Here is a 70,653-nt window from a genome sequence, read left to right as displayed (position 1 = left end):
CTGTTACTTTAAATAAAAATGACAACATTTTAAAATAACAGACAATATAGTTCCTGGGCTTGGCAAAACATAGCACTACACAGGTGAAACATACATAAAGCATATGATGGGGAACAAGAGGCCCTGACCATAGGAGTATCTTTAGCTCGGTAGCAACGAGCAGACAGCAGTTCCTGGGCTTGGGAAAACATAGTACTACACAGGTGAAACATACATAAAGCATATGATGGGGAACAAGAGGCCCTGACCATAGGAGTATCTTTAGCTCGGTAGCAACGAGCAGACAGCAGTTCCCGGGCTTGGGAAGCATTTTGCACTTGCATAGGTGTTGCACACAAAAAGGCATACGATGGGGTACAAGAGGCCTAGACCCAATCTCACAGCCTCTGCTGTTCCTCTGCCAACAGATCAACTCACAGTTACAACACAAGGGTGCCCACCTGCTCATGTGCATCAGTAAAGTCCTATTGTTCCATAACTCTGGCACTCTGTACCGCAACCTTGTTCATTGTCACCAAGGTAACTGGTGGTGGCAGCTGCTGATGTACTGGCTATGGTGGTCGCCATTATGCCAGTCTCTTTTATTCTTTATCAGGCCAACGAGGCCTCTCCGTCAGTCCCAACAGACACAGGCAGGATTCAGGGCAGGGGCTGAAGAACAGCAGAATTGCAATTGCCATTCCAGCACGCTGTCAGGGTGCACTGGAACGTGGTGTCATTTACTTCAGAGGTGTTTTCTGTATGTGAGAGAGAAACATGGGGATAACACAGGTAGACACAAGCTTCAAATTCAAGGAGCTGAGGTTCACCCATGTGAGCGATTCCTCAAGTTCAGAGGAATGATGGAACTAAGAGATTCCACAGGAATCATTGCATTCCTAAAGAAGGGAAAATGGGGTGCTTGCCAGTCATGTCCAAACCCCACAAAGCTGCCACGTAGAGAAGGTGGGTATTTTCCCTGTGGTAATAACAGGGGAATGATAAGCAAAAGCATGGGCATAGATTATGCTATTTATAAAGGGAGGGCCAGACCCCCAACAGCTGGGGTCACACACCAGACAGTCTGATAGTCTGGTTAAAATAGAAACTGGCAGGAAATGTCGGAACCTGGTGCTCATAGCAGAAAGACAAGATAAAGAGAGGGGTGCTTCACAAATACTAGCATACTTAAATAATATATAAAGGCCTAATATACCTGATTGAGGGGGAACCTCTCACGGAGGCCCCAGCAGAAATGGAGAGGGATTCCGAGGGGGACCCTCAGGCTGAGGACCCAGCATAGGGGTTCCTGACTGATACCCTCTCACTGAGGACACAGCACAGAGATAGTAGAGGTCCGAGGGGGACTCTCGCTGAGGCAAGAGCAGAGGGGGACACAAGAGGGGCCCTCTCACTGAGGCCCCAGCAGCGAGGAAGGGGTTGCGGGGGGTCCTACTAGCTGAAACCCAGGTAGAGAGAGAGTGGGGTCTGAGGAGGACCATCTCGCTGAGACCCAGGCAGAGGGGCTCATGAGATGGACCATCTTGCAGATGCCCCAGCAGATAGGGAGGGGATGGGGGGGCCAAGGGTCCCTCTCACTGAGGCCCCAGCAGAGTGGGTCCCGAGCAGGACCTTCTCGCTGAGGCCCCTGCAGGCAGTTAGAGAGAGAGAGAGAGAGAGAGAGAGAGAGAGAGTGGCGGCCGATGGTCCTTCTCCCTGAAGCCCCAGCAGACTGGGTCCCGAGGGGGAACCTCTTGCTGAGGCCCGAGCAGTGAGGAAAGGAGGGTCCGAGGGGGACCTTCTCCCTGAAGCCCAAGCAGAGTGGGTCTCAAGGGGGACCCTCTTGCTGAGGCCCCAGCAGAGGAGGTCCCAAGGTGGACGATCTTACTGTGGCACCAGCAGAGGTGGTCCCAAGGGAAAACCTCTCGCTCTGGACCCAGCAGAGGGGGTTGCGAGGGCGACCCTCTCTCTGCGGCCCCAGCAGCGAGGGAGGGGAGCGCAGGGGTACCTTTCGCTGAGGCCCCAGCAGAGGGGCTCCAGAGTATGACCCTCTTGTTGAGGATCCAGCAGAGACAGAGGGGTTATATGAGAGGGGTACCCTCTTCCTGAGGCCTGAGAACATGGGGTGCCGAGGGTTACCTTCCTGCTGAGGCTAGAGCAGAGATGGAGGGGTGCTTGGGGGTCCATCTCGCTGAGGCCGAAGCAGCTTGGGAGGGGTGCTCTGGGGGTCCCTCTCGCTTAGGCCGCAGCAGAGGGGGGCCCTAGGCAGACCCTCTCTCAGATGCCCAAGCAGAGATAGAGGCTCTGGCTGGGAGGGTCCCTCTCGCTGAGGTTCCAGCACAGAGAAAGGGTCCTTCTCACTGAGGCCCGAGTAGAGGTTGTCCCGAGGGGGACCTTCTCGCTGAGGTCCCAGCAGAGTGGGTCCCCAGGGTGACCCTCTCGCTGAGGCCCCAGCAGAGAGAAAGGGGGGTCTGAGAAGGAACCTCTCGCTGACCCCAGCAGAGGGGGTTCCGAGGGGTACCTTCTCGCTGAGGTTCCAGCGGAGAGGGAGGGGGTGTCCCGCTGGGGATGCTCTCGCTGTGGCCCTAGCAGAGTTGGAGGGGTGCTTGGGAGTCCTTCTCGCTTAGGCCGCAGGAGCAGAGGGGGGCGCTGGGGACCCTCTCGCTGAAACCCCAGCAGAGGGGGTCTCAAGGGAGTCCCTCTCGATGAGGTCCCAACAGATGGGATCCCGAGGGGACCCTCTCGCTGATTCCCATCATAGAGAGAGAGAGAAAGGGAGTGGTTGTGAGTCCCTCTCGCTGAGGCCCGGGAATCGAGTGAGTGGGGCTCTGGGGTTCCTCTCACAGAGGACCCAGCAGAGCGGTAGTGGGACTCAGGGTTCCCTCTCACTGAGGCCCCAGAAGACGGGGTCCTGATGGGCACCCTCTGGCTGATTCCCCAACAGAGAGAGGGTCGGGCTCTGATGATCTCTTTCGATGTGGCCCAGGCAGAGAGAGAGGGGGGGTCTGGGGGGACCATCTTGCTGAGGCCCCAGCAGAGAGGGTCCCGAGTGGAATCCTCTCACTGAGGCCACAGCATTGAGAGAGGAGTGGTCCGAGGCGGACACTCTCGCTGAGGCTCCAGCAGATGGGGTCCGATGGGGACCCTCCGGCTGAGGCATCAACAGAGAGGGAAGGGGGCTCTGGGGGTCCATCTCGCTGAGGCCCCAGCAAAGGGGGTCCCGAGTGGTACCTTCTCGCCTAGGCCCCAGCAGAGAGGTTAGGTGGCTCCGGGTGTCCCTCTAGCTGAGGCCCAAGCAAAGGGGGTCGCCGTGGTTCCCCCTCGCTGAGGCCCCAGCAGAGGGGGTCCCAAGGGGGACCCTCTCGCTGAGGCCCGAGAAGAGAGGGAGGAGTCGCCAGGGTTCCCCCTCACTGAGTCCCCAACAGAGGGCGTACCGAGGGGGTCCCTCTCGCTGAGGCCCCAGGAGAGGTGGTTCCCAGGGGGACCCTCTCGCAGAGGACCCAGCAGAGAGAGTGTGGGACTCAGGGGTCCCTCTGAGGCCCCAGAAGACGGGGTCTTGAGGGGGACCCTCTGGCTGAGTCCCCAACACAGAGAGAGGGTCAGTCTCTGAGGACCTCTCTCACTGAGGCCCCAGCAGAGAGTGTAGGTGGCACCGGGGGTTCCTCTTGCTGAGGCCCCAGCAGAGGGATTCCAGAGTGGACCCTCTCACTGGGGCCCCAGCAGCGAGGAAGGGGTCTCCTGGAGTCCCACTAGCTGAAGCCCAGGTAGAGAGAGAGGGATGTCCATCGAGGACCATCTCGCTGAGACCCAGGCAGAGGGGCTCACGAGATGGACCATCTTGCAGATGCCCCAGCAGATAGGGAGGGGATGGAGTGGGGGCCAAGGGTCCCTCTCACTGAAGCCCCAGCAGAGTGGGTCCCCAGGGGACCAGCTCTTGCGGCTCATTTGGAGAGTGAATCATTGGACGGAAGATCTTTCTCTCTGTCTCTTCTCCTCTCTGTATATCTGACTTTGGAATAAAATACATAAATCTGTTTTTTTTAAAAAAAAAGGTAGTGCAGCATCGGGCACCCTCGTGGCCACCAGGACTCACTGCAGGATGCTCATCCAAGGCTCTCCTGACAAATCAAGGGAAGCACCCCAGCTCAGAGAGGCATTTGCTCTCAAGGACACTCTTTTTAGAGCTTGCCCACAAGTCCCATGACGGAAGCCATATGCATGCCCTGGGGGTCTGCATTGACAGCTAAAAGCAGTCTAGAGTCACAGCACAGCACACAGCATGCTCCCTCGCAGGAGGCCAGCAGCTTTCTGTCTTTTCCTTCCTCCCTCCTGCCTCCCTCTGTAATCTTTTCTTGGAAGTACAGAGGAACAGACAGGGAGAGACAGTAATCTTTCTTGCATCTTCTGGCTCACATCCCCAAGGACCACCACCAGAGCCAGCTGTGGCTGGGTCAGGACAAGCCCAGGAACCAGGAGCTCCCTCCAGATCTCCCAAAGGGGCACAGGGGCACACGGGCATACGGGCACAGGGGCACAAGCCCCTGCAGCATCCTCCGCTGCTCTCCCAGGAGGATCGGCAGGGAGCTGGACTGCAGGGGAAGCAGCAGGGTTTGAAGCAGCACCCGAACAGGCCATCCACCTTGCAGGCTGAGGCTTGACCCACTGGGACAATACTCTGTACCACACCACACCACACCAATCCTTGCTGGACCCTTCAGCAGCTCCTTCACCAGGCTGCTGAAGGTGCCTGTCCCCCTGGCTTGCACAACTTATGCCGTTCCGTGCTGTGAGAGCAGCCAGTACAGACGAGGGATCCAGGCATGTTGCTACTTTACCTGTCCTGGGGAGAAGGACCTCTGTGAAGAACAGATGTCAGCTGTTGGGATGTCTTGTGGAAGATGGCACATCAGCGGCGGCCAACAGTCCACAGCTGACCAGCAGGAGGAAGAGTCTTGAATGCAGAAGGATCCATGGAGGAGGGTGAAGCACTCCCTGGTGAACAAGAGGGCAGCAGCATCTGGCTGGAGGCTGTGAGGCCAAATTCCTGCCTCCAAAGCACATGACAGGGATGGCTGACCCCTCAAGTGCTAGCTAGAGATAGGAAAGGCAGCTTTCTGCACCCTGTTGTGTGCAGGAAGCACAGACCCTGAAAGCCCTACCTTGTGCGGACCTTGGTGCCTCCCCAGCCATCATCATATGTGCTGGGCAGCAGGGCTGCATGTTGCAGGATGCTTTCTTTAGCAGTTAGGACTGGGACTTCCTATTGCAGATGGCTGGTGACCTCTGGTGCCTACTTGCCCATCCACCTGGCTCCTGGCTTAGGAGCCCACATGCCCAGACACCACTCAGCTAGGCCAAGGCAGGCCGAGTAGTGTATCACCCTAACCACCAACCAACACATGCAAAAATACATCAAGCTGGGGCCCATCAGCGTGGCCTAGTGGCCAAAGTCCTTGCCTTAAACACGCCGGGATCCACATGGGCACTGGTTCTAATCCCGGCAGCTCCACTTCCCATCCAGCTCCCTGCTTGTGGCATGGCAAAGCAGTGAAGGACGGCCCAAAGCTTTGGGACCCTGCACCCACATGGAAGACCCGGAAGAGGTTCCAAGTACCCGGCTTCGGATTGGCATGCACCAGTCATTGCGGCTCACTTGGAGAGTGAATCATTGGACGGAAGATCTTCCTCTCTGTCTCTCCTCCTCTCTGTATCTCGGACTTTGTAATAAAAAAAAAAAGGTCCATGAAGCCCTCTTGGCTGCTCCACTTGCCAAAGAATTCCCAGAGCCTGCATCTCAGGGTGCTCTACAAAGAATGGGGGTGGCGGTAAGGTTTCCCGGGACCTCATCTGGCCAAGTACAACCCCAGTGGGCTAGTGTTTAATACCAGCTCTCAGAGGGCTCTGAGGACGCAGGCATGGGACTCCAGCTCCCTGAGGGCCTGTGGGCATGCTGACATAGGACACCACCTCCCAGGGTTCTTTAAGTGCCCTGCTGTTAAAGGCACCCTGACACTTCCTATCACAGAGGCCTGGGCTGATGCTAGGCCCTAAACGTCCTCCTTCCTCCCGGGCTTTGGTATGTGGGCTGTTCGGCCTTGGAGCCCTGATCTTTCAAAAACATGTGTACCAGAATACTGTCTGTGACCCCCACCTCACCCTAGGATGGCTCGGGTTTGACTGTCTAGAGCTCAGAAGGCCTGAGCCCACCAGAGGTAGAAAGGGCAGCTTGGGGCCCAGCGCCATAGCCTAGCAAATAAAGTCCTCGCCTTGAACCTGCTGGGATCCCATATGGGTACCGGTTCTAATCCCGGCTGCTCCACTTCCCATCCAGATCCCTGCTTGTGGCCTGGGAAAGCAGCAGAGGACGGCCCAAAGCTTTGGAAACTTGCACCCACATGGGAGATCTAGAAGAGGTTCCAAGATCCCAGCTTCGGATTGGCGTGTACCAGCCATTGTGTCTCACTTGGGGAGTGAATCATCGGACGGAAGATCTTCCTCTCTGTCTCTCCTCCTCTCTGTATATCTGACCTTGGAATAAAATAAATAAATGTATAAAAAAAAAAAATGAAAAGAAAGAATGAAAGGCGGCTTTGGGCGACCTCTCATGGCCACCAGCACTCAGTGCATGACGCTCATCCAAGGCTCTCCAGCTTGGATGAAGGTCCTCTGCTGCAGGATCCCAGCAGTGAGGAGGGTCCTCTGTTGCTGGACCCAATTAGAGAGGGGGGTCCTCTGGTGCCGGACCCCAGCAGCAGTTGAGGGTCCTGTGCTGCAGGACCCAATTAGAGAGGAGAGTCTTTTGGTGCCGGACCCAAGCAGCAGAGGAGGGTACTCTGATGCAGGACCCTAGGAGCAGAGGAGGGTAATCTGGTGCCGGACGACAGCAGGGAGGATGGTCCTGTTGTACCGGACCCCAGCAGCAGAGGAGGATCCTCTGGTGCCGGAACCCAGCAGAGAGAGATTCCACTACTGTCAGACCCCAGCAGAGAGGAGGGTCCTTTGCTGCAGGAACACAGCAGAGAACAGGGTCCTCTGCAGCTGCACCCCAGCAGAGGGGAGGGTACTCTGATGCCAAATACCTGCAGCGGAGAGGGGTCTTCTTCTGCTGTGCCCCAGCTGAGACCAGGGTCTTCAGCTGCCTGTCCCCAGCAGGAAGGAGTGTCTTCTGGAGCCTGACCCCAGCAGAGAGGTCCTCTCCTGCTTCCTCTCTTTGGTGTTCAGCAGGATAGGAGGGTCCTTGGCTGCTGGACTCCAGCAGAGAGAAGGGTCCTCTGCAGCATTTTACTCGCTGGATCCTAGCACAGACGAGGGTCCTCACGTGCTAGACCCAGCAGAGAGGAACGTCATATGGTGCCGAACCCAGGCAGAGAGGTGGATCCTCTGCTGCTTCCTCTTTGTTTTGGCAGAGCAGAGAGGAGTGTCCTCTGCTGCTGGATCACAGAAGAGAGGAGGGTCCTCTGCTGCTTCCTCCCTGCTGGGGTCCAGCAGAGGAGGTCCACTGCTTCCGGACCCCAGCAGTGAGTGGGTCCTCTGCTCCTGGACCCCAGCAGAGCGAAGGGTCCTCTGTTGCCGGACCCCAGCAGAAGAAGAGGTTCCTCTGCTCCCCGACCACAACAGAAGAGGAGGGTCCTCTGCTGCGGCCTCTCTTTGAAGTCCATGAGGAAACGAGGGTCCTTCAGAACTTCTTCTCTGCTGAAGCCATGCAGCAGAGGAGGGTCATCTTCTGCAGGGGTTCAGCAGGAGAGGAGGGTCCTCAGCTGCTGGAAGCAAGGCAAAGTGGAGTGTCCACTGCTGCCAGACCCCAGCAGGGAAGTGGGTCCTCTGCAGCGGTACCCCAGCAATACAGGAGTGTAATCTGCTGCCGGACCCCAGTAAAGAAGAGGGTCTTCTTCTGCTGGACCCCAGCAGAGACGAGGGTCCTCTGTTGCTTCGTCTATGCTGGACACCCGCAGTGAGGAGAGTCCTCTGGTGCTACCGGAACCCAGCAGAGAGGAGAGTACTCTACTGCTGGACTCCAGCAGAGGACGGTCCTCTGCTGATTCCTCCCCACTGGGGTCCAACGGAGAGGAGGGTCCTATTTTTCCAGACCCCAGCAGTAGAGTAGGACCCTCTGCTGCCCGACCCCAGCAGAGGGGTGTTCTCTGGTGCCGGACCCCTGCAGAAGAGAGAAGTTTTCTGCTGCCTGACCCAGCTGAGAGGATGGTCCTCTGCTAATTCATCTCTGATGGGGTCCAACGGAGAGGAATGTCTTATGCTGCCAGACACCAAAAGCAGAGGATGGGCATCTGCTGCTGGACATCAGCAGCAGATGAGGGTCTTCTGTTGCCGGACCCCAGCAGAGAGGAGGGTACTCTATTGTTGTACCTCAGCAGAGAGGATTGTCCTCTGCGACTTCCTCTGTGCTGGGGTCCAGCAGAAAGGAGGGTCTCTGATGCTGGACCCCAGAAGAGAAGAGGGTCATCTACTGCTTTATCTATGTTATGTTCCTTCAGCAGAGGAGGTTCCTCTGCTGTCCAAATCCAGCAGGAAGGAGAATCCTCTGCTGCCAGAACACAGCAGGAACGAGGTTCCTTTGTTGCCTGACCCCAGGAGCAGAGGAGGGTCCTCCACTGCTGAAGCCCAGCAGGGAGGTGGGTCCTTGGCTGCCAGGCCCCAGCAGGGAGTAGGGTCCTCTGTTGCCAGACCCCAGCAGAGAGGAGTGTTCTCTGCTGCAAGACCCCAGCAGAGAGCATGGTCCACTGCTGCCGGACTCCAGCAGAAGAGGAGGTTCCTCTGCCACATCCTCACTTTGGGGTCGAACAGGAGTTGAGTGTCCTCTGTACTTGCTCTCTGCTCGGGTCCAGCAGCAGAGGAGGGTCCTATGCTGCAGGTGTCCCGCAGGAGAGTAGGAACTCTGCTGCTTAAACCCAGCAGAAGTGGTGTGTCATCTGCTGCAGGACCCCAGCAGAGTGGAGGTTCCTGTACTGTTTCCTCTGGTGCTGGACCCCAGCAGAGAAGAGGGTCCTCTTGTGCTAGACCCATGCAGAGAGGGGGTCCTCTGGTGCCGGACCAGAACAGCAGAGGGTGGTCCTCTGCTGCCGGACCACAGCAGGTAGGAGGGTTCATTCTTCTGGACCTTAGCAGGGACGATGGTCCTCTGCTGCCGGACCCCAGTACAGAGGAGGGTCCTCTGCTGCCGGAAACCATCAGAGAGGCGGCTCCTTTGCTGCTACCTCTCTGCTGGGGTCCAACAGAGTGGAGGGTCTTCTGTTTCCAGACCCCAGCAGCAGAGCAGGGTGCTCTGGTGCTGGAAAACAGCAGAGAGTAGAGTCCTCTGCTGCCGGCACCATCAGCAGAGGTGGGTCCTCTGGTGCCGGAACCAAGCTACAGAGGGGGGGTACTCTGATGCTAGACCCCAGCAGCAGTGGAGGGTCCTCTGGTGCTGTCGGACCCAAGCAGAGAGGAAGCAGCAGAGGACTCGCCTCTCTGCTGGAGTCCTACAGAGTGAAGGATCCTCTGCTACCAGAACCCAGCAGCAGTAGAGCATCCTCTTCTGCTGTAAACCAGCAGGGAGAATGGTTCTCTGCTGCCAGTCCCAGCAGCAGAGGAAGGTCTTCTGATGCCGGACACCAGCAGCAGAGGGAGGGGTCTCTGGTGCGGGACCACAGCAGAGAGCAGGGTACTCTACTGCCGGACCTGAGCAGAGAGCAGGGTCCTGCGCTGCAGGACCCCAGAAGAGAAGGAGGGTCCTCCCGTGCTAGACCCCAGGAGAGGAGGGTGCTCTGCAGGGGGACTCCAGCACGTAGGAGGGTCGTCCTGTGCTGGACCCCAGCAGAGAAGGGTGTCATCTGGTGAAACACCCCAGCACAGAGAAAGATCCTCTGTTGCTGGACCCCAGCAGAGAGGGAGGTCCTCTAGTGCCAGACCCCAAAAGCAGAGGAAGGTCCTCTGCTGCCAGACCACAGCAGGGAGGAGTGTTCTCTGCTGTCTGACCTGAGCAGTAGAGGATTGTCCTCTGCTGCCGGGCCCCAGCAGAGATGAAGGTCCTCTGCTGCTCGAGCAAGCTGAGAGGAGGGTCCTCTGGTGCTGGACGCCAGCAGAGAATGGTATCCTCTGTTGATGGACCCCAGCAACAGAGGAGGGTTCTCTGTTGCTGGACGCCAGCAGAGTGTAGGGTGTTGTTGTGCCAGACCCCAGCAGAGAGGAGGGACTCTGCTGCCATACCAAGGCAAGGAGGAGGGTCCTCAGCTGCAGGAATCCAGCAGAAGGAGGGCCCTCTGCTGCCAGACCCCAGCAGCAGAGGGGGTCCGCTGGTGCCGGACTCGAGCAGCAGAAGAGGGTCCTCTGCTGACGGACCCGAGCAGGAAGGAGAGTCCTCTGTTGCAGGAACCCAGCAGAAACAGGGTCCTCATCTGTCGGATCCCAGCCGAAGGTTAATGCCCTGTGCTTTGTCCTCTCTTTGGGGTCCAGCAGGAGATGAGTGTCCTCTGCAGCTTCCTCTCTGCTGTGGTCCTGTAGCAGAGGAGACTCCTCTAGGCTGGGGTTCAGCAGCCGAGAACCCTCCTCTCTGCTGTGTCAGGCAGGAGATGACGCTGCTCTGCTGCTGGGATCTGACAGCAGGAGAGGAGGGTCCTCTGCTGCTGGAACAGGAAAGAAGAGGAGGGTCCTCTGCTGCAGGACTCCAGCTGAGAGGAACGTCCTCTGCTGCTTCCTTTCTGCTGCACCCCAGCAGAGAGGAGGGTCCTCTCATGCTAGACACCAGCAGAGAGGATGGTCCTCTGCTGCTTCCCCTCAGCTGGGGTCCAGCAGAAGAGTAGGGTCCTCTGCTGTCGGACGCAGCAGCAGTGGAGGGTCTTCTAATGCCGGGCCCCAGCAGAGAGGAGGGTATTCTGCTGCTCCACCCCAGCAGAGAGGAGGGTTCTCTTTTGCTGGACCTCAGCAGAGAGGGGGGTCCTCTGGTGCCTGACCCCAACAGCTGAGGTGGGTCCTCTGTTGCCCAACCACAGCAGTGAGGAGGGAGGACCTCCACTCCCAGACACCAGCAGAAGAGGGGGGTCCTCTGCTGCCAGACCAAACAGAAGGAGGGTCCTTTGCTGCCAGACCCAGTAGCATAGAAAGGTCCTTTGGTGTCGGACCCCAAGAGCAGAGGGGGTTCTCTGTTGCCGGACCACAGCAGCAGAAGGCGGTCCTCTGGTGCTGGAACCCAGCAGAGTGGAGGGTCCTCTGCTGCCAGACCGCAGCAGCAGAGGAGGGTCATGTGTTGCCGGACTCCAGGAAGAGAGGGGGTCCTCTGGTGCCGGACCCCACCAACACACGAGGGTCTTCTGCAGCCAGACCACAGCAGGGAGGAGGGTTCTCTCATTCCGGACTTCAGCAGGGAAGATGGTCCTCTGCTGCCGAGCTTCAGCATCAGCAGGGGAGGGTCATCTGGTACCACAACCGAGCAGCAGATAAGGGTCCTCGGCTGCCATATCCCTGCAGGGAATAGGGTCCTCTGCTACCAGAACACAGCAGAAGGAAGGTCCTCTGCTGCCAGACCCCAGCAACAGAGGGGGGTCTTCTGGTGCCAGACCCCAACAGCTGAGGGGGGTCCTCTGGTGCCCGACCACAGCAGCAGAGGGAGGACCTCCACTCCCAGACACCAGCAGAAGAGGGGGGTCTTCTGCTGCCAGACCCAGTAGCAGAGGCGGGTCCTTTGGTGTCAGACCCCAAGAGCAGAGGGGGTTCTCTGCTGCCAGACCCCAGAAGCAGAAGGCGGTCCTCTGGTGCTTGACCCCAGCAGAGTGGAGTGTCCTCTGCTGCTCAACCCCAGCAACAGACGGGGGTCTTCTGCTGCCGAACGCCATTAGAAGAGGGTCACCTGCTGTTTCCTCTCTTTGGGGCCCAGTTGGGAACGAGGGTCCTCTTCAACTTCCTCTGTGCTGTGGTCCAGCAGCAGAGGAGGGTCCTCTGGTGCTGGACCCCAGTAGAGTAGGGTCCTCTGCAGTGTCCTCTCTTTGGAGTCCAGTTGGCAACGAGGGTCCTCTGACACTTCCCCTCTGCTGTCGTCCAGCAGCAGAGGACGGTCCTCTGCTGCAAGAGTCCAGCAGAGGGGGGCCCTTTGCAGCTACCTCTCCGCTGGGGTCCAGCAGCAGAGGAGGGTCCTGTGCTGCTGGACCCCAGAAGCAGAAGGCAGTCCTCTGGTACTGGACCCCACCTCCAGGGGACGTTCCTCTGCTGCCGGACTTCAGCAGAAAGGAGGGTCCTAGGCTTCTGGACCACAGCAAAGAGGATGGTCCTGTGCTGCCGGAACTTTGAAGAAAAAGGTGGTCCTGTGCTGCCGGACGCCAGGAGAAGAGGACAGTCCTCTGCTGCTTCCTCTCTGCTGGGATCCAATAAATAGGCGGGTCCTCAGGTACTGGACCCCAGGAGAGAGGAGGGTCCTCTGCTGTCTGACCCCAGCAGGGAGGAGGTTCTCTGCTGCCAAACAACAGCACAGAGGATAGTCCTCTTGTACCGGACCACTGCAGAGAGGAGGGTCCTCTGCTGCTGGAGCCAGCAGAAGAGGTGGGTACTCTGCTTCTGGACACCAGTAGAAGAGGAATGTCCTGTGCTGCGTCCTCTCTTTGGGGTCCAGCAGGGAGGAGGGTCCTCTGCTGCAGGGGTGCAGGGTCCTCTGCTGCCAAATCCCAGTAGCAGTTTCCTCTACTGCCGGAACCCAGCAGAGAGGAGGGTCCTCCTCTTTGTCCTCTCTTAGGGGTCCAGCAGGAGACGAGTGTCCTCTGTAACTTACTCTCTGCTGTGGTCCAGCAGCAGAGGATGATCCTCGGAGGCAGGGGTCCAGCAGTAGAGTAGGGTCCTCTGCTGTATGAACCCAGCAGCTGAGTAGTGTCCTCTGCTGCTGGACCCCAGGAGTAAGGAGGGTCCTTGCTGCTTGACACGAGCAGAGATTAGGGTGCTCTGGTTTCGGACCTCAGCAGAGAGGGGCGTCCTTTGGTGCCGGACCCCAACAGAGAGGAGTGTCCTCTGCTGCCGCACCCCTTAGCAGAGGAGGGTCCTATGCTGCCAGACCACAGCAGTGGAGTTTCCTCTACTGCCGGAACCCAGCAGAGAGGAGGGTCCTCCTCTTTGTCCTCTCTTAGGGGTCCAGCAGGAGATGAGTGTCCTCTGTAACTTACTCTCTGCTGTGTTCCAGCAGCAGAGGATGATCCTCAGAGGCAGGGGTCCAGCAGTAGAGGAGGAAGGCCTCTGCTGCAAGGGTGCAGCAGCAGAAAAGAGTCCTCTGCTGAGGGACCCCAGAAGCAGAGCCACATACTCTGCTGCCAGACCACAGCATTAGAAGGGGATCCGCTGCTGTTGGATACCAGCAGCAGAAGCTAGTCTTCTGCTGACAGACGCCAGCAGCAGAGGGAGGTCCTATGCTACAGGACCCCAGCAGCAGAGGGGGTTCCTACAGTACCGGATGCCAGCAGATGAGGGGGGTCCTCTGGTACCAGATCCCAGCAGAGAGGAAGGTCCTCTGGTGCCAGACCCCAGCAGTAGAGGAGTGTCCTCTGGTCCCGGAACCCAGCAGCAGGGAGGTGGGTCCTCTGGTGTGGAGCCCCAGGAGCGGAAGAGGATCCTCTGGTGCAGGACCACAGAAGAGAGGAGGGTCCTCCACTGCCAGACCCCAGCAGAGAGGAGGGTCCATTGCTCCCAGACCTTGGCAAATAAGAGGGTGCTCTGGTGCCGAACATCAGCAGAGAGTAGGGTCCTCTGCTGCTGTATCCCAGTAGAGAAGAGGGTCATTTGCTGCTGGACTCCATCAGACAGGAGGGACCCTGCTGCTGGACCCAAGTCAATCAGGGAAGAGTGTCCTCTGGTGCTGGATCCCATTAGGAGAGGAGGCTCCTATGCTCCCTGACGCTAACACTGAGGAGGGACCTCTGCTGCCAGACCCCAGCAGAACAGGAGTGTCCTCTACTGCTTCCTCTATTTGATGCCCACCCAGAGAGGAGTGTCCTCTGCAGCTTCCTCTCTGCTGGGGTACAGCAGAGAGGAGAGTCCACTGGTGCCGGACCCCAGCAGAAGAGGAGTGTATTCTCCTGTGTGCTCTCCCTGGGGTGCAGCATGATGGGAGGGTCCTCTGCATCTTCTTCTCTGCTGTGGTCTAGTAGCAGGGGAGAACCTCTTTGCAGGGGTCCCGCAGAAGAGGAGGGTCATCTGCTGTTGGACCCTGGAAGGCAGGAGGTTCCCCGGCTGCCATACCCCAGCAGGGAGGAGAATCCTCTGCTGCCGGACCGCAGCAGCAGAGGAGGATCCTCTGGTGCCAGATACCAGGAGTAGAGGAGGGTCCTCTGCTTCCAGACCCCAGCATGGAGGAGGGTCCTCTGCTGCCGGAACCCAGCAGAGAGGAGGATTCTTTGCTACCAGAACCCAGCATCTGAAGGGGTCGACTTGTGCCAGATCCCAGCAGCAGAGGAGTGTCCTCTGCTTCCAGACCCCAGCATGGAGGGGGGTCCTCTGTTGCTGGAACCCAGTTGAGATGAGGGTCCTCTGCTGTCGGATCCCAGCAGGGAAGAGGGTCCTCTGCTGCCTGACCCCAGTAGGGAGGAGTCCTCTGCTGCCGGACCCCAGCAGAGAGCAGGGATCTCTGCTTCATCCTCACTTTTGGGTCCAGCAGGAGACGAGGATACTCTGCATCTTCCTCTCTGCTGAGGTCCAGCTGCAGAGGAGGGTCCTCTGCGGCTGGACCACAGCAGGGAGGAGGTATCTACGCTACTTCCTCTTTGCTCCACCCCAACACTGTGGGAGTTCCTCTGATGCCAAGCAACAACAGCTTGGAGGGTCCTGTGCTTCCGGACCCCAGCAGAGAGGAAGGTCCTCTGCTGCCAGACCCCAGCAGAACAGGAGGTTCCTCTGCTGCTTTCTCTCCTTGTTTTCCAACAGGAGAGGAGGGTCCTCTGCTGCTTCCTCTCTGCTGGGGTCCATCAGGAGACAAAAGTCCTCTGCTGCTGAAATCCAGAAGAAGAGGAGGGTCCTCTGCTGCCAGACTCCCGCAGAGGAGAGGGTCCTCTATTGCTTCCTCTCTGCTGGAAACTAGCAGAGACAAGTGTCCTGTCGTGCTAGACCCCAGCAGAAATAGGGTCCTCTGCTGATGGACCAAAGCAGCTGAGGAGGCTCCATTGTTGCCGGACTCCAAAAGCAGAGGAGGGTCTTCTGTTTCGTACCGAAGCAGCATAGGATGGTCCTCTGTTGATGGACCCCACCAGCAGAGTAGGGTCCTCTGGTGCCAGAACCCAGCAGCAAGGAGGGTCTTCTTCTACCGGACCCCAGAAGCAGAGTAGGTCCTGTGGTGCCGGACACCAGCTGCAGAGGAGGATCCTCTGCGGCTGCTGGACCCCAGAAGCAGAAGGCAGTCCTCTGAGGCTTCCTCTCTGCTGCGGTCCAGCAGAGAGGATGGTCCTTTGGTGCTGGACCACAGCAGAGAGGAAGGACCTCTGATGCTTCCTCTCTGCTGGTGTCCAGCAGCAGGGATGAGGGTCATCTGTTGCCGGACCCTGCATGGATTAGTGTCCTCTGCTGCCGCACCCAAGCAGGGAGGATGGTCCTCTGCTGCTGAACCCCAGCAGGGAGGAGGGTCCTCTGCTGCTGAACCCCAGCAGAGAGGAGGTTCCTCTGCTTCCAGATTCCAGAAAGTTTTCTTGGTACCTCATCTGCGAACCATCAGTGCTAGTCAGCTGGTGTGTAATTCCAGTCTCAGAGGGTCCATGGCCACGCTGAGGTGGGACTCCAGATTCCACAGGGATTGGGGAATGCTGAATTAGGATTGAGGTCCAAGAGGGCTCATGGGTACACAGACATGGACCCCAGGTCTCACGGTGCCCGTGGGCACACTGATGTGGGATTCCAACTCCCAGAGTGTCCGTGAGCACATTCACATTGGATTCCAGCTCCCATAGGGCTCGTGGGCTTACTGACTGGGATTCCACATCCCTCAGGGCCCCTGGGGACCGTGACGTGGAACTCCAGCTTTTAGTTTTCTCCTTGTGCCCTAGGTTGTACCTTGCTGGTGAAGACAGACAGCCACTTCCTAGCACAGAGGCCTGGCCTGATGCAAGGCCACAAGCATCCTCCACACCCTCCTGATCCTTCATATGTGGGCTGTTCGGCCTTGGAGCCCAATCTTCAAGGGACACATATAAAGGAATTCTGTCCAGGATTCCCACCTGACACTAGGATGGCTGGGGCTGGACCTTCTAGTGCTCAAAATGGCTCAGCCAACCAGGGGTAGAAAGGGCAGCTTATGCGTCCTCTCATGACCAGCAAGACTCACTGCAGGACGCTCCTCCAGGCTCTCCTGCACAAACAAGGGAAACAATCCCAGCCTAAGAGAAATTGACTCTCAAGGACACTCTTTGGAGCGGTTGCACAGAATTCCCAGGACAGAAGCCTTACGCACACCCTTGGGGTCTGCATTGGCAGACAGAAGCAGTCTTCAGTCACAGCACACTCCCTACAACCCAGGACAGCAGCTTTCTTTCACTTCCTTCCCTCCTGCATGCCTGTCTGGATCTGTCCTGTTTTGTTTGAAGCACAAAGGAACAGAGAGGGAGAGAGAGCAATCTTTCTTGCATCTGCTGGCTCACTTCCCAAGGACCACCACCAGAGTCAGATGTGGCTGGGCCAGGACAAGCCCGGACACCAGGAGCTTCCTCCACATGTCCCACAGGGGCACAGCACACAGGGGCACAGGGGCACAAGCACCTGCGCCATCCTCCACTGCTGTCCCAGGAGGATAGGCAGGGAGCTGGACTGCAGGGGAAGCAGTCAGGACTTGAAGCAGCACCCATACAGCTTATCTGCCTGGCAGGCTGAGGCTTGAGGCCATCGGACACCATGTAGCACCACCCCAACCCGCTCCACCGATTCCACCCCTAGCAGCATTCTTCAGCAGCTCCTTCACCAGGCCTGTGAATGTACTTGTCCTCCAGTCTTGCATAACTTTTGCTGTGTGTGCTGAGAGAGCAGAGGGCACCAACATGGCATCCAGGCATGCTGCTACTCTACCTGTCTAATGAGATGGACCTCTGTGGAGAGTACACATCAGCTGTTGAGGTGTCTTGTGGCAGGTGGCACATCAGTGGCAGCTGATGGTCCCCAGGTGGCCTGCAAGAGAAAGAGTCTTGAATCCAGGATGCCCCTGGAGGATGGTGAAGCATTCCCTGGTGAACGAAAGTCCAATGGCATTTGGTAGGGGGTTGTGGGGCCAAATTCCTGCCTCCAATGCACATGTTGGTGATGCCTGACCCTCCCCCCCCAGTGTTTCCAAGGATACCCTGAAGAAGGCAAAATGGTCCTCGTGAGCCCATGCCTGCCCATGGCATGGGAGGGCCTATTTTGTGCAGACCTTGGTTGCTCCCAGGCCACCGTCCTACCTGCTGGAAAGTGGGACTGCATGACCCAGGGTGCTCTCGCAGAAGCTAAGGCCTGGGACTTCCTATTCCAGATGACTGGTGTCCTTTGGTGCTTACTCGTCCTTCCACTGTTCCATCCTTAGGATCCCACAAGCCCAGACACCACCCAGCTAGGCAGAGGAAGGCCGAGTGCTGTATCACCCTAACTGCCACCCCACACATGCAATAATACACGAAGGCCTCTCTGCAGCCCATCGGGGAGCAGTTGCACTTGCTAACGAAAGCCCAGGCCCTGTCCCCAAGGGTGCTTTGTGATGAAAGGGGTGTAGTGGCAAGGTTTCTGGTGAGCTCATCTGCGAAAGATCAATGCTAGCCAGTCAGTGAGTAACTCCAGGAATCAGAGGGTCCTTCTGCACACTGACGTGGGACTCCAACTCCCAGAGTGCCTGTGGGCACACTGACGTTTGTATCAAGCTCCTACAAGACCCATGGGCACAGTGACATGAGACCCCAATTCCCAACAGGACACATGGGCACGCTGAACTAGGACTCAGTATCCCAGAGGGCCCATGTGCACACTGACATGGGTCTCCTGCTCTCAGAGGCCCATGAGCATGCTAATGTGAGTCTCCAGCTCCCATAGGGACTGTGGGCACGCTAACATGGGACTCCATCTACCACAGGGCCTCTGGGTGCCCTAATGTGGAACTCCAGCTCCCAGTGCTCTCCCCATGTCCTATGTGGTATCTTAATGGTGAAGGCACACAGCCACTTCCTAGCACAGAGGTCCAGGATGATGCAAGACCACAATCATCCTCAAATCCCTCCTGGACCTTCGTTTGCAGGCTTTTCAGCCTTACCCCAATCTTCAAGGGACAAGTATTCAGGAACACTCTCCAGGACCCCCACCTGACACTAGCATGGCTGGGGCTTGGCTGTCTAGTGTTCAAAAGGAATGAGCCCAACCAGGGGGAGAAAGGGCAGCTTATGCGCCCTCTCATGGACAGCAGGACTCACTGAAGGACGCTCCTTCAGGCTCTCCTGCACAAGCGAAACAAACCCGGCCTGAGAGACATTCACTCTTAAGAACACACTTTGGTTTAGCTATATTATACTTTTTTTTCTCTCACTCTTTTTATGGTCTTGAAAGATTTCCCTGCACTCCCTCCCCATTACCGGTTAACATAGTGTATTGAGGGTATAGTAGGTTTTACAGTTTTTTGATGTAGATCTTAAATATTCTGACATTAATTGTTGGTTTATAGATTATATCGCGTTATCTTATTGCATTGGATACAGGTTGTTAGAGATTGCACTAATATTACAATATACAGGTACTATCTTTCAAGTTGTCATCTTTTCATCTCAGATTAAGGCGAACATGTGGTATTTAACCTTTTCGGATTGGTTCATTTCTCTTAGCATGATGGATTCCAGTCGGGCCCATTTGTCCACAAAGAACTGCATTTCGTTTTTTTAAATAGCTGAGTAGTATTCCATAGAGTAGATGAACCATAGCTTTCTTATCCAGTCTTCTATTGATGGGCATTTTGGCTGCTTCCAGGTTTTTGCGATTGTAGATAGTGCTGCTATGAACATAGGCGTGCATGCTGGTTTCTTGCGTAGGAGATCTTTTGGATATATTCCTAGGAGTGCTATTGCTGAATCATATGGTATGCTGATTTGGTGCAACAAGGTGGAGGAATCCACCAGGGGGCAGGGGAGGGGGAGTTGGAGGGGGATTCCAAAAGCCTATGAAACTGTCACATAATGCTAAATATTAATTAAAAAAAAAAGAACATACTTTGGAGATCTTGCACAGGAGTCTCAGGGCGGAAGCCCTACGCACACCCTTGGGGTCTGCATTGGCAGACAAAAGCAGTCTTCAGTCACAGCACAGCACACAGCACACAGCACACTCCCTGCCAGGAGGCCAATAGCAATCTCTCTCTTCCTGCCTTCTTGCCTGCCTGCCTGAATCTGTCCTGTTTGCTTGGAGCACACAGGAACAGAGAGTGAGAGAGAGAGCAATCTTTCTTGCATCTGCTCCCTCTCTTCCCCAGGGACCACCACCAGAGCTAGATGTGGCTGACCCCTACAAGCCCGGGAACCAGGAGCTTCCTCCACATGTCCCACAGGGGCACAGGGCCACAGGGGCACAGGGGCACAAGCCCCTGCGCCATCCTCCGCTGCTCTCCCAGCACCATCGGCAGGGAGCTGGACTTCAGAGGATGCTGTCAGGTCTTGAAGCAGCACCAATACAGCTGAACTGCACACAAGCCTCGCAGGCTGAGGCTTGACACTTTAGGACCCCTCCCCAACCACCAAAACCCGCATCACCCGACTCCATCCCTTACCAGTTTCTTCAGCACCTCCTTCAACAGGCCGGTGAAAGTACCCGTCCCCCTTGCTGGCACAACTTTGGCTGTTCCATGCTGAGACAGCAGCGGGCACCAACAAGGCATCCAGGCATGCTGCTACTCTACCTCTCCTGGTGAGAAAGCCTCTGTGGAGAACACACGTCAGCTGTTGGGGTTTCTTGGTTCAGGTGGCACATCAGTGGCAGCTGATGGTCCACAGGTTGTCCACAGCAGGAGAAAGGGTCTTGAATCCAGGATGGTCCTGGAATAGGGTGAAGCATTCCCTGGTGAACAAGAGGGCAATTGCATTTGACAGGGCGCTCTGGGACCAAATTCATGCCTCCAATGCACACGACACATGTTTAATATGATGCCTTGTAGAATGGAATATGGTCCCTGTGATCCCATTCTTGAAGATGGCATGGAGGCCCTCCCTTTTGCAGGTTTGGTGGCTCCCCATCCACCATCCCTGCTAGACAGTGAGAATGCATGTCCAGGGTGCTCTTGCAGCAGCTAAGGCCTGGGACTTCCTATTCCAGATGACTGGTGACCTCTGGTGCTTACTTACCCATCCACCTGCTCCTGGCTTAGGAGCCCACATGCCCAGATTCCACCCAGCTAAGCAGAAGAAGGCCGAGTGGTGTATCACACTAACTGCCACTCCACAAATGCAAAAATGCACAAAGGCCTCTATGCAGCCCATCAGGCAGCTTCACCACTTGCTAAAGAACGCCTAGTTCCTGCCCCTAATGGTGTTCTGTGAGAAAAGAGAGTGGTAAAAATGTTTCCCAGGATCTCATCTGCGAAAGACCAGTGCTAGTTAGCTGTTGAGTAACTCCAGGTCCCAGAGGGTCCATGGGCACACTGACGTGGGACACTAGCACACAGAGGGTGCGTGGGCACAATGACCTAGGATTTCAACTCTCAGAGGGACCATGGACAAACTGATGTGAGTCTCCATGTTTCAGAGGGCCCTTGGAGAGACTGATGTGGGACTCCAGCTCCCACAGGGCCTCTGGGTGCCCTGACGTGGAACTCCAGCTTGCAGGTTTCCCCAGTGCCCTCTGATGTTCCTTGCTGGTGAAGGCACACAGCCACCTCCTAGCACAGAGGCCTGGGCTGATGCAAGGACACAGGCATCCTATACACACACCTGGACCTTGGTATGCGGGCTGTTCTGCCTTGGACCCCAATATTCCAGCATCCTGTGTCCAGGAACACTGTCCGGGAGCACCACCTGATGCTAGGATGCCTTTGGCCAGGCCGTCTTGTGCTCAAAAGGCTTGAGCCCACAAGGGGTAGAAAGGCAGCTTTGCACGCTCTCTCGTGTACAGTTGAACTCACAGCAGGACGCTCTTCCAGTCTCTCCTGCCCAGACATGGGAATCAAACCTGCCCTGAGAGAAATTCACTATCAAGGACACTTTTTGAAGAGGTTTCACAGGAGTGCCAGGACGGAAGACCTACGTATGCCCTTGGGGTCTGCATTGACAGACAAAAGCAGTCTAGAAACACAGGACACAGCACACAGCACACACCCACCGAGCTAGGCAGAGGAATGCCACGTGTTGTATCACCGCAACTGCCACTCCACACATGCAAAAACACATGAAGGCCTGTCTGCAGCCCATCAGGGAGCTGCTCCACTTGGTAAAGAAAGCCAACGGACTGCCTGGGGTTGCTCAGTTAGGAAAGGAGGTGGTGTAAATGTTTCTGGGGACCACATCTGTGAAAAATCAGGGCTTGTCAGCCTGTGTGTAACTCCAGGTCCCAGAGGGTCTGTTGGCATGCTGATGTGGGACTCCAGCTCTCAGAGGGCCTGTGGGCACGCTGATGTGGGACTCCAGCTCCCAGGTTTCTCCCCGTGCCCTAGGTTGTACCTTGCTGGGGAAGGCACACAGCCACTTCCTAGCACAGAGCCGCAGGCTGATGCAAAGCTACAAGTGTCCTCCAAACCCTTCTGGACCTTGGTATGAGGGCTGTTCTGCCTTGGACCCCAATCTTCCAGCGACACATATCCAGGAACACTGTAATGGACCCTCACCTAACACTAGGATTGCTCTGGCTGGGCCTTCTTGTGCTCAAAAGGCCTGAGGACAACCAGGGGTAGAAAGGGCAGCTTTGCACACCCTCTCGTGGTCAGCAGGACTCATTGCATGACGCTCCTCCAGGCTCTACTGCACAAACAAGGGAAACAAACCTGGCTTGAGAGACATTCACTCTCAAGGACATTCTTCGGAGAGGTTGCACAGGAGTCCCAGGACTGAAACACTACACATGTCCTTGGGGTCCGCGTTGGCAGACAAAAGCAGTCGAGAGCCACAGCACAGTACACAGCACACAGCACACTCCCTCCCAGGAAGCCAGCAGCTTTCTTTCTCTTCCTTCCTGCCTGCCTGTATCCCTCTGTCCTGTTTGCTTTGAAGCACAGAGGAACAGAGAGTGAGACAGAGCAAAAATTCTTGCATCTGCTGGCTCACTTCCACCAGAGCCAGCTGTGACAGGGCCAGGACAAGCCCGGGAACCAGGAGCTTCATGCACATGTCATAAAGGTTCACGGGGCACAGGGGCACAACCACTGCACCATCCTTCACTGCTCTCCCAGGATCATCACCAGGGAGCCTGATTGCAGGGGAAACAACCAGGACTTGAAGCAGCACCTATACAGGCCACCTGCCTGGCAGGCTGAGGCTTGACACCCTTGAACACCACACTGAGGCCCCAGAAGATGAGGTTCCTGAGGTAGACCCTCTCGCTGAGGCCCCAACAGAGAGAGAGGGTCAGGTAATGAGGATCTCTCTCGACGAGGCCCCAGCAGAGGGGTTGCAAGGGGGACCCTCTCACTGAGGCCACAGTAGAGAGAGAGGAGGGGTCCGAGAGGGCCACTCTCGCTGAGGCTCCAGCAGAGGGGTCCCGAGGCGTACCTTCCCGCTGAGGCATCCACAGAGAGGGAAGGGGGCTCGGGGGGCACTCTCGCTGAGGCCCCGGCAGAGGAGTTCCCAAGTGGTACCTTGTCGCCCAGGCCCCAGCAGAAAGGTTAGATGGCTCCAGGTGTCCCTCTAGCTGATCCCCAGCAGAAGGGGTCCCGAGGGTTGTCTCTTGCTGAGGCCCCAGAAGCCAGGGAGGGGTCGCCAGGGATCCACCTCGCTGAGGCCCCAGGAGAGGGTGTCCTGAGGGGGACCCTCTTACTGAGGCCCCAGCAGCGAGGGAGGTGTTCGCCAGGGGTTCCTCACGCTGAGGTCCCAGCAGAGGGGCTCCTGAGATGGACATTCTCATAGATGCCCCAGGGGATAGGGAGGGAAGGGGGGGCTAAGGGTCCCTCTCACTGAGGCCCAAGTAGAGGGGTTGCTGAGGGGGACCCTCTCGCTGAGGCCTCAGCAGAGGGTGTCTCGAGGGAGTCCCTGTCGCTGAGGCCGCAGTAGATTGGCTCCAGAGGGTGACCCTCTTGCTGAGGCTCCAGCAGAGATGGAGGGGGTACCCGAGTGGTACCATCTTCCTGAGGCCCGAGGAGAAGTGTCCCGAGGGGTACCTTCTTGCTGAGTCTCCAGTAGATAGAGAGGGCGTGTCCGAGTGGGACCCTCTCACTGAGGTCCCAGCAGAGATGGACAGGGTCTCTGGGGGTCCGTCTAGCTGAGGCCCCAGCAGGAAGGGAGGGGGGTTCTGGCGGTCCCAGTCACTTTAGGACCCAGTAGATGGGGTCCCGAGAAGGACCCTCTCTTAGAGGCCCCAGCAGAGATAAGAGGCTTTGGCTGGGAGGGTCCCTCTCACTGAGGCCCCAGCAAAGAAAGGGTCCCTCTCGCTGAGGCCCCAGTAGAGGTTGTCCCTAGTGGGACCCTCTTGTTGAGGCCCCAGCAGCGAGGGAGGGAGGGTACGAGGGTGACCCTCTCTCTGAGGCCCAGGCAGAGTGGGTCCCAAAGGGGACCCTCTCACTGAGGCCCCAGCAGAAAGAGAGGGGAGTCCGAAGGGGACCCTCTCGCTGAGGCCCCAGAGGAGAGAAAGAGTGTGGGTCCTGAGGGGGACCCTCTCGCTGAGGCCCTAGCAGAGTGGGTCCCTAGCGGGACTCTCTCGCTGAGGCCCTAGCAGAGTGGGTCCCTAGTGGGACTCTCTCCCTGAGGCCCAAGCAGAGAGAGTGGGTCCGAGGGGGAACCTCTCGCTGAGGCCCCAGCAGAGTGGGTCCCATGTGGACCCTCTCGCTGAGGCCACAGAAGAGACAGAGGGGGAGTCTGAGGGGGACCCTCTTGCTGAGGCCCCTGCAGAGAGGGTGGGGGGCGCCAGGGGTCCCTCTCGTTGAGGCCCTAGCAGAGTGGGTCCCTAGTGGGACTCTCTCGCTAAGGCCAAGGCAGAGAGGAGGGGGTCCGAGGGGGACCCACTTGCTAAGGTCACAGCAGACAGGCAGAGGGGCTTCAGGTGTCCCTCTCACTGAGGCCCCAGCAGAGGGGGACCCGAGGGGGACCCTCTCGCTGAGGCACCAGCAGAGAGAGAGTGAGGGATCCGAGGGGAATAATCTCACTGAGGCTCCAGCAGAGTGGGTCCCAGGGGGACCCTCTTGCTGAGGCCTCAGCAGAGAGAGAGGGGGTCCGACGGGGACTGTCTTGCTGAGACCCCAGCAAAGGAGGTCCCAAGGTGGACGATCTTGCTGAGGCCCCAGCAGAGTTTGTCTCGAGTGGGACCCTATCGCTGAGGCCATAGCAGAGAGAGGAGGCTCCGAGGAACACCATCTCGCAGAGGGCCCAGCAGAGGAGCTCCCGAGGGGAACCCCATCGCCGAGGCCCCAGCAGAAACAGAGAGATAGATGGGGACGAGGTTCCCTCTCGCTAAGGCCCCAGCAGAATGGGTTCGGAGTGGGACCCTCTCGCTGAGGCACCAGCAGCTTGAGGGTCCCTCTTGCTGAGGCCCCAGCTGAGGGGGTCCCAATGGGGCCCCTTCGCTGAGGTCCCAGCAGACAGAGATGGGTGGTCCGAGAGGGACCCTCACACTGAGGCCCCAGCAGGGGAGGTCCCAAGGTGGACAATCTTTCTGAGGCCCTAGTAGAGGAGGTCCCGAGTGGTCTCTTTTGCTAAGGCCCAGCAGCGAGGGAGGAGTTGCCAGGGGTCCCTCTCGCTGAGGCCCCAGCACAGGGGGTCCCTAGGGGATCCCTCGCTGAGGCCTCAGCAGAGAGAGGGTGCCGAGTGTCCCACTCCCTGAGGCCCCAGCAGAGAGAAGGGGGGGTCCGAGTGCTAACTTCCTTCAGAGGCCCAGCAGAAGAGAGAGGAGGGTGCCAAGGTTCCCTCTAGCTGAGGCCCCAGCAGAGGGGGTGCTGAGAGGGACCCTCTCGCTGAGGCCCCAGCAGAGGGTGTCTTGAGGGAGTTCCTCTCGATGAGGCCCCAGTAGAGGGGGTCCAGAGGATGAACCTCTCACTGAGGCTCCAGCAGAGACGGAGGGGGGTCCCGAGGGGGGAGCCTCTTCCTGAGGTCCGAGGAGAGGGTGTCCCGAGGGGTACTCTCTCACTGAGTCCCCAGCAGAGATGGAGGGGTGCTTGGTGGTCCGTGTCACTGAGGCCCCAGCAGCTAGGGAGGGGGGTTCAGGTGGTCCCTCTCACTTAGGCCGCAGCAGACCGGGTCCCGATGGGGACCCTCTCTCAGATGTCCAAGCAGAGATAGAGGCTCTGGCTCAGAGGGTCCCTCTCGCTGTGGCCCCATAAGAGAGAGAGAGAGAAAGGGTGTGGTTGTGAGTCCCTCTCGCTGAGGCCACAGTAGAGAGAGAGGTGGGGTACAAGTGGCACCATCGCACTGAGTTCCCACCAGAGAAGAGAGAGAGAGGGCAGCAGATGGTCCCTCTCCCTGAAGCCCCCACAGAGGGGGTCCCGACGGGAACCTCTTGCTGAGGACCCAGCAGAGAGAGAAAGAGAGAGAGAGAAAGGAGGGCCGAGGGTCCCTCTCACTGAGACAGCAGCAGAGAGAGAGGAGGTTCGGGGTTCCCTCATCTAAGATCCCAGCATCGAGGGAGTGGGGCTGCGGCTGTCCCTCTCACTGAGGCCCCAGCAGAGGGGGTCCCGAGGGTGACCCTCTCATTGAGGCCCCAGCAGCGAAGGATGCGGTTCCGAGGGGCACCCTCTCGCTGAGTCCCCAGCAGAGTCGGTCCCGAGGGGACCAGCTGTTGCAGCTCACTTGGAGAGTGAATCATCGGACGGAAGATCTTCCTCTCTCTCTCTCCTCCTCTCTGTATCTCGGACTTTGTAATGAAAAAAAATAAAAGACCATTAAGCCCTCTTCGTAGCTCATCAGGGAGATGCTCCACTTGCCAAAGAATGCCCAGAGCCTGCATCTCAGGGTGCTCTGCAAGGAATGGGGGTGGCGGTAAGGTTTCCTGGGACCTCATCTGGCACAGTACAACCCCAGTGGGCTGGTGTGTAACACCAGCTCCCTGAGGGCCAGTGGTACGCAGGTGCGGGACTCCAGCTCCCTGAGGGCCTACAGGATGCTGGTGTTGGACTCCAGCTCCCAGAGGGCCTGTGGGCATGCTGACATAGGACACCACCTCCCAGGGTTCTTTAAGTTCCTTGCTCTTAAAGGCACCCTGACACTTCCTATCACAGAGGCCCGAACTGATGCTAGGCCCCAAGCGTCCTCCACCCCTCCCGGGCTTTGGTATGTGGGCTGTTCGGCCTTGGAGCCCTGATCTTTCAACAACACGTGTACCAGAATACTGTCTGTGACCCCCACCTCACCCTAGGATGGCTCGGGTTGGACTGTGTAGAGGTCAGAAGGCCTGAACCCACCAGGGGTAGAAAGGGCAGCTTGGGGCCCGGCGCCATAGCCTAGCAACTAAAGTCCTCGCCTTGAACGAGCCGGGATCCCATATGGTCACCGGTTCTAATCCCGGCTGCTCCACTTCCCATCCAGATCCCTGCTTGTGGCCTGGGAAAGCAGTCGAGGACGGCCCAAAGCTTTGGAAACTTGCACCCACATGGGAGACCCTGAAGAGGCTCCAGGTTCCTGGCTTTGGATCGGCGTGCACCAGCCATTGTGGCTCACTTGGGGAGTGAATCATCGGATGGAAGATCTTCTCTGTCTCTCCTCCTCTCTGTATATCTGACCTTGGAATAAAATAAATAAACCTGTTAAAAAAAAAAAAAGGAAAAGAAAAGAAAACAAAAATAGAAAAGAAAGAATGGCGGCTTTGGGCTCCCTCTCGTGGCCATCAGCACTCAGTGCGGGATGCTTATCCAAGGCTCTCCAGCATGGATGAAGGTCCTCTGCTGCCGGACCCCAGCAGGGAGGAGCGTCCTCTGCTGGCAGACCCAAAAAGAGAGGAGGGTCCTCTACTGCCGGACGCCAGCATAGAGAAGGGTCCTCGGATGTTGTACTCCAACAGAGAGGGGTGTCCTCTGGTGCCGGGCCTTTGATCATAGAGGGTTCTGTTTTGCTTGACACAAGCAGCAGATGGGGGTCCTTTTGTGCCTGACACCAAGAGCAGAGGAAGGTCCTCTGCTGCCGGACTGCAGCAGGGAAGAGTGTCCTCTGCTGCCGGATCCCAGCAGAGAGTAGGGTCCTCTCCTGCTGGAATCCAGCAGAAGGAGGGTCCTCTGCTGCCAGACCCCAGCAGCAGAGGGGGGTCTTCTAGTGCCATACCCCAGCAGCAGAGGGTGGTCCTCTGGTACCAGAAAACAGCAGCAGAGGAGGGTCCTCTGGTACTGGGCTCCAAGAGCATAGGAGGTTCCTCTGCTGCCGGACCACAGCAGGGAGGAGGGTCATTTTCTTCCGGATACAGGCAGGGAAGAGGATTGTCTGCTGCCGAACCCCAACAGCAGAGGAGGATCCTCTGGTGCCTGACCCGAGCAGTAGTTGAGAGTCCTCTTCTGCCGGAACACAGCATGGAGGAGGGTCCTCTGCTGCAGGACGCCAGTAGAAGAGTAGGGTCCTCTGCTGTGTCCTCTCTTTGGGGTCCAGTAGGGAATGAGGGTCCTCTGCAACTTCCCCTATGCTGTGGTCCAGCAGCAGATGATGGTCCTCTGCTGCAGGGGTCCAGCAGGAGGGGAGGGTCCTTTGCAGCTTCCTAACAGCTGGGGTCCAGCAGCAGAGGCAGGTCCTCTGCTGCCTGACCCCAGCAGCAGAAGGCGGTCCACTTGTGCTGGACCCCAGCAGAGTAGAGGGTCCTCTGCTGCTGAACCCCAGCAGGAGAGGAGAGTCCTTGGGTACCGGACCCTAGCAGCACAAGTGGTTCCTCTGGTGCCGGACCCCAGAAGCAGAGGGGGGTCCTCTGTTGCTGGACCCCAGCACAAAGGGGAGTCCTCTGGTACTGGACCCCAGCAGCAGTGGAGGGTCCTCTGCTGCTGTACCCAAGCAGCGGAGGATTGTCCTCTGCTGTAGGATCCCAGCAGCAAAGCAGTGTCCTCTGCTGCCGGAAGCAACAGAGGAGGGTCCTCTGCTGTTGGACCCCAGCAGAGAAGAGAGTTCTCTGCTGCCGGACCCGAGCAGCAAAGCAGTGTCCTCTGCTGTTGGACCCAGCAGAGAGGAGTTTCCTCTGCTCCTGGACCCCAGCAGAAGAGGATGGTCCTCTGCTGCATCCTCTCCTTGTGGTCCGGTAGTGGACGATGTTCCTCTGCAACTTCCTCTCTTCTGTGGTTCTGATGCAGAGGAGTGTCCTCTGCTGCAGGAGTCCAGCAGGAGAGGAGGGTCCTCTGCTGTTGGAAACAATCATAAAAGGCGGGTTCTCTGCTGCAGGACCGTGGAAGAGAGGAGGGTCGTCTGCTGCTGGACCCCAGCATTGAGGAGGGTCCTCTTGTGCTGGACCTCAGCAGTGGAGGAGGCTCCTCTGTTACTGCACACAGTAGAGAGGGGAGTCCTGTGGTGTGGTCAGACCCCAGCAGGGAGCAGACTCTTCTGCTGGCAGACCCCAGCAGGGAGGAGGGTCCTCTACTGCTGGACCCCAGCAGGGAGGAAGGTCCATTACTGCTGGATGACAGCAACAGAGGAGGGACCTCTGGTGCCTGACCCAAGGAACAGAGGAGAGTCCTCTGTTGCCAGACCCCTGCAGGGGGAAGAATCCTCTGTTGCCAGACAACAGCAGGAGAGAATGGTCCTCTGGTGCTGGACTCCAGCAGCAGAGGCGGGTCCTCTGGTGCAGGACCACAGCAGCAGAGGGGGTTTCTCTGGTGCTGGACCACATCAGAAGAGGGAGTCCTCTGCTGCCGGAACCCAGTAGCAAAGAAGGGTCCTCTGCTGCCGGACGCCAGCAGAAGAGGAGGTCTTCCTCTGCGTCCTATTTTGGGGTCCAGTAAAGGATGAGGCTCCTCTGCATTTTTTCTCTGCTGAGGTCCAGCAGCAGAGGAACATCCTCTGCTACTGGTCCCCAATAGCAGTGGAGGGTCCTCTGCTGCCAGACCCCAGCAGCAGATTATTGTTCTCTGCTGTCGGTCCCCAGCATCAAAGCAGTGTCCTCTGCTTCCAGAACCCGTAGAGAAGAGGGACCTCTGATGTCGAACCCGAGGAGCAGAGGAGGGTCCTGTGTTGTCGGACCCCAGCAGAGAGCATAGCTGTGTCCTCTGCTGTTGGACTCAGCCGAGAAGAGGGTTCTCTGGTGCTGGAGCCTAGCAGAGAGTTGTGTCCTCTGGTGCTCGACCACAGCAGCAGAGGAGGGTCCTCTGGTTCCGGACCCCAGCAGCTGAGGAGGGTCCTCTCATGACGCACCCCAAGAGAGAGGAGGGTACTCTTCTCCCGGACCGCTTCAGAGATGGGAGTTCTCTGCTACCAGGCCGCAGCAGAGAGGAGGGTCCTCTGCTGCCGGACCCCAGCAGAAGATGAGGGTCCTCTGCTTTGTCCTCTCTTTGCAGTCCAGCAGAAGGCGAGGATCCTCTGCATCTTGCTCTCTTCTGTGCTCCAGCAGCATAGCAGGGTCCTCTGCTGCAGTGGTGCAGCGTGAAAAAATGGTCCTCTGCTGCTGAAACCCAGTAGGCAGGAGGGTCCTCTGCTGCTGGACACCAGAAGGGAGAGGCGTCCTCTGCTTCCAGACCCCAGTAGCAAAGGGAGGTCCTCTGCTGTCAGTCACCAGCAGCGCAGGGAGGTCCTCTGCTATCAGACACCAGCAGCAGAGGGGGTCCTCTGCTGCCAGACCGCAGCAGAGAGTAACGTCTTCTACTGCTGGACTACCTGCAGCGGAAGGGGGTCATCTGCTGCCGTACCCCAGTGGAGTCGAGGGTCCAATGCTGCTGGACCCCAGCAGGGAGGAGTGTCCTCTGCTGCCAGACCACAGTAGAGAGGATGGTCCTCTGCTTCTGGACACCAGCAGAACAGGATGGTCCTCTGCTACTTCCTCTCTTTGGTGTTAGGCAGGAGAGGAGACTCCTCTGCAGCTTCCTCTCTGCTGGGGTCCAGTAGCAGAAGAGTTTCCTCTTCTGCAGGGATTAAGCAGAAGAGGAGGGTCCTCTCCTGCTGGACCCAAGCAGAGAGGAAGGTCCTGTACTGCTCCCTTTCTGTTGGACCCTAACAGAGACAAGCGCCCTCTCCTGCTAGACCCCAAAAGAGAGGAAGGGCCTATGGTGCTGGACCACAGCAGAGAGGGGATTCCTTTGCAACTTCCTCTCTGCAGGGGTAGAGAGGATAGGAGGGTCCTCTTGTTTCGGACCCCAGCAGCAGAGTATGGTCCTCTGGTCCCTGACCCTAGCAGAAGAGGAGGGTCCTCTGGTGCTGGACCACAGCAGAAAGGAGGGTCCTCTGCTATTGTACCCCAGCAGAGAGGAGGATCAGTTACTGCCAGACCCCATCAGACATGGTGTTCTGCTGTCGGACATCTGCAGAGAGGAGGGTAATCTGCTGCCGGACCCAAGCAGATAAGAGGTTACTCTGCTGCTGGACCCCAACAGACAGGATGGTCCTCTGCTGTTGGACCCCAGTCCATTAGAGAGGAGGGTCGTCTTGCTACTGGGTTCCATTAGGAGAAAAGGGTCCTGTGCTGTTTGACGCCAGCAGGAGAGGATGGTCTTCTGCTGCTGGACACCAGCTGAGAGGAGAGTCCTCTTCTACTTCCTCTCTGCTGGAATCCAGAAGACAGGGGGTTCCTCTGCTACAGAACACCAGCAGAGAGTAGCGTCCACTACTGCTGGACCCCAGCAGCAGAGGAGGATCCTCTGCTCAGGGTACCAAACAGAGTACAGTGGCTTCTGCTGCCGGACTACAGCAGAGGGGTGTCCTCTGCTGCCGGACTCCTGCAGCGGAGGTCGGTCCTCGGGTGCCGGATTCCAGCAATGAGGAGGGTCCTTGGCTGCCGGATTCCAGCACTGAAGTTCCTCTGCTGCAGGATCCCAGCAGGAAGCAGTGTCCTCTGATGCCGGACTTCAGCAGAGAGGAGGGTATTATGGTGCAGGACCCCAGCAGAGAGGAGGGTCCTCCGTTGCTCAACCGAAACAAATAGGAGGGTCCTCTGCTGCTTTCTCTCTGCTGGGGTCCAGCAGAGGAGGGTCCACTGCAGCAGGACCCCAGCAGCAGAGCAGGGCCCACTTCTTCTGGACTCCAGCAGCAGAGGATGGACCTCTGCTTGCGGACCACAACAGCAGAATAGTGTCCTCTGCTGCCTGACCCCAGAAGCAGAGGAGGGTCCACTGCTGCTGGACATTAGCAGAGAGGAGGGTCCTCTGCGGCTTCCTTTCTGCTGATGTGCAGCAGAGAGGAGGGTCCTCTGCTGCTGGACCCCAGTCCATCATAGAGGAGGGTCCTCTGCTACTGGGTTTCAGTAGGAGAGTAGGGTCCTCTGCTGCCATAACACAGGAGGGATGAGGGTTATTTGCCGCCGGACCCCAGAGGCAGAGGAGGGTCCTCCACTGCTGCCGGACCGCATCAGAGATGAATTTCCACTGCTGCCAGACCCCAGCAGAGAAGAGGGTCCTCTGCTGCCAGACCCCAGCAGAGAGGAGGGTCCTCCTGTGCTGGACCCCAGCAGAGATAATGGTTCTTTGCTGGCATACCTGAGCAGAGACAAAGGTTCTATGCTGTCGACCCCACCAGAAGCGGAGTATTCTCTGCTGCCAGATCCCAGCAGCAGCAAAGAGTCCTCTGCTGCTGGACACCAGCAGAGAGGTGGGTCCTCTGGTGCTGTCCCCAGCAGCAGTAGAGATCCTCCGCTGCGGGACCCCTGCTGGGAGAAGGATCCGCTGCTGCCAGACCCCAGCAACAGAGGAAGGTCCTCTGGTGCCAGACCCCAGCAGTAGAGGAGTGTCCTCTGGGCCCAGACCCCAGCAACAGGTCGGTGGGTCCTCTGGTGTGGAACCCCAGGAGTGAAAGAGGATCCTCTGGTGCAGGACCACAGAAGAGAGGAGGGTCCTCCACTGCCGGACCCCAGCAGAGAGGAGGGTCCATTGCTCCCAGACCTTGGCAAATAAGAGGGTGCTCTGGTGCCGAACATCAGCAGAGATTAGGGTCCTCTGCTGCTGGACCCAAACAGGGAGGAGGTTCCTCAGGTGCTGGAGCCCAGCAGAGAGGAGGGTCATCTGCTTCTTCCTCTCGGCTGGGGAAAGGCAGCAGAGGAGCGTCCTCTGCTGCCGATTCCCAGCATCAGACTAGGGTCCTCTGCTGCAGGACCCCAGCAGGGTGGAGGCTCCTTTTGTGCCTGAACCCCGCAGAAGAGAAGGGTCCTCTGGTGTCAGACCACAGAAGGAGAGGAGGGTCCTCTTGTGTTGGACCCCTGCAGGAGGAGGGTCCTCCGCTGCCAGACCCCAGCAGAGAGGAGGGTCCTCTGATGCTTTCTCTCTGCTGGGGTCCAACAGTAGTGGAGGGTGCTCTACTGCTGGACCACAGCAGAATAGGATGGTCCTCTGGTGCCAGACCCCAGGAGAGAGAAGAATCCTCTGCTGCCAAACCCGTGCAGAGGGGTGTCCTCTGGTCCCGGACACCTGCACCAGTGGGGGCTCTACTCTTGTCGGAACCCAGCACTGAGTGGGGTCCTCTGCTGCTGGACAACAGCCGGATGGAGGGTCCTCTGAGGCAGGACCCCAGCAGAAAGGAGGGTCTTCTGCTGCCAGACCCGAGCAGGGAAGACTGTCCTCTGCTGCTGAACCTCAGCAGGGAGAACGGTTATCTGCTGCCAGACCCCAGCTGGGAGGAGTGTCCTCTGATGCCGGACACCAGCAGCAGAGGAAGGCCCTCTGATGCTGGACACCAGCAGGGTGGAGGATCCTCTGCTGCTGGATCTCGGAAAGGTTTCCGGGGACCTCATCTGCAAAAGATCACTGGTAGTCATCTGGTGTGTAACTCCAGGTCTCAGACGGTCCATGGCCACGCTGAGGTGGGACTCCAGATTCCCCAGAGATTGGGGAATGTTGAATTCGGATCGAGGTCAAAGAGATCCCGTGGGCATGCAGACATGGGACTCCAGGTCCCACAGGGCAATAGGGCACACTGGCATGGGACTCCAGCTCCCAGAAGGTCTGTGGGCATGCTCACATGGGACTCCAGCTCTCATAGGGCTCATGTGCTTGCTGAAGTTGGGACTCCACGTCCCACAGGGCCTCTGGGGACTGTGACGTGGAACTCCAGCTTTTAGTTTTCTCCCTGTGCCCTAGGTTGTACCTTCCTGTTGAAGAGAGACAGCCACTTCCTAGCACAGAGGCCTGATGCAAGGCCACAAGCATCCTCCACCCCCTCTTGATCCATCGTATGCAGGCTGTTTGGCCTTGGAGCCCAATCTTCAAGGGACACATATAAAGGAATTCCATCCTGGATTCCCACCTGACACTAGGATGGCTGGGGCTGGACCTTCTAGTGCTCAAAATGCCTCAGCTAACCAGGGGTAGAAAGGGCAGCTTATGCGCCCTGTCGTAGACAGCAAGACTCACTGCAGGACGCTCCTCCAGGCTCTCGTGCATAAACAAGGGAAACAACCCGGCCTAAGAGAAATTCACTCTCAAGGACACGCTTTGGAGAGGTTGCACAGAAGTCGCAGGACGGAAGCCCTACGCACACCCTTGGGGTCTGCATTGGCAGACAAAAGCAGTCTAGAGCCACAGCACAGCACACAGCACACTCCCTACCACCCAGGACAGCAGCTTTCTTTTGCTTCCTTCCTTCTTGCCTGAGTGCCTGCCTGGATCTGTCATATTTTGTTTGAAACACAAAGGAACAAAGAGGGAGAGAGAGCAATCTTTCTTGCATCTGCTGCCTCACTTCCCCAGGGACCACCACCAGACCCAGATGTGGCTGGGCCAGGACAAGCCCGGACACCAGAAGCTTCCTCCACATGTCCCTCAGGGGCATAGGGCCACAGGGCCACAGGGGCACAAGCTCCTGCAGCATCCTCCGCTGCTCTCCCAGCACCATCGTCAGGGAGCTGGACTGCAGAGGATGCTGTCAGGTCTTGAAGCAGCACCCATACAGCTGAACTGCCTCACAGGCTGAGGCTTGACACCTTAGGACCCCTCCCCAACCACCAAAACCCGCACCACCCGACTCCATCCCTTACCAGTTTCTTCAGCACCTCCTTCAACAGGCCGGTGAACGCACCTGTCCCCCTTGCTGGCACAACTTTGGCTGTTCCGTGCTGAGAGAGCAACGGGCACCAACAAGGCATCCAGGCATGCTGCTACTCTACCTCTCCTGGTGAGAAAGCCTCTGTGGAGAAGACACGTCAGCTGTTGGGGTTTCTTGGTTCAGGTGGCACATCAGTGGCAGCTGATGGTCCACAGGTGGTCTGCAGCAGAAAGAGTCTTGAATCCAGGATGACCCTGGAGGAGGGTGAAGCATTCCTTGGTGGGGCTTCACCGGGCTTTCCTGCTCAGAAGGGCCTCTGCTGCTCTGCTGCTCTGCTGCTCTGCTGCTCTGCTCCTGGACCCTGGCCACTTCCTCGGTGGGGGTTGCTCCTAAGGGACTCTGCCTCTCTGCTGCTCTGCTCAGCGACCCCACCCCCTCCTCGCGGAGCCGCGTGGGTTAGAAGGGGCTCTGCTGGAGGACCCCGGCCCACTTCTCGTGGGGCTGCCCCTCTCCAAAGGGGCTCTGCTGCTATTCTGCTCTTCTGTTCTCCTGCTCTGCTCCACTGAGCTCCGCAACCCTGGACACCTCCTCGCCATGCCGCACTGCTCCAATGTGGCTCTGCTGCTCTGCTGCTCTGTGGCTCAGCTGTGCAACACCACCCCCTCCTTACGGGATCCCCCTGACTCTGCCCTGCTCCGCTCTGCGGCTCCCCTCCCCTCCAGCCAAGGGGCCCCACTCTGCTCTGCTCCCTGGCTCCCAACCCCTCCCTGGCAGTAGCTCTGCTCCTAGACCCTGGCCACCTCCTGGGGGGGGGCACTTCGCTCTGAAGGGGCTCTGCTGCTCTGCTGCTCTGCTGCTCTTGTCTGCTGCAAGACCCCAGCCCCCTCTTTGCGGGATGCCCCCTACTCCGCTCAGCTCCGTGACCTCCCCTCCAAACTGCAGCTCCCCTCCTGCGGGCCCCCCCAGTCTGCTCCGATCTGCTCCCAGGCTCCCCTCCCCTCCCATCCTGCCGAGGGGCCCCACTCAGCTCTGCTCCCTGGTTCCCGTCCCCTCCATCCGAGGCCCCCCCACTTTGCTCACTTGCCCTCCACCCGCGGCAGCTCCCCACTCTGCTCCTCCCCTCCAGCCGCAGGGGCCCCCCATTCTGCTCCTCCCCTCCACCCCTGCCCCCCCTCGCTCCTCCTGAGTGAAGCACATCCTCACACAAGTTGTGGTTCTTCAGGTCGCCTTCTTCTCTTGGGACTCACCTTTAGTGCTGTAATCCTCCTGTTGAGCTGTAGTGTACTCTGCGTAAGTGACCCTTGGCACCCCACAGCTCTGCATGAAGGTGGTCACACCCCCCCCACCCATTCCCAGCTTATCTCCAGTCGAATCCCCTGACAGCTTGAAGTTAAGGTAGGTGATAGGGAAAAAGACAATGCTGCGCCTAACCTCTCATCTCCTGCTTTGAGAGATGGCCTTGGATGCATGGCTCTGGGGTGAACTTGTGTGAGGACTGGTGGTTTCTGTCCAATGTGACACTTGGGCGTTACCCAAAACTCTGAACAGGATCTCCTTGGCCGGACAACCCGACTAGGTATCCGAGGGCCACTCTCCTCTACTGTCCTTAAACATGGGCAATAATGGTGAGGAACCTGATCATCCTGAGCTTAAGGCGCTAAATTACATGCTGAAGTTTAGAGGGTTAGAAATCCTAGGTGCTCAGGCACTCAAGGTCTGAGGGACCCTGGTCAGATTGGCACCCATCGGTAACATTGGTTAATTTATTTTCCCACAATGCTTGGCAAGGGAAGAGCAAAACTGATACTCAGGACATTGGCCCTGGCCCACCTCAGCTGCCCCAACCAGAACTTTGGGCAGCTCAGAAGGCAGGAAACCACCCCCAGCTCAAGGGGAGTCAGAGCACAGCGCCAGTTGCAAACATTCTGTTCGGGCAGCGTAAGGTACTCCAGGCCTTTCCAATTAGGGTTATCCCTCAAGGGAACTGCCCAGTGGAGTGTGATTCCTGGAATGCAGGACTTAAAGCCACGCCAGGAGCGAGCCTAACTCTCCCTGGGCCAAGGCTACTTGCTCATTATTGCCCTAAGAAATTGTTTCAAGTGTGAACATTTTCAAATTCTTTCATGCTTATGGCTGCCCTTGTCCAGGAGGGCAGTCCCCTCCAGTGGGTGCATTTGTCTGTTGGAGGGGTGCCCAGACCTTATACTTACCTTCTGAATTAGATCTGCCAAGATATCAGGTTCAGAGAGCTAGCCTTTAGGTGTGAAGACTGAACCAGCAAAGCTTGTTGTCCCTTCTTGAATGAGTGATTTTTTTTTAAAGGTTTTATTATTGGAAAGCCGGATATATATAGAGGAGAGACAGAGAGGAAGATCTTCCATCCAATGATTCACTCCCCAACTGAGCCACAACGGGCTGGTGCGTGCCAATCCTATGCTGGGAACCAGGAACCTCTTCCAGGTCTCCCACGCGGGTGCAGGGTCCCAAAGCTTTGGGCCATCCTCGACTGCTTTCCCAGGCCACAAGTAGAGAACTGGATGGGAAGTGGAGCTGCCGGGATTAGAACAGGCGTCCATATGGGATCCCGGCACGTTAAAGGCGAGGACTTTAGATGCTAGGCCACACCGCAGGGCCCAAATGAATGATTTTGAATGGGTTCGAAGCAACAGGCTGGCAGCCTCCCTTCAAGGTTACCTCAGCACCATTGACTGCCATTATGGGCCATAGAAGTGGGTCACCTCTTTCAATCGCTTGGATTGGGAAAATCCTGCCCTTTTACCAACAAACCATGAGGAAGGAAGAAGGGCTGCAGCAGACGTTTTTCTGTCCAATCTTGTCTATGTAACCTATTCTGAGCCATGTCAACGATCAGCACAGTAGAAGGAACTATTTGCTGTAGTTTTAGCAAAACTTTAGATGCAAGGATTCTTTTGCGAGATCTCCGACAGCCTTTATGGTGTATATTTGCTCCTAGAATTGGCTCAGGCATATGTAAGGCTGGATGATAATCCCATTACCCCATGATCCTGGTCTTGCTGCGAGGGCGGGCCCATCCCCCTGTCTGAAGGTCTCCATTTGCTCTCCTCACTGGGTAACACACAGATTTCCTCTCCATTATAGCCACTTTCACCTTTGCCCTTATCTGCTTTTCCACTTTCTCTTGACCTCACCCAGGCCACCCTTAGGGCCTGAATTTCTCTAGCTCTACCTCATAGCCCTAACCCCTAGCTGGGAGGGACAGGGTAAGACATAAGCGATGTAACATTCATAAGAAAAAAATGGAAACTTGTTCTGTAACTTCATCTAGCAGTTATACATAAAAGTAACCAGTGGACCAAATCCACTGTTAAATTAACGCTAAGCACGAGATGAACGTATGTGCTTGCTTTACGAAACATTTCCAGGTTGAAGTATGTGAAAGAAGAGGTTGGAAGTCACAAAAGGTTGAATTTTATGTCTGTTCTGACGTGTGTAGTGATTGTGCATGTTTGTTTAGTCAGTTAGAATCCTATTACTTCTGTCCAGACAAGACTTCTATCTGTGTCGTGAATTTAGTTGTTCTTGTTCAGAATTGGGTCTGTGTATGACTGACAGACAAGATGGGACGGACCACGACTGGCCCCCTTTCTCTCTCCTCGTACGTAATTTGAGAGAGGTCTAACTCATCTAACAGGACTGGTCAGACCCGACTCCCCACCTCTGCTGGGCTAAGGCTCCTATACCGTTTTCTTGCTGCTTAGTCTTCAGCTTACAGTGTTGTCCTGGCACTGATCAGGTCTAAAATTCAGTATCCATTCACATATTCAGTTACATGTTAAGTGTACTTTAATTTACACCTCAATTCTTCAGAGTTTGAAATCAAGTCTCCTGACTTTGAAAGTTCTAGTAGGATCCCTAGAACCTTCAAAGATTGAGACAGAACTTGGATAATATAATTGTCATTTAAAATAATTTGATTGTAATCTCACAATATTATAAAATAGCATATGAGGCATCAAATTTAGCATAAAGTAAATGAGTATTTATGTCCACTGGTCAAAATGTTTCCTAATCATGAAATTGGTCCAGATTTTAAATTATTTGTTCTTATTTAGAAAGAAGTGAGATTTTGCCTTACAGGAAAAACAGTTTGAAATTAGATAGTGAAATTGGTTATGATGTGTATAATTTCTGAATTTTCCTGTAAGACAATGGAATTGAAGTCTGATTCCTTGTGAAGAACAACAGTGTTTTAACATCTCCTTTTAAGTGATTTTCATCTTATTGATAAGAGACTATCTAGGAATGTATTAGTTAAGACAACAGCCAAATTGAAATTTTTTGGTTCTCTTGAATTCAATAAAACAGAAGCGGACCCGGCGGCATGGCCTAGCGGCTAAAGTCCTCACCTTGAACGCCCCGGGATCCCATATGGACGCCAGTTCTAATCCCGGCAGCTCCACTTTCCATCCAGCTCCCTGCTTGTGGCCCGGGAAAGCAGTTGAGGATGGGCCAAAGCTTTGGGACCCTGCACCCGCGTGGGAGACCCAGAGGAGGTTCCTGGTTCCCGGCTTCAGATTGGCGCGCACCAGCCCTGGCGGCTCAGATGGGGAGTGAATCATTGGATGTAAGATCTTCCTCCCTGTCTCTCCTCCTCTCTGTATATCTGACTTTGCAATAAAAATAAATAAATCTTTAAAAAAGTAACTGTGTCACATAATACTATGTAATTAATGAAGTTAAATAATAATAATAAAAAAAAGTAATAAAATAAAACAGAAGCCAAGAAGCAGCTCCAGACTTACCAGCCATGGGAAAGGGAGGTGCATGCTTGCAGTCTGCCCTTTGGAACGAATTCAGGACCTTGGGCTCCTTCAGGTCCTCATTGTGATTCTCACCTGCCATTTGAGAAGGGGAAATTCCCTCATCAGCAAGAAGGTTATTGGAAAAACTTCTCATTCCTGGTTTTGAGGCAGGTTTGTGTTAAAACGTGTTTCTACAAATTGGGAGAAATGGGTAAGACTTGCTTAAAGCAATAGTATTCAAAATGTGGTATGTTTTTATTTATAGAATGTCTTAATTTGGAGTCTTACATGATTGTTTCAAAATGTAAATCGAGCAAATAAACAGATTATTAAGGAAGAGAATTGCTTGTAGAATATTGTCCTACAGATGTATGGCTATCGTAGAATGGAAAAGCTGGGACAAAATACTAAAGGCTTAAGCATGTTGAGAAATGAACCTTGCAAGTTTTACATATAGAATTGTTTATGCTATAAGATACTACTACCACATTGTTGAAGTGTTTAACATTAATACCTAGTGTACACCGACATTAGAATTAAGGGTGCATACCTAGGAATGCTACTAAATTTGAGAATTTACACGGGAGAGGTCTGGTGCAATAGCTTGGCAGTTAAGGGGTCTGGTGCAGTAGCCTAGTAGCTAAAGTCCTCACTTCGACCATGCCGGGATCCCATTTGGACACTGGTTCTAATACCAGATGCTTTGCTTCCCGTCCAGCTAACTGCTGTGGCCTGGGAAATCAGTAGAGGACAGTCTAAAGCCTTGGGACTGTGCACCCATGAGGGAGATCTGGAAGAAGCCCCTGGCTTTGGATTGGCTCAGCTCTGGCCATTCTGGACACTGGGTGAATAAACCAGTGGATGGAAGATATTTCTGTGTCTCTGCTTCTCTCTGTAAACCTGCATTTCCAATAAAATAAAGAATCCAAAAAGAATGATGTGGAACACTCAAAAAGACATAAGACACTTCAACAGAAAATGAAATTAGAAAATCAATGCATGATATGAGAAATTTGGCAAGGACTGACCTTGAGGAATTGAACAGATATTACAAAATCAACTGTGGACTGGCTCTTGTGAGCAGCATGCTGAGCTACTGCCTGTGTACTGATCTCCTATGAGCTCCAATTCAAGTCTTGGCCATTCTACCTTGGATCCAGATGTCTGCTAATATGTCTGCAGATGCAGCAGAAGAGGGCAGAGGTACTTGGGTCCCTGTCATCTACAAGAGGGACAGAGCTCCAGGCTCCTGGCTATCCAGTGGCCCAGGCCTTGATGTCAGCCATTGAGATGGAGGATCTGTCTCCCCCTCTTTATCTACCTTGCAAATCAAGTATTTCTTAAAGAAAAATTAAAAATGAAAATAGTTGAAAGTCAAGATAAATGAGGATCAACAGAATTAAAAAATATTTGAACTTGAAGACAGGTTCAATATTTTCTACCCAGATTTAAAAAAAAAATGTGAGAAAGGGAATGAAAGCAGCCCGAGAGCTTTGAGACCTTACTGAAATGAACACTTTCTTGGAATTCCTGAGAGGAAGAGAGTATGCTGCATATTCAATGAAACAGCTCATAACTTCCCTGATCTTAATAAGTACACCTCCAAGTACAGAAAGCCCATAGGATGTCAATTGACAGCATCAGAAAAGATCCACATTCCCTTGACCTATTGTGGTCCAGCTCTTTTAAGTACAAACAATTGTTCATTCTCAAAAGGAAAGCACTGTCGTTTTCAAGGGGACCTCCACTAAACAAACAACATTGTCAAACAGAAATTTTATAGGCCAAGAGGGAATTGAATGGTTTATTTCAAGTTGTGAAGAAAAAGCAAGCCTATCAGTCAAAAATACTTGGCTGAGTAGAACTATCCTTTATAACTTAAATATTCTCCAAAATGAGTGAAAGTCAGGAAAGTCATCAGAATCAACTGGTCTCCTAAAACTTGTTTGAGGGAAATGTACAGACAGAAGCAAATAAAAGGTAGCAGGCTAGTATCATGAGAACATGCAAAACTTCTATTTATTCTCATTACAAAGTCAGATATACAGAGAGGAGAGACAGAGAGGAAGATCTTCCGTCCGATAGCTCATTCCAAGTGGCCACAATGGCTGGAGCTCAGTCAGTCTGAAGCCAGGAGTGCGGGCCCCCCATGTGGGTGCAGGGTCCCAAGGCTGTGGGTCATCCTTGACTGCTTTCCCAGGCCACAAGCAGGGAGCTGGATGGGAAGCAGAGCCGCTGGGATTAGAAACAGTGCCCATATGGGATCCTGGCAGGTGAAAGGTGAGGACTTTAACCACTACGCTAGTGTGCTGGGCCCAAAATGGAAAACTTTGAAGCTCACCCATAACTGGATGAAGAATACTCAGAAGAAGCCAACTAATTTTTAAGTGGATAGATTACTTACTAATAACAGCTACTTACTGTTACTACTTATTAGCAACAGCTTTGAAAGTCAATGGACCACACTCCCAGGTAAGATAGAGTTTGGCTTAATGGATTAAAAAATAACCAAGGATATGTACCTTAAGAAACTCATTAGTAAAGACACACACTGGTGAAAAGATGGAAAAAAATGTTCTACCTAAGTGGAAACCTAAAGCAAGCAGGAGTAGTGCATTAGACAAAATACACTTCAGCCAAAAGCTATAAAAAGATACAAAGATCATCAGCTAGTGATCAAGGAATTAATTCAACAATAAGATAGGACAGATTGGGTACTATATATCCAATGCCACAGCATGTCATTTTCTTAAAAAGCCTTATTATATCTAAAGGGAGGGCCCGGCAGTGTGGCCTAGTGTTAAAGTCCACACCTTGAATGCCCCGGGATCCCATATGGATGCCAGCTCTAATCCCAGCAGCTCCACTTTCCATCCAGCTCCCTGCTTGTGCTCTGGGAAAACAGTCGAGGACAGCCCAATGCCTTGGGACCCTGCACCTGCATGGGGGACCTGGAGGAGGTTCCTGGTTGGATTGGCGCAGCACTGGCCATTGTGCTCACTTGGGGAGTAAACATCAGATGGAAGATCTTCCTCCGTCTCTCCTCCTCTCTGTATATCTGATTTTGTAACAGAATAAATCTTTTAAAAAAACACATACATATCTAAAGGGAGAGTCAAGCACCAGATCAAGAAAAGTGGAGTTAAGGAATCAACTAACATGTCAGTCAAGCAAAAAAAAAAAAAAAAAGATAAAGAAAAACCACAGTTCTAGGGTATACAGACACTGACACAGCATTCATTGCAATAGCTTTAGAATATGTACTTGAATACACTAAACTTCCTCTAAGATCACATATTAAACCACAACAAAAAGTACATCATATCTTTTCTAATCACAAAAATATAAATCCAGACAAATTTGGTAATATAAAGCCATAGATTGAGGGGCTGGCCCTGTGGCTCAAGAGGCTAATCTTCCACCTTGCACACCGGCATCCATGTGGGCACTGGTTCATGTTCCGAGGGTCCTCACTTCCCATCTAGCCCTCAGCTTATGGCCTGCAAAAGCAGTGGAGGATAGTTCTCGTGCTTGGACCCTGCACCCGTGTGGAAGACCTCAAAGAAGCTCCTGGCTCTTGGCTTGGGATTGGTTCAGCTCCGGCCATTGCAGCCATTTGGAGAGAAAATCTTCTCTTTGTAACATCTGCCTTTCAAATAAATTTTGAAAACAAAACCATCTGCAGAGTAAATATTATGATCCTGGAATCCAAATAAGAAATGTGGAAGAAATCCAAAAGAAAACTTAAAAATTGAATGAAATGAAAATACAGCATTTTGAAACTTACATAAAACATCTAAAGAAGTACTACGTAAAGGTTGAAGCATTAAATGCCTACATAAAAAAATGGAAAGGTTTCAAACAGGTTAGGTGCATTTTGGGTATCTAGAGAAGGCAGAATAAACTAAATCCCAAAGTTAGTAAAGAAATAAAGATCAAACGAGTAAATGAAGAGAAAAACATGAAAGATCAGTGAAACAAAGGTTATTTCAAAAAGAAATAAAACCAGCAAACTTATAGACTAACCTAGAAACAAAACATTGAAATGAAATTAGAGAGCTGGGCCCAGCGGCGTGACCTAGCAGCTAAGGTATTTGCCTTGAACGCTCCAGAATCCTGTATGGGTGCTGGTTCTAATCCCAGCAGCTCCACTTTCCATCCAGCTCCCCGCTTGTGGCTTGGGAAAGCAGTCAAAGACAGCCCAAAGCCTTGGGACCCTGCACCCACATGGGACACCTGGAAGCAGCTCCAGGCACCTGGCTTCGGATCGGTGCAGCACGGGCCATTGCACTCACTTGGGGAATGAATCATCGGATGGGACATCTTCCTCTGTCTCTCCTCCTCTCTGTATATCTGACTTTGTAATGAAAATAAAATAAATGTTAAAAACAGCGAAAAGAAATTAGAGGAGCGCTGAGAAGCGAAATCTAACCAACACTAGAGAAAGGTGAAAGGTCACTAGGGACTATTGTGAAGAACTGTATATGCATTCATGGTGTTCATTTTACGAAAAACACAAATTTTAAGACCTTTTTCATCAAGATAAACAGATCTTTAATTCTGTCTTCTACAAACTTTTTGAAACATTGTTTGGAATTTAAAGTTGATCTCATGTGAATTTAGAATAATATCACAGATTGGGGGGAAGAAGGGAGAGGGATAGAAAAGTGGGAGAAGTCGGACGGACAAGTTCAAAGTAATGGCTGGGTAGAAGATCTAAGATCTGGTGTTTTATAGTATGACAAGGTGATGACAGTTACCAATAACATGCTGTGTGTACATACATATGTGGACGTGTCTACACATTATATATAACATAAAGTTAATACATATAAAGCTAGATGGAAGGAATTTGAATGTTTCACCACATAGAAATTATCCAAGGAACTACATAACTAGATCTATTCACCCCCATTTCATCAGTACCCAATGTTTGCTTTACATGCAGCAAAACCTTACAGAGTCCCCGTGGATGCATATTTGTGTCAATTGATCTTAAAAATGTAAAAAGTTGCACTTAAAATCATGACCACCTTATATATTCAAGTAACCAGAAACTTAAAACATGAGGATTTTAATTGTTGTGGAACATTCAGACTGATTTAATGAGAAAATTATGGAGACATGCGTCTGCTAACTATTATATGCAAACAATTGGAACTATCAGGTGTTGACTGGTGCATTATTTTACCAGCAAGATTCTTTGCAATGGTGAAAAATATTAAACAATTCACCTTTTGTTCTTACAGTCTGCCACAAAGAACAAACCCTCACTTTCACTCCCTCGCTTAACTACACCTCGTGTCTTTTTCCTCCATGGCGATGTGTTATGTTTCTTTAGAAGAGCCAAGAGACTCAATAAAGAGACAGCTAGAACTTATACGAGAGTTTGGTAGAGTGGCAGGGTACAAAATGACGTAACAAAAAACAGCTATATTGTATGCAAACAGCCCCAAGATGGAAAGGGATCTAATCAGCAAGATATCATTCAAAATAACAGAAAACTATGAAGTATCTGGGATAAACCTAACCAAAAATACATATAAAAAATGCTCAAGTTCCTTGGCAATAAGGGAAATCCAAATGAAAACATCAATGAGGTACCACCTAATGCCAGTAAGGATGGCAGACATACAAAAAACACCAACAACACCTGCTGGCGAGGAAGCAGGGAAAAGGGAACCCTACTCCACTGTTGGTGGGACTGCAGGTTGGTACAGCCTCTATGGAATCAGTATGGAGAACATTCACACAACTCAAAATCAACATACCGTATGATCCAGCAATAGCACTCCTAGCAATACACCAAAACATCTGTTTCATGAGAAACCAACATGTACCCCTATGATCATAGCAGCACAATCAGTAATTGAAAAACATGGAAGCGACCAAAAGGCCCATCAGCAGAAGACTGGATAAGAAAGCTATGGTTCATCTACTCCATGAAATACTATTCAGCTATTAAAAAAAACCAAAATGCACTTCTTTGTGGCCAAATGGGCCCAACTGGAAACCATAATGCCAAGGGAAATGAGCCAATCCCAGAAGGTTAGATACCACATATTTGCCTTAATTTAAGATGAAATGATGCCCGTTCGAAAAACAGTACCTGTAAATTGTAGTATTATTCCAAGCCCAAACAGTCTGTAGCTCATGCAATAAGATATTGTGATGTAACCAATGAACCAACAATCAATGTGAGTCAAACTGCTTATGATCTACATCAAAGAATTGTAAAACCTGATATACTTTTAAGACCCTATGCTACTTGGAAATGGGGTGGGAGAGCAGAGAAATCTTCCATCTGCTTAGAATGTGAGGAAGACGTGAAGTATAACCTGTCAGGAATGGAACAAGTAACTCAAACTACAAAGACATATAGGGGGAATCTAGAGCGATCCTGACAATCTCTTAACAGGTCGTACACACAGAGCAGGGGGGCACCCCAGAGTGCAGCAGGTGGCAGGAGGAGGCTTGTATCCCAACCCTGTAGACTCCCGGATCCTCACCAAGGACTATCACTACGGGCACCAAGGACTACATCCCAACCCCCAAGAAGAACATAGGGAATTGGAGTGCCTTCAGAGCCTGAGAATTCTGAGGTCATCCACCCCCATCTGGATCTCCCACATGGGATGGAAGAAGCCCAAATCCTTCCTGACAGGATCCAAGGTCATTGGAACAACAGCCAGGAGCCCTGAGCGGTCTGCAGAAACAGAAGAACAGTAAACTTCCTTTGGGACTAGGGAGAGGAGCTTTCTCTGATCCTTATTTAGTTCCAACTTTGGCTCCCCACCCTCTCCTGCAAGGACCAGAGACCCCCCCCAAAAAAAATTAGGATAGAGAACAACAAGGAAAGCTTAGAACCAGGAGGAAATGGTCGGCGTGGACTCACACATACCTTACTAGGGAGGACACAAAGATTGGTTACTCCTCAATAAGGCATTGAAGATTTCTCTGCACACCCCTCCTAAAACTGGTCTGCACCTCAACTGTTGACAAATGCCTTGTCAGAGTTATAAGCCAGTTTAGACTATCCTAAAATCTGCCAAGTTCAGCAAAATTATGTTTTAACACTATAAACTGCTAATTACTCCAATGAAAATAGACACGAGACAGCTGAATAGTACCCTATAGCCATTTTAAGGTGTATAGAAGCCGGTTCCGTGTATAAACTAAAATTGAAATGCCAATGAAGTACTCACAGGATGTGGTTAAGAACTTGCATTTTAACGTACTGATTACTCAATACCATGTCAATTAACTCCATAATGTTGTAACTTGTTGCTGATGTTTTGTTGTGGCTTTTAATTGATTGGGATGATATTCTGCCAGCTCTATTTTCAGACCAGAGATGGTCTCCCCAAGAAACCTGGAGTTTATCTGGACAATAAGATGCTGGACACTATGCAAACTACATGGTTGCTATGAAAGAATCTTGACTTAATTTGAACTGTAATACTGCAACAAGGTGGAACAATCCACCATGGGGGGATGGCATGGGGAGGGGTTGTGGGAATCCCAGAACCTATGAAACTGTCACGTAATGCAACGTACTTCATAAAAAAAAAAAGTGAGGGAATTGTAACTCAAATAATCCACAAGTCTAATTTTCATTGTAGTTAGACTTCCTCTAGAGCTAATAAGTAGGTCCATTGTCTAATTTGATCATCATTAATTTCCCACTTTTTACCCACAGCTGTCCAAAGAATAAAAATCCAAAACACATCTAGCCAGAAGGCAGAAAATACAAGCTAAAAATTATGGAATTCTCACAAGTTGGGTACTTAACCACTAACAGCTGTACTTTTCCTAACATTGGTGAGCTATAGAACTCACATACACTGTCTCTTTCAACCAGTCTTTAAAATGTTTGTGGAGAATGATCATGAAAGCCAACATATGGATTTCAAGTCTGCATGGAAACTTCTCTTTTGACTCCATTTTTATGGACTTTGTGAAGCATCCCACTTCCTACTTCCTCAAACATCTCCACGAGGCAGAGAAGCGCCAGACTTTCATCCTTGTCTGATCTTCTCCTATCTCGGTATTGAGCGTTTGAGCATTACTTCCACGTTTGTCTACACGAGGAATGTTGTTGGCCAATGCTGACAAATTAACGTCTAGTCCAACGCACGTGTCAGTTTCTCTACCATGCCGTAACAGTAAATAACTTCGGAAGTACTCTCAACATTATGGCTTTTCTAGAAATCACTTGGTCCCTAAATGATGGAAAACAATCCTTACTGACATGTATGCATAATTCCAGTAAGGCAAATCTCACTTGGACTCCACACAGCTCGTCAGAAGCTCTGAGATCAAGAATGATCTACTAGGTGATGCTAGGGAACGCGGGGCTATGCTTAACAGACGAAGCTGTAACAGCCTAATGGAAAATTGAGACAGTTGAATTTTTAGTAGGAAATGAGCTAAAAGCAGATAACTATTTAAGAACCTTAATGGGGTGAAGTTCATGCTCACACAAGCCATCTTTCTTTACAATTCTTGCTTGCATGTGTGTTTAGGAAGTCAGCCCCGTGCATATGGAGTAATTCTGACAGCCTAGTTATCCTTGAAAAAAAGGCCAGCATTGGTTTAGGAATGGGCTACCAACATGGGATATGTTCAGCTCACAATGTACTGGCCTTCAGTATTTTAGTTGGAGAGTTAAGATTTTGGACCTGGTGAGGTGGCCTAGCAGTTAAAGTCCTCGCCTTGAATGTGCAGGAATTCCATATGGGCACTGCGTCTAGTCCCAGCAGTCCCGCTTCCCATCCGGCTCGCTGCTTGTGGCCTGGGAAAGCAGTTGAAGATGGCCCAAAGCCTTGGGACCCTGCACCCACGTGGGAGACCTGGAGGAGGACCTGGGCTCCTGGCTTCAGATCGGCTCAGCTCCAGCTGTTGTGGCCACTTTGCGGAGGGAATCATTGGACAGAAGATTGTCCTCTCTCCTTTCTACATGTCTGGCTTCCCCCAATAAATAAATAAATCTTTAGAAAAATATTCTTACTGTAAAGTCAGATTTACAGAGAGGATGAGGAGACAGAAAATCTTTCATTTGCTGACCCACTCCAAGTGATTGCAACAGTTGGAGCTGAGCTAGAAGCTTCTAAGTCTCCCATGCCAGTACAGGGTCGCAAGGCTTTGGGCTGGCCTTGACTGCTTCCCCAGGTCACAAGCAAGAAGCTGGATGGGAAGTGGAGCAGCCGGGATACAAGTGAGCGAGCAGCCCTGTGGGATCCTGGCACTTGCAAAGGTGTCGACTTTAGTCAATAGATTACTGCTCCGGGTCCAGTTGGAGATTTTTCACTCAAATGTTTATGGTTAAAGATCCTGATAAGCCATAGAATGCATTTACATGTAATATAGTAGCAAGTGAGTACAGCATGGTTTTGCACATGATTTCCTGCACATCTGCAGGTAATTAGTTTAACAGTTGTTCAAATGATAGCAGACACAATCCCTCTGGCAATGTATTTCACTGGAACTGTTCATCTTATTGAGAGTTTCTGGCAGCAAAGCATGATATTCCAACAATTCCTTCATTTTGCTTGACTGAAAAAAAGAAAAAGCTGCCCAGTGACTGCAGTAGACCTTGTTCTTAAGGTAAGATTACCAGGGAACTAAGCAAAAACATACATTCAGAATATTTGATTTGTTGATGTCCGTTTGGCATTGGTAGGGGACTTGTGCATTGTTTTCTGCAATAGAAAACATGGCATCACACAGTCAATCTTTCCAAGGCTTCAGGGAACTGGCCTCGCTTCTCCTACCCAACTCTCAGTAGACTGCAACTGAGAATTACAGTCATGTTTTTGGAGTTCTTTGAGGTTAGACAATGTGATTTCAGTCTCTGGCTCTTTCCACAAACCAAAATTTATAGTCAGCACTTATTGATAGTTTTACGCTATTGAATAATTTTCAGTCCTGTAAGACGTCGGAGAGGATGCTGGCAAATGCTTTCCTCCTATACATCACTCCCAAGTTACTTAGCTCCCCTCAGTACCTTTCCGTCAGCATTCCAAGTGCCTCATTTACTCCAACTCCCTGGTTTCTGATGAGATGGAAATAGATATTTTAAGAGGATCTTCTCTCTCTCTCTCTCTCCCTCACACACACACACAAGAAGTCTTAGTATATTTCTCCCATGGGAAGGGATGACTGATCAAGAAGGATGGCTGTTTTAAATTTTATTATTTATTTGAAGGAATGGAAGCAAGTAGACACTTGCCTCTTATACTTACTGAAATAAACCAGTCCCCCAAAGACAAATGGTTTCCTTCCTGTTTGTTAGCTAATACAGAGTACAGAAGTGGAATATGACTGAAACTGACACCTTGAGATTTGATTAATGTTTATAACCCTCATCTGTACTCTTGAGAAATAGTGGTTTTTCTACTTACTACTTGTGGAATTCTTTAATGGAGGATTAAACTTGTGGTTATAAACTCAAAGTATGCTGCAGTGAAAAGTTAAACAAAAATTATAAAGGAAGGAGGAGAAAAGGCGAGAGTGTGGCAGAAGGCTAGACAGGTTGGGAAATCTCATTATGCTCTTAACTTTAAGTAAAATACAAGGAATGTATTCCAGTTAAATAAAACTTTACAAAAAAGAGAGGAGAGTAAGAGAATAGAGAAAGATTTTCTATTAACCGATTTAATCTCAATATGCCTGCCACAGCATGGGCTAGGTCAGACCAAAGGCAGCTGTCAGATATCCATCCCCAGGTGTATGCGGATGGCAGGAACCTAGCTGTGCAGATTATCACTTGGTTACTTCCAGGGCTCATTAAGATGAAGTTAGTATACTTGGCATATGCTTGCTAAGAGGGAATCTCAACTGAACTTGAACTATGGTTACGCAACAAGGTGGAGGAACCCACCATGGGGGGAGGGTGTGGGGAAGTGTGGGGAGAATCCCAGTTCCTATGAAATTACAACACAATGTGATTAATGAATAAATTTAATAAAAACAAAAAACAAAAACCAAACAAAAGCAAAAAAAAGATGAAGTTTAGAGCCCGCAGTTGAAGCGGCATTGGAATCCAGACCCCATGATATGGGCTACAGGAGTCCTCCAGCATCATCTTAATCTCTGCCAACATTTGCCTAGGGATGATATTTTAAACAGTTTAACCATAATAGTAGCAGGAACTAACTTAATCACATGCCTTTAGCAAGTAGCAAAACAAAATGTGAAGCCTGGACTTTGCCACCCAACATCCCTCCACACGACCTCCCCTGCCCTGGCGCTTTACCTTAGGTTCCCTAGTTTTGGTGTTTCTGCTATGTGAAGTAGGATTCGAGTTACAGCTTTTCCATGAGCTAAAATGAGTTATGAGCACTTCATGTATTTGTCAAGAAACTTCTCTGTGCCTTTGTTTCTCATCTGTTGAATAGGATCACTGATTCCTACCTTCTGAAAGTCAGTGATAGTGTGCTTGGTGTAACACTTGGCATGCAGAACGCAGCATTGTTGTTGCCATCTGTGAATCCACTTGCAAAGTATTAATCAGAAATTGGATTCCCTACATATTAAGTGAATATTTCTCAAATTTGAAATCTAAGAATTGGATGGCTTATTTGTAGGTCTCTTAGTTCATAGACAGTATGAAAAGTACAGGTTCACAAATATTTCTTTTCCACATATATTCTTTATACAATATTAACATTGTTATGGGAAAATAGCTGAATAGTTCCTTTTGTCCTTGCCAGCAAAGTGACACAACAAGAGGGTAACAGAGCCGGCATTTCTCAACATGCTCCTCTTTATTTTTCTCTAATTTAAATCTAGGCATCCCAGACTGGACGAGCCACACTTTATGGACCTAAACTGCTCAAATAGTGGACAATTACTTAATAAATCCTTCTCCAACTCTCTCCCCCATATCCGGCCACATGCTGTGATGCATGACTGCTGGCCTTGTCCGAAGCCTTCTCTAAGCCAGTGACTCACCATAGCTCTATTACCATGAAGCCAAAGATCAGCAGTCTCTTATGTACAAACTATCACTGCAAGTTTGATCAGTTCCTTTCTTGCACGCGCAGGTACTGTTTATGGCTCGGCCAAAACTTTTCTCATGGCAATAACAAAGACAAATTAAGGATAAAGGGCCCGGTGGTGTGGCCTAGCGGCTAAAGTCCTCGCCTTGAAAGCCCCGGGAACCCATATGGGCTCCGGTTCTAATCCCGGCAGCTCCACTTCCCATCCAGCTCCCTGCTTGCGGCCCGGGAAAGCAGTTGAGGATGGCCCAATGCTTTGGGACCCTGCACCCGCATGGGAGACCTGGAAGAGGTTCCTGGTTCCCAGCTTCGGATTGGTGCGCACCGCCCATTGCGGCTCACTTGGGGAGTCAATCATTGGATGGAAGATCTTCCTCCCTGTCTCTCCTCCTCTCTGTATATCTGACTTTGCAATAAAAATAAATAAATCTTTAAAAAAATAATAAAATAAAACAGAAGCCAAGAAGCAGCTCTAGACTTACCAGCCATGCAAAAGGGAGGCGCATGCTTGCAGTCTGCCCTTTGGAACGAATTCAGGACCTTGGGCTGTAATAAAATGAATAAATCTTTAAAAAAAATTAAAGATAAAAAGGAACACTCTAAGTAAATGTATTTTAAACCAAAAACCTTATTTTTTTCCCAACAGTTTTGATAGGTTGGCAGGGGAAGAGTCTACAACAATGTTTGTGTGAGTGCACTTCAAGACACCAATGGGAAAAAATGGAAATTAAGTGCAAGTGCAAAAAAACACTTGAAATCTCTGCAGTTTTTTGTAATTTTTTTCAAAAACTTGAAGACCACTGGGTTCATGGATTTTAGGGCGTTTCTTTTGCACCAAACTTCTATTTCAATTGCACTTTGCCAGAACTTTTTACCCACTCTTGCAGATGATCTCAAATCCATCAAAGCAAACCATCTCGTGGATTTTTCTTCAACTGAATCTCAGTGGAAGAAAATTCAAGGGTACACAGTACTTACTTCCACCTGATTTTCTAACTTCATAGCAACATTACTATGATACTCAAAATCACCATTATTTTTTCTGTTGCTTTAAGATATTGAGCTGTGACATCTCATTTCTAGTCAAGTCAGGCTTAATTATTTGGATCTACTCTCACTGATCAGCAGTAAAGCTAAATTTAAAGCATCTTTCTTAGCAACTGAAAAGCTGGCAAAACAGTATCTGGCAAAAACTGACAGGACAAAAAAGAACCTCATGCGATAAAACCTGAGAGCTGCTTTTGTGGGCTCTGTGACCTGAACACATTTGGAAGTGACGTTTAGGAGAGGGTCAGACATCAGAGCCCTGTGTCTGCTGGAAGTTGAGAAGCTACTAGCAGACACACTCCCAAAAGTTTCCACTGGACATCAGTTAGAATAAATGAGACACAGTAGAGTCCTCATATACCCTTCCAGCCCGAGATTATATAGATGTATTTCTAAAGATTTTTCTTTGTAAAGGCAGATCTATACAGAGAAGGAAAAATAGGAAGATCCTCCATCTGCTGATAAAGTGACAATGGCCGGAGCAGAGTTGATGCGAAGCCAGGAGTTAGGAGCTTTTTCTGTGTCCCCAGGCTTTGGGCCATCCTATAGTGCTTTCCCAGGCTGCAAACAGGGAGCTAGATGGGCAGTGGAGCAGCAGACACGCAATGGCACCCATATGGGATCCTGGTGACTTCCAGGCAAGGATTTAGCCACTAGGCCACTGTGCTGGGTCCTTGGGATCATAGTTTAAGGGAATTAATTTCAAGTCCTGAGCATGAATGAGGGGGTCGCAGGTGGGTAGGGAAGAGGTAAATCCTCTCCAGAGAGGTTAGTTTTCTGAGACCTCCACATTTATTGCTATATACAAACTTGCAAAATAATCTGTATGAAAGATTAGGTACACCAGGAAATAGGATATCAAGAGTGAGAAAAAGCAGAAGTAGATTCACGAATTGCACACTGAGAAACAGTAACCATGGGAAATGTGATCAACATTGTCTTTAAAGCAATAAAATACAAGCAGATTTAGAAGCAGAAGCAAAAGACATGGACTTGAAAATGATCTACTAGAACTTCTGGAAATGAAATTTTATACACAAAGTATTACCAAGTCAATAGATTTAGTCAATTAGACATACTTGACATGGGCAAAGCAGGCAGGCAGTGAGGGACAGGAAGCTGAATACTGCCAACACCCTAGCCATCCGCACTGCCATCTCCTCCAGGCTGTTTCCATATGGCCAAAGCCTCAGCACACATGCTCTGCATCCTGCAGCTAAGCCTCACTTTGCATCAGGTACCAGGTTTCCTTTACCACCATAAGGAGCTCACCACACATACTATAGCTACACTCCATATGCTAGAAGGAAAATGTAACCCCAGCCAGGTGGGGAAATTGTCCCTTTTGAGATTGCCTGCACACATATCTGAGTGAGGACTGTCCTTTTGTCCTACTGTTCATCTGTCTCTCCTTTGTGTTCTTACTTGTAGAATGACAAAAGCCTGCAGTTGAAGTCTAGCTGGGGTGGGCAGGTGGGGGGGCGGCGGGAGCTGAGCCTCTCCAACTACCTCCAGGGCTCCTGAGCCCTACAACACCACCAGGAGGCTGCATTTCCAACCATTAGTCAACTGGGATCAAAGACGTTGTAGAGCATGGAGGTGCAAAACATGTTAAGAGACAAACAGAACTCCTGACATGACGGTTGAAAATGAATCCCAACCTGTTTAATCTGAGTTCTAGGATTTCCAGAAAGAAAGACAATGAGCAGAGGTAGTCTGAGGTTTCTCCAGAGTAACTGTCTACACGTTTTTTTAATGCCAGTTATTTCTTCAAAAGCATCTGATTTTCATGAAAACAATCACTGGAAAACTATTTTGTTACTTTAAATAAAAATGACAACATTTTAAAATAACAGACAATAGTTCCTGGGCTTGGCAAAACATAGCACTACACAGGTGAAACATACATAAAGCATATGATGGGGAACAAGAGGTCCAGACCATAGGAGTATCTTTAGCTCGGTAGCAACAAGCAGACAGCAGTTCCTGGGCTTGGGAAAACATAGCACTACACAGCTGAAACATACATAAAGCATATGATGGGGAACAAGAGGCCCTGACCATAGGAGTATCTTTAGCTCGGTAGCAACGAGCAGACAGCAGTTCCCAGGCTTGGGAAGCATTTTGCACTTGCATAGGTGTTGCACACAAAAAGGCATACGATGGGGTACAAGAGGCCTAGACCCAATCTCACAGCCTCTGCTGTTCCTCTGCCAACAGATCAACCCGCAGTTACAACACAAGGGTGCCCACCCACTCATGTGCATCAGTAAAGTCCTATTGTTCCATAACTCTGGCAGTCTGTACCGCGACCTTGTTCATTGTCACCAAGGTAACTGGTGGTGGCGGCTGCTGATGTACTGGCTATGGTGGTCGCCATTATGCCAGTCTCTTTTATTCTTTATCAGGCCAACGAGGCCTCTCCGTCAGTCCCAACAGACACAGGCAGGATTCAGGGCAGGGGCTGAAGAACAGCAGAATTGCAATTGCCATTCCAGCACACTGTCAGGGTGCACTGGAACGTGGTGTCATTTACTTCAGAGGTGTTTTTTGTATGTGAGAGAGAAACATGGGGATAACACAGGCAGACACAAGCTTCAAATTCAAGGAGCTGAGGTTCACCCACGTGAGCGATTCCTCAAGTTCAGAGGAATGATGGAACTAATAAATTCCACAGGAATCATTGCATTCCTAAAGAAGGGAAAACGGGGTGCTTGCCAGTCATGTCCAAACCCCACAAAGCTGCCACGTAGAGAAGGTTTGTATTTTCCCTGTGGTAATAACAGGGGAATGATAAGCAGAAGCACGGGCAGAGATTATGCTATTTATAAAGGGAGGGCCAGACCCCCAACAGCTGCGGTCACACACCAGACAGTCTGATAGTCTGGTTAAAATAGAAACTGGCAGGAAATGTCGGAACCTGGTGCTCATAGCAGAAAGACAAGATAGAGAGAGGGGTGCTTCACAAATACTAACATACTTACATAATATATAAAGGCCTAATATACCTGCCTGAGGGGGAACCTCTCACGGAGGCCCCAGCAGAAATGGAGAGGGATTCCGAGGGGGACCTCGGGCTGAGGACCCAGCAGACGGGTTCCTGAGTGGGACCCTCTCACTGAGGACACAGCACAGAGATAGTAGAGGTCCGAGGGGGACTCTCGCTGAGGCAAGAGCAAAGGGGGTCCCAAGAGGAACCCTCTCGCTGAGGCCCTGGCAGAGAGGTAGTGGGACTCATGGGTTCCTCTCACTGAGGCCCCAGAAGACGGGGTCCTGTTTGAGACCCTCTGGCTGAGTCCCCAACAGAGAGAGGGTCGGGCTCTGATGATCTCTCCCGATGAGGCCCAGGCAGAGAGAGAAAGGAGGGTCTGGGGGAACACTCTCGCTGAGGCCCCAGCAGAGTGGGTCCTGAGTGGAATCCTCTCACTGAGGCCACAGCATTGAGAGAGGAAGGGTCCGAAGGGGACACTCTCGTTGAGGCTCCAGCAGAGGGGGTCCCGAGTGGGACCCTCCTGCTGAGGCATCAACAGAGAGGGAAGGGGGCTCTGAGGGTCCATCTCCCTGAGGCCCCAGCAAAGGGGGTCCCGAGTGGTCCCTTCTCGCCTAGGCCCCAGCAGAGAGGTTAGATGGCTCCGGGTGTCCCTCTAGCTGAGGCCCAAGCAAAGGGGGTCGCCGGGGTTCCCCCTCGATGAGGCCCCAGCAAAGGGTGTCCCAAGGGGGACCCTCTCACTGAAGCCCCAGCAGAGAGGGAGGGGTCGCCAGGGCTCCCCCTCACTGAGTCCCCATCAGAGGGGGTCTCTCTCGCTGAGGCCCCAGGAGAGTTGTTCCCCAGGGGGACCCTCTCACGGAGGACCCAGCAGAGAGTGTGGGACTCAGGGGTCCCTCTCACTGAGGCCCCAGAAGACGGGGTCTTGAGGGGGACCCTCTGGCTGCGTCCCCAACACAGAGAGGCTTGGGCTCTGAGGATCTCTCTCACTGAGGCCCCAGCTGAGGGGCTCCAAGGGGAACCCTCTCGCTGAGGCCCCAGCAGCGAGGAAGGGGTTGCCGCGGGTCCCACTAGCTGAAACCCAGGTAGAGAGAGGGGGGTCTGAGGAGGACCATCTCGCTGAGACCCAGGCAGAGGGGCTCACGAGATGGACCATCTTGCAGATGCCCCAGCAGATAGGGAGGGGATGGGGGAGCCAAGGGTCCCTCTCACTGAGGCCCCAGCAGAGTGGGTCCCGAGCAGGACCTTCTCGCTGAGGCCCCAGCAGGCAAAGAGAGAGAGAGAGAGAGAGAGAGAGAGAGAGAGAAAGAGTGGTGGCCGATGGTCCTTCTCCCTGAAGCCCCAGCAGACTGGGTCCCGAGGGGGAACCTCTCGCTGAGGCCCGAGCAGCGAGGAAGGGAGGGTCTGAGGGGGACCTTCTCCCTGAAGACCAAGCAGAGTGAGTCTCAAGGGGGACCCTCTTGCTGAGACCCCAGCAGAGGAGGTCCCAAGGTGGACGGTCTTACTGTGGCACCAGTAGAGGTGGTCCCGAGGGAAAACCTCTCGCTCTGGACCCAGCAGAGGGGATTGTGAGGGGGACCCTTTCTCTGCGGCCCCAGCAGCGAGGGAGGGTGCACCGGGGAACCCTCTCGCAGAGGTCCCAGTAGAGGGGCTCCAGAGTGTGACCCTCTTGTTGAGGCTCCAGCAGAGACAGAGGGGTTATATGAGAGGGGTACCCTCTTCCTGAGGCCTGAGAACATGGGTTCCCGAGGGTTACCTTCCTGCGGAGTCTCCAGCAGAGATAGAGGGGTGCTCGGGGGTTCATCTCGCTGAGGCCGAAGCAGCTTGGGAGGGGTGCTCTGGGGGTCCCTCTCGCTTAGGCTGCAGCAGACGGGGTCCCGAGGCAGACCCTCTCTCAGATACCCAAGCAGAGATAGAGGCTCTGGCTGGGAGCTTCCGTCTTGCTGAGGTTCCAGCACAGAGACAGGGTCCGTCTCACTGAGGCCCGAGTAAAGGTTGTCCTGAGGGGGACCTTCTCGCTGAGGTCCCAGCAGTTAGAGAGGGAGGGTCCGAGAGTGACCCTCTCGCTGAGGCCCCAGCAGAGTGGGTCCCCAGGGTGACCCTCTCGCTGAGGCCCCAGCAGAGAGAAAGGAGGGTCTGAGAAGGAACCTCTCGCTGACCCCAGCAGAGGGGGTTCCGAGGGATACCTTCTCGCTGAAGTTCCAGTGGAGAGGGAGGGGGTGTCCCGCTGGGGACCCTCTCACTGTGGCCCCAGCAGAGATGGAGGGGGGCTTGGGAGTTCTTCTCGCTTAGGCCGCAGCAGCAGAGGGGGGCGCTGGGGAACCTCTCGCTGAAACCCCAGCAGAGGGGGTCCCAAGGGAGTCCCTCTCGATGAGGCCCCAACAGATGGGATCCCGAAGGGACCCTCTCGCTGAGGCCCCATCAGAGAGAGAGAGAGAAAGGGGGTGGATGTGAGTCCCTCTCGCTAAGGCCCCATCAGAGAGAGAGAGAGAAAGGGGGTGGTTGTGATTCCCTCACACTGAGGCCCCGGCATCGAGTGAGTGAGGCTCTGGGGTTCCTCTCACAGAGAACCCAGCAGAGAGGTAGTGGGACTCAGGGCTGCCTCTCACTGAGGCCCCAGAAGACGGGGTCCTGATGGGGACCCTCTGGCTGAGTCCCCAACAGAGAGAGGGTCGGGCTCTGATGATCTCTCTCGATGAGTCCCAGGCAGAGAGAGAGGAGGATCTGGGGGGACACTCTCGCTGAGGCCCCAGCAGAGAGGGTCCCGAGTGGAATCCTCTCACTGAGGCGACAGCATTGAGAGAGGAAGAGTCCAAGGGGGACACTCTCGTTGAGGCTCCAGCAGAGGGGGTCCCAAGGGGGACCCTCCTGCTGAGGCATCAACAGAGAGGGAAGGGGGCTCTGAGGGTCCATCTCGCTGAGGCCTCAGCAAAGGGGATCCCGAGTGTTACCTTCTCGCCTAGGCCCCAGCAGATAGGTTAGATGGCTCCGGGTGCCCCTCTAGCTGAGGCCCAAGCAAAGGGTGTCACCAAGGTTCCCCTTCGCTGAGGCCCCAGCAGAGGGGGTTTCAATGGGGACCCTCTCACTGAGGCCCCAGCAGAGAGGGAGGGGTCGCCAGGGTTCCCCCTTGCTGAGTCCCCAACAGAGGGCGACCCCAGGGCGTCTCTCTCGCTGAGGACCCAAGAGAGGTGGTTCCCAGGGGATCCTCTCGCAGAGGACCCAGCAGAGAGTGTGGGACTCAGGGGTCCCTCTCACTGAGGCCCCAGCAGAGAGTGTAGTTGGCACCGGGGGTTCCTCTCGCTGAGGCCCCAGCAGAGGGATTCCAGAGGGTGACCCTTTCGCTGAGGCCCCAGCAGCGAGGAAGAGGTCGCAGGGGGTCCCACTAGCTGAAGCCCAGGTAGAGAGAGAGGGGTGTCCGACGAGGACCATCTCGCTGAGACCCAGGCAGAGGGGCTCACGAGATGGACCATCTTGCAGATGACCCAGCAGATAGGGAGGGGATGGAGGGGGGAGCCAAGGGTCCCTCTCACTGAGGCCGCAGCAGAGTGGGTCCCCAGGGGACCGGCTCTTGCGGCTCATTTGGAGAGTGAATCATCGGACGGAAGATCTTTCTCTCTGTCTCTTCTCCTCTCTGTATATCTGACTTTGGAATAAAATACATAAATCTATTTAAAAAAAAATGGTAGGGCAGCATCGGGCACCCTCGTGGCCACCAGGACTCACTGCAGGATGCTCATCCAAGGCTCTCCTGCCAAATCAATGGAAGCACCCCAACTCAGAGAGGCATTTGCTCTCAAGGACACTCTTTTTAGAGCTTGCACACAAGTCCCATGACGGAAGCCATATGCACGCCCTGAGGGTCTGCATTGACAGCTAAAAGCAGTCTAGAGTCACAGCACAGCACACAGCATGCTCCCTCGCAGGAGGCCGGCAGCTTTCTGTCTTTTCCTTCCTCCCTCCTGCCTCCCTCTGTCCTCTTTTCTTGGAAGCACAGAGGAACAGAGAGGGAGTGACAGAATCTTTCTTGCATCTGCTGGCTCACATCCCCAAGGACCACCACCAGAGCCAGCTGTGGCTGGGTCAGGACAAGCCCAGGAACCAGGAGCTCCCTCCAGATCTCCCAAAGGGGCACAGGGGCACACGGGCACAGGGGCACAAGCCCCTGCAGCATCCTCCGCTGCTCTCCCAGGAGGATCGGCAGGGAGCTGGACTGCAGGGGATGCAGCCAGGATTTGAAGCAGCACCCGTACAGGCCATCCACCTGGCAGGCTGAGGCTTGACCCACTGGGACAATACCCTGCACCACACCACACCACACCACACCACACCACACCACACCACACCCAACACAAACCACACCACACCAATCCTTGCTGGACCCTTCAGCAGCTCCTTCACCAGGCTGCTGAAGGTGCCTGTCCCCCTGGCTTGCACAACTTATGCCGTTCCGTGCTGTGAGAGCAGCCAGTACAGACGAGGGATCCAGGCATGTTGCTACTCTACCTGTCCTGGGGAGAAGGACCTCTGTAAAGAACAGATGTCAGCTGTTGGGATGTCTTGTGGAAGATGGCACATCAGCGGCAGCTGACGGTCCACAGCTGACCAGCAAGAGGAAGAGTCTTGAATTCAGAAGGATCCATGGAGGAGGGTGAAGCACTCCCTGGTGAACAAGAGGGCAGCAGCATCTGGCTGGAGGCTGTGAGGCCAAATTCCTGCCTCCAAAGCACATGACAGGGATGGCTGACCCCTCAAGTGCTAGCTAGAGATAGGAAAGGCAGCTTTGTGCACCCTGTTGTGTGCAGGAAGCACAGGCCCTGAAAGCCCTACCTTGTGCGGGCCTTGGTGGCTCCCTGGCCATCATCATATGTGCTGGGCAGCAGGGCTGCATGTTGCAGGGTGCTTTCTTTAGCATCTAGGGCCTGGGACTTCCTATTGCAGATGGCTGGTGACCTCTGGTGCCTACTTGCCCATCCACCTGGCTCCTGGCTTAGGAGCCCACATGCCCAGACACCACTTAGCTAGGCCAAGGCAGGCCGAGTAGTGTATCACCCTAACCACCACCCAACACATGCAAAAATACATCAAGCCGGGGCCCATCAGCGTGGCCTAGTGGCCAAAGTCCTTGCCTTGAACGCGCCGGGATCCGATATGGGCACCGGTTCTAATCCCGGCTGCTCCACTTTCCATCCAGCTCCCTGCTTGTGGCATGGCAAAGCAGTCGAGGACGGCCCAAAGCTTTGGGACCCTGCACCCACATGGAAGACCCGGAAGAGGTTCCAAGTACCCGGCTTCGGATTGGCGTGCACCAGCCATTGCGGCTCACTTGGAGAATGAATCATTGGACGGAAGACCTTCCTCTCTGTCTCTCCTCCTCTCTGTATCTCGGACTTTGTAATAAAAAAAAAAGGGTCCATGAAGCCCTCTTGGCAGCCCATCAAGGAGCTGCTCCACTTGCCAAAGAATTCCCAGAGCCTGCATCTCAGGGTGCTCTGCGAGGAATGGGGGTGGCGGTAAGGTTTCCTGGGACCTCATCTGGCCAAGTAAAACCCCAGTGGGCTGGTGTTTAACACCAGCTCTCAGAGGGCTCTGAGGACACAGGCATGGGACTCCAGCTCCCTGAGGGGCTGTGGCATGCTGATGTGGGAGTCCATCTCCCAGGGTTCTTTAAGTGCCCTGCTGTTAAAGGCACCCTGACACTTCCTATCAGAGAGGCCTGGGCTGATGCTAGGCCCCAAATGTCCTCCTCCCTCCAGGGCTTTAGTATGTGGGCTGTTTGGCCTTGGAGCCCTGATCTTTCAACAACACGTGTACCAGAATACTGTATGTGACCCCCACCTCACACTAGGATGGCTCGGATTGGACTGTCTAGAGCTCAGAAGCCCTGAGCCCACCAGGGGTAGAAAGGGCAGCTTGGGGCCCAGCGCCGTGGCCTAGCAACTAAAGTCCTCGCCTTGAACGAACTGGGATCCCATATGGTCACCGGTTCTAATCCCGGCTGCTCCACTTCCTATCCAGATTCATGCTTGTTGCCTGGGAAAGCAGTAGAGATGGCCCCAAGCTTTGGAAACTTGCACTCACATGGGAGATCTAGAAGAGGCTCCAGGTTCCTGGCTTTGGATCGGCATGCACCAGCCATTGTGGCTCACTTGTGGAGTGAATCATCGGACGGAAGATCTTCCTCTCTGTCTCTCCTCCTCTCTGTATATCTGACCTTGGAATAAAATAAGAAAATGTGTAAAAAAAAAAAAAAAAAAAAAAAAAAAAAAGAAGAAGAAAGGCGGCTTTGGGCGCCCTCCCGTGGCCACCAGCACTCAGTGCAGGATGCTCATCCAAGGCTCTCCAGCATGGATGAAGGTCCTCTGCTGCAGGACCCCAGCAGGAAGGAGCTTCCTCTGCTGGCAGACCCAAAAAGAGAGGAGGGTCCTGTGCTGCAGGACCCCAGCAGTGAGGAAGGTCCTTGGCTGCCGTACTCCAGTATAGAGGAGGATTCTCGGATGTCGGACTCAACAGAGAGGAGGGTCTTCTGGTGCTGTACCTAGCAGAGAAGAACGTCCTCTGGTGCTGGAACTCAGCAGAGAGGAGGGTGCTCCGCTTCTGGACCCCAGCGGAGAGGAGTTTCCTCTGCTGCTGGGCCACGGCAGAGGACGAGGCTTCTCTGGTGTTGCACTACAGCAGACAGGAGGGTCCTGTGTTCCCAGACCCCAGCAGAGAGGAAGGTGCTCTGCTGCTGGACCCCAGCAGTGAGGAGGGTCCTCTGCTGCTGGACCCAATCAGAGAGGGGGGTCCTCTGGTGCCGGGCCCCAGCACCACAGGAGGGTTATCTGGTACCAGACGCCAGCAGGGAGGTGGTTAAGGTGGTGCCGGACAACAGCAGAGGGAGGGTCCTCTGCTGCTGGACGCCAGCAGTGATGAGGGTCCTCTGCTGCTGGACCCAATAAGAGAGGGGGTCCTCTGGCGCTGTGCCCCAGAAGCAGTTGAGGGTCCTGTGCTGCAGGACCCATGCCGAGATGGGAGTTTTTGGTTCCGGACCCCAGCAGCAGAGGAGGATCCTCTGGTGCCGGAACCCAGCAGAGAGAGATTCCACTACTGTCGGACCCCAGCAGAGAGGAGGGTCCTTTGCTGCAGGAACACAGCAGAGAACAGGAACCTCAGTAGCCAGAACCCAGCAGAGGGGAGGGTACTCTGATGCCGAACACCTGCAGCGGAGGGGGGTCTTCTTCTGCTGTACCCCAGCAGAGACCAGGGTCCTCAGCTGCCTGTGCCCAGCAGGAAGGAGTGTCTTCTGGAGCCTGACCCCAGCAGAGAGGTCCTCTCCTGCTTCCTCTCTTTGGTGTTCAGCAGGATAGGAGGGTCCTTGGCTGCTGGACTCCAGCAGAGAGAAGGGTCCTCTGCAGCATTTTACTCCCTGGATCCTAGCACAGACGAGGCTCCTCACGTGCTAGACCCAGCAGAGAGGAACGTCATATGGTGCCGAACCCAGGCAGAGAGGTGGATCCTCTGCTGCTTCCTCTTTGTTTTGGCAGAGCAGAGAGGAGTGTCCTCTGCTGCTGGATCACAGAAGAGAGGAGGATCCTTTGCTGCTATCTCCCTGCTGGGGTCCAGCAGAGGAGGTCCACTGCTTCCTGACCCCAGCAGTGAGTGGGTCCTCTGCTCCTGGACCCCAGCAGAACGAAGGGTCCTCTGTTGCTGGACCCCAGCAGAAGAAGCGGGTCCTCTGCTCCCCGACCACAACAGAAGAGGAGGGTCCTCTGCTGAGGCCTCTCCTTGAAGTCCATGAGGAAACGAGGGTGCTTTAGAACTTCTTCTCTGCTGAGGTCATGCAGCATAGGAGGGTCATCTTCTGCAGGGGTTCAGCAGGAGAGGAGGGTCCTCAGCTGCTGGAAGCAAGGCAAAGTGGAGTGTCCACTGCTGCCAGACCCCAGCAGGGAAGTGGGTCCTCTGCAGCGGTACCCCAGCAATACAGGAGTGTAATCTGCTGCCGGACCCCAGTAAAGAAGAGGGTCTTCTTCGGCTGGACCCCAGCAGAGAGGAGGGTCCTCTGTTGCTTCGTCTATGCTGGACACCCGCAGTGAGGAGAGTCCTCTGGTGCTGGACCCCAGCAGAGAGGAGAGTACTCTACTGCTGGACTCCAGCAGAGGACGGTCCTCTGCTGATTCCTCTCCACTGGGGTCCAACGGAGAGGAGGGTCCTATTTTTCTGGACCCCAGCAGTAGAGTAGGACCCTCTGCTGCCCGACCCCAGCAGAGGGGTGTTCTCTGCTGCCGGATCCCTGCAGAAGAGGAAAGTTTTCTGCTGCCGGACCCAGCAGAGAGGATGGTCCTCTGCTGCCGGATGCCAGCAGAGATGAGGGTCCTCTGCTGCCGGATGCCAGCAGAGAGGAGGGTCCTCTGCTGCTTCTTCTCTGCTGGAACCCAGCAGAGAGGCGGATCCTCTGGTGATGGACCTCAACAGAGATTAGGGTCCTCTACTCCTGTACCCCAGTAGAGAGGATGGTCCTCTGCTGATTCCTTTCTGATGGGTTCCAACGGAGAGGAGTGTCTTATGCTGCCGGACACCAAAAGCAGAGGATGGGCATCTGCTGCTGGACATCAGCAGCAGATGAAGGTCTTCTGTTGCCGGACCCCAGCAGAGAGGAGGGTACTCTATTGTTGTACCTCAGCAGAGAGGATTGTCCTCTGCGGCTTCCTCTGTGCTGGTGTCCAGCAGAAAGGAGGGTCTCTGATGCTGGACCCCAGAAGAGAAGAGGGTCATCTGATGCTTTATCTCTGTTATGTTCCTTCAGCAGAGGAGGTTCCTCTGCTGTCCAAATCCAGCAAGAAGGAGAATCCTCTGCTGCCAGAACACAGCAGGAACGAGGTTCCTCTGTTGCCGGACCCCAGCAGCAGAGGAGGGTTCTCCACTGCTGAAGCCCAGCAGGGAGGTGGGTCCTCGGCTGCCAGGCCCCAGCAGGGAGTAGGGTCCTCTGTTGCCAGACCCCAGCAGAGAGGAGTGTTCTCTGCTGCAAGACCCCAGCAGAGAGCATGCTCCTCTGCTGTCGGAACACAGCAGAAGAGGGGGTTCCTCTGCCACATCCTCTCTTTGGGGTCGAACAGGAGTTGAGTGTCCTCTGTACTTCCTCTCTGCTGGGGTCCAGCAGCAGAGGAGGGTCCTAAGCTGCAGGTGTCCCACAGGAGAGTAGGAACTCTGCTGCTTAAACCCAGCAGAAGTGGTGTGTCATCTGCTGCAGGACCCCAGCAGAGTGGAGGTTCCTGTGCTGTTTCCTCTGGTGCTGGACCCCAGCAGAGAAGAGGGTCCTCTTGTGCTAAACCCATGCAGAGAGGGGGTCCTCTGGTGCTGGACCAGAACAGCAGAGGGTGGTCCTCTGCTGCCAGACCACAGCAGGGAGGAGGGTTCATTCTTCTGGACCTCAGGAGGGACGATGGTCCTCTGCTGCCGGACTCCAGTACAGAGGAGGGTCCTCTGCTGCCGGAAACCATCAGAGAGGCAGCTCCTTTGCTGCTACCTCTCTGCTGGGGTCCTACAGAGTGAAGGATCCTCTGCTACCAGACCCCAGCAGCAGTAGAGCATCCTCTTCTGCCGTAAACCAGCAGGGAGAATGGTTCTCTGCTGCCAGTCCCAGCAGCAGAGGAGGGTTTCTGGTGCCGGACACCAGCAGCAGAGGGGGGTGTCTCTGGTGCGGGACCACAGAAGAGCGTAGGGTACTCTGCTGCCGGACCCGAGCAGAGAGCAGGGTCCTGCGCTGCAGGACCCCAGAAGAGAAGGAGGGTCCTCCCGTGCTAGACCCCAGGAGAGAAGGGTGCTCTGCAGGGGGACTCCAACACATAGGAGGGTCGTCCTGTGCTGGACCCCAGCAGAGAGGGGTGTCATCTGGTGAAACACCCCAGCACAGAGAAAGATCCTCTGTTGCTGGACCCCAGCAGAGAGGGAGGTCCTCTAGTGCCAGACCCCAAAAGCAGAGGAGGGTCCTCTGCTGCCAGACCACAGCAGGGAGGAGTGTCCTCTGCTGTCTGACCTGAGCAGTAGAGGATTGAACTCTGGTGCCGGGCCCCAGCAGAGATGAAGGTCCTCTGCTGCTCGAGCAAGCTGAGAGGAGGGTCCTCTGGTGCTGGACCCCAGCATAGAATGGTGTCCTCTGTTGATGGACCCCAGCAACAGAGCAGGAATCTCTGTTGCTGGACCCCAGCAGAGTGTAGGGTGTTGTTGTGCCACACCCCAGCAGAGAGGAGGGACTCTGCTGCAGTACCAAGGCAGGGAGGAGGGTCCTCAGCTGCAGGAACCCAGCATCAGAGGGGGGTCCTGTGCTTCCAGACACCAACAGCAGAGGGAGGAACTCTGCTGCTGGGCCCCAGCAGAACATGGGTGTTGTTTGCAGCCAGAACCCAGCATAAGGAGTGTCATTTGCTACCAAGGCCCAGCAGGACAAGGGGGTTCTCTGGTACCGAAACCCAGCAGCAGAGGGGGGGTCTTTGCTGCCAGACGCAACCAGCATAAGGGGGTTCTCTGCTACTGGAATCCAGCAGCACAAGGGGTTCTCTGCTGCCGGAATCCAGCACAGAGGACTACCTCTGCTGCCGAACATCAGTAGAGAGCATAAGGGGGTTCTCTGCTGCCGTACTCCAGCAGAGAGGACTTCCTCTGTTGCCGGACATCAGGAGAGAGGAGGGTCCTCTGCTGCAGGACGCCAGTAAAGAGTAGGATCCTCTGCGTGTCCTCTCTTTGGGGTCCAGTAGGGAACAAGGTTCCTCTACAACTTCCCCTACGCTGTGGTCCAGCAGCAGAGGCGGGTCCTCTGCTGCAGGGGTCCAGCAGGAAAGGAGGATCCTTTGCTGCTACCTCTCCACTGGGGTCCAGCAGCAGAGGTGGGTCCTCTGCTGCCGCACCCCAGCAGCAGAAGGCGGTAAACTGGTGCTGGATGCCAGCAGAGTGGAGAATCCTCTGCCGCTGGACCCCAGTAGGAGAGGAGAGTACTTGGGTACTGCACCACAGCAGAACAAGGTGTTCCTCTGGTGCCAGACCCTAGCAGCAGAGGGGAGTTCTCTGCTGCAGGAACCCAGCAGAAGGAGTGTTCTCTGGTGCCAGACCCCAGGAGCATACGGAGGTCCTCTGGTGCTGGACCCCATCAGCAGAGGGGGATCTTCTGGTGCCGGACGCCAGCAGCAGAGGAGGGTCCTCTGGTGGCAGAAGACCCCAGCAGAGAGGGTTGTCATCTGGTTTCAGACAACAGCAGCAGTGGTGGATGCACTGCTGCTGTACCCAGCAGAGAGGGTGGTCCTCTGCCACCAGACCCCACCTGGGAGGAGGGCCCTCTTGCCTCCGGAACCCAGCAGGGAGGAGGGTCTTCTGGTGCCGGACCCCAGCAGCAGAGGAGGTCCGCTGGTGCCGGACCCGAGCAGCAGAAGAGGGTCCTCTGCTGACGGACCCCAGCAGGGAGGAGGGTCCTCTGCTGCAGGAACCCAGCAGAAACAGAGTCCTCCTCTGTCAGATCCCAGCCGAAGATTAGGGTCCTGTGCTTTGTCCTCTCTTTGGGGTCCAGCAAGAGATGAGTGTCCTCTGCAACTTCCTCTCTGCTGTGGTCCTGTAGCAGAGGAGACTCCTCTAGGCTGGGATTCAGCAGCTGAGAACCCTCCTCTCTGCTGTGTCAGGCAGGAGGTGACGCTGCTCTGCTGCTGGGATCTGACAGCAGGAGAGGAGGGTCCTCTGCTGCTGGAACAGGAAAGAAGAGGAGGGTCCTCTGCTGCAGGACTCCAGCTGAGAGGAATATCCTCTGCTGCTTCCTTTCTGCTGCACCCCAGCGGAGAGAAGGGTCCTCTCATGCTAGACACCAACAGAGAAGATGGTCCTCTGCTGCTTCCTCTCAGCTGGGGTCCAGCAGAAGAGTAGGGTCATCTGCTGTTGGACGCAGCAGCAGTGGAGGGTCTTCTAATGCCGGGCCCCAGCAGAGAGGAGGGTATTCTGCTGCTCCACCCCAGCAGAGAGGAGGGTCCTCTGGTGCTGGACCCCAGCAGAGAGGGGTGTTCTCTGGTGCCCAACCCAAGCAGCAGAGGGGGTTCTCTTTTGCTGGACCTCAGCAGACAGGGGGCTCCTCTGGTGCCTGACCCCAACAGCTGACGGGGGTCCTAAGGTGTCGGACCACAGCAGTGAGGAGGGAGGACCTCCACTCCCGGACACAAGCAGAAGAGGGGGTCTTCTGTTGCCAGACCCAGTAGCAGAGGCGGGTCCTTTGGTGTCAGACCCCAAGAGCAGAGGGGGTTCTCTGCTGCCAGACCCCAGCAGCAGAAGGCGGTCCTCTGGTGCTGGACCCCAGCAGTGTGGAGGGTCCTCTGCTGCTCGACCCAAGCAGGAGAGGAAAATCCTCTTGTACCGTACCATAGCAGCACAAGTGGTTCCTCTGGTGCCGGTCCCCAGCAGGGGGTGTCCTCTGGTGCCGGAACTCAGAAACAGTGAGGGATCCTCTGCTGCCAGAAACAGCAGCAGAGGGAGGACTTCTGATTCCAGACTCCAGCAGCAGAGGGGGTTCCTCTGCTGCAGGAAGCCAGCAGAAGGAGGGTTCTCTGCTGTAGGACACCAGGAGCATAGGGGAGTCCTCTGGTGCTGGACTCCAGCAACAGAGGATGTCTTCTGTTGCCGGACGCTAGCAGCAGAGGAGGGTCTTCTGCTGCCGAACGCCATTAAAAAAGGGTCAGCTGCTGCTTCCTCTCTTTGGGGCCCAGTCGGGAACGAGCGTCCTCTTCAACTTCCTCTGTGCTGTGGTCCAGCACCAGAGGAGGGTCCTCTGGTGCTGGACCCCAGTAGAAGAGTAGGGTCCTCTGCAGTGTCCTCTCTTTGGGGTCCATTAGGCAACGAGGGTCCTCTGAAACTTCCCCTCTGCTGTCGTCCAGGAGCAGAGGACGGTCCTCTGCTGCAAGAGTCCAGCAGAGGAGGGTTCTTTGTTTCTACCTCTCCGCTGGGGTCCAGCAGCAGATGAGGGTCCTGTGCTGCTGGACCCCAGAAGCAGAAGGCAGTCCTCTGGTACTGGACCCCACCAGCAGGGGACGTTCCTCTGCTCCCGGACCACAGCAGTAAGGAGGGTCCTAGGCTTCCGGACCTCAGCAAAGAGGATCGTCCTCTGCTGCCGGAACTTTGAAGAAAAAGGTGGTCCTTTGCTGCCGGATGCCAGGAGAAGAGGGTCCTCTGCTGCTTCCTCTCTGCTGGGATCCAATAAATAGGCGGGTCCTCAGGTACTGGACCCCAGGAGAGAGGAGGGTCCTCTGCTGTCTGACCCCAGCAGGGAGGAGGTTCTCTGCTGCCAAACAACAGCACAGAGGATAGTCCTCTTGTACCGGACCACTGCAGAGAGGAGGGTCCTCTGCTGCTGGAGCCAGCAGAAGAGGTGGGTACTCTGCTTCTGGACACCAGTAGAAGAGGAATGTCCTGTGCTGCGTCCTCTCTTTGGGGTCCAGCAGGGAGGAGGGTCCTCTGCTGCAGGGGTGCAGGGTCCTCTGCTGCCAAACCCCATTAGCAGAGTTTTCTCTACTTTCGGAACCCAGCAGAGAGGAGGGTCCTCCTCTTTGTCCTCTCTTAGGGGTCCAGCAGGAGATGAGTGTCCTCTGTAACTTACTCTCTGCTGTGGTCCAGCACCAGAGGCTGATCCTCGGAGGCAGGGGTCCAGCAGTAGAGGAGGATCCTCTGCTGCATGAACCCAGCAGCTGAGTAGCGTCCTCTGCTGCTGGACCCCAGGAGTAAGGAGGGTCCCTGCTGCTCGACCCCAGCAGACACTAGGGTACTCTGGTTTCGGACCTCAGCAGAGAGGGGCGTCCTCTGGTTCCAGAGCCCAACAGAGAGGAGTGTTCTCTGCTGCCGCACCCCTTAGCAGAGGAGGGTCCTATGCTAACAGACCACAGCAGTGGAGTTTCCTCTGCTGCTGGAACCCAGCAGAGAGGAGGGTCCTCCTCTTTGTCCTCTCTTAGGGGTCCAGCAGGAGACGAGTGTCCTCTGTAACTTACTCTTTGCTGTGGTCCAGCAGCAAAGGATGATCCTCGGAGGCAGGGGTTTAGCAGTAGAGGAGGACCCTCTGTTGCTGGAACACAGCAGAAGAGGAAGGTCCTCTGCTGAGGGACCCCAGCTGACTAAAGGCTCCTCTTCTGCTTTCTCTGCTGTGCCACAGTAGAGAGGAGGGTCCTTTGCTGCTGGACCAAAGCAGAGAGTAGGGTCCTTTGCTGCTTCCTTTCTGCTGGGTTTCCTAAGCAGAGGAGGGTGCTGTGCTACCGGACACAACAGCAGTGGAGGGTCCTCTGCTGCAGGACCACAGCTGGGAGGAGGGTCTTTCATACTAGTCCCCAGCAGAGAGGATGGTCCTCTGCTGCCTGACCCCAGCTGGGAGGAGGGGCCTTTGCTGCCAGACCCCAGCAGAGAGGAGTCTTCTGATGCCGGACGCGAGCAGCAGAGGAGGTTCCTCTGATGCCGGAATAGAAGCAAACGAGGGTCCTCTGCTGTCGGACCCCAGATGGCAGGAGGGTCCTCTGCTGTATGAACCCAGCAGTAGAGCAGCGTCCTCTGCTGCTGGACCCCAGGAGTAAGGAGGGTCCCTGCTGCTTGACCCCAGCAGAGACTAGGGTACTTTGGTTTTGGACCTCAGCAGAGAGGTGTGTCCTCTGGTGTCGGACCCCAGCAGCAGAGGATGGTCCTGTTCTGCCATACCCGAGAAGGCAGCAGGAGGAAGGACCTTTGTGGCAGGACCCCAGCAGCAGAGTTGGGTCCTCTGGTACCCGACCCGAGCAACCTACTAGGGTCTTCTGGTGCAGGACCTCAGAAGGGAGAAAGGTCCTCTGCTGCCAGACCTCAGCAGCAGAGAGGGGTACTCTGGTTCTGGATCCTTGCAGCAGATTGGGTGTCCTCTGCTGCCAGACAATAGCAGCAGAGGGGGGTACTCTGGTGCTGGAACCCAGCAATAGAGGGGGGTACTCTGCTGCCAGACAACAGAAGCATAGGGGGATCCTATGGTTCCAGAACCCAGCAAAAAAGGGGAGTCCTCTCCTACTGGATCCCAACAGCTGAGGAATGTCCTCTAATACCAGACCCCAGCAGAGAGAAGGGTCCTCTGCTGCCAGACGCCATCACAAGATTAGGTCCTCTGCTGCGTCCTTTCTTTGGGGTCCAGTATGGGACGAGGGCTCTCTGCAACTTCCTCTCTGCTGTGGTCCAGCAGCAAAGGAAGGCCTGTGCCGCAAGGGTGCAGCAGCAGCAAAGAGTCCTCTGCTGTGGGACCCCAGCAGCAGAGCAGCATCCTCTGCTGCCAGACCGCAGCAGGAAAAGGGGATATGCTGCTGTTGGATACCAGCAGCAGAAGCTAGTCTTCTGCTGACGGACGCCAGCAGCAGAGGGAGGTCCTATGCTGCAGGACCCCAGCAGCAGAGGGGGTTCCTACAGTACCGGATGCCAGCAGATGACGGTGGTCCTCTGGTACCGGATCCCAGCAGCAGAGGAAGGTCCTCTGGTGCCAGACCCCAGCAGCAGTAGAGGAGTGTCCTCTGGGCCCGGAACCCAGCAGCATGGAGGTGGGTCCTCTGGTGTGGAACCCCAGTAGCGGAAGAGGATCCTCTGGTGCAGGACCACAGAAGAGAAGAGGGTCCTCCACTGCCGGACCCCAGTAGAGAGGAGGGTCCTTTGCTCCCAGACCTCAGCAAAGAAGAGGGTGCTCTGGTGCCGAACATCAGCAGAGAGTAGGGTCC

This window comes from Ochotona princeps, chromosome 1, assembly GCF_030435755.1.
Source record: "Ochotona princeps isolate mOchPri1 chromosome 1, mOchPri1.hap1, whole genome shotgun sequence".
NCBI lineage: Eukaryota > Metazoa > Chordata > Mammalia > Lagomorpha > Ochotonidae > Ochotona > Ochotona princeps.
Note: the sequence above shows the minus strand (reverse complement) of the source record.